We start from the raw sequence: 72089 nt of genomic DNA, 5'->3' as shown, positions 1-72089 counted from the left end.
ATACATAGGATGCACACTTACTCTAAATAACCATTCATTCCAAATTTACCTTATGCCGGTCTCGATTAAAAGTTTTGATATCATAATCGGTATGGATTGGTTCAGTCTTCACCGTGCTGATATCCCGTGTTATGAGAAAGCCATCCATCTTAATCTCCAAGTAACGAATCTCTCCTTATTTATGGCGATAATTCTAGTGCAAATCTTCAAATCAATTCTTGCGTCAAAGCTCAGAAGTATCTTCATAAAGATTACTGCGCCTTCTTAGCTCACGTTGTTGATAAGACACAAGAAGTGAAAATCATCAAGGATATCCCTGAAGTCTGTGATTTCCCTGATGTATTCCCTGAAGATATCTCACGAGTCCCTCCTGAACGCCAAGTCGAATTCCGAATCGACTTGATTCCCAGAGCTACCCCTGTAGCTAAATCCCCGTATGGTCTTGCACCTTCAGAAATGCAAGAACTGTCCAACCAACTAAACGAACTACTCAGAAAAGGCTTCATTAGACCAAGCTTCTCACCTTGGGGAGCGTCGGTCTTGTTCGTGAAAATGAAGGACATATCATTTCGTATGTGCATAGACTACCGAGAATTAAACAAACTTATCGTTAAAAATCGATACCCTTTGCCACAGATAGATGACCTCTTTGGTCAACTCCAAGGAGTTAGTTTCTTCTCCAAGATTGACCTGACATTAGGATACCACCAACTGCGAGTCCAGGAGTCAGATATTCCAAACACTGCTTTCAGAACTCGCTACGGTCACTACAAATTCATAGTGATGCCCTTTGGTCTAACGAATGCACCTGCAGTATTCATGGACCTTATGAATCCAGTTTGTCGACCTTGCTTGGACAAGTTCGTCATAGTATTCATTGACGATATACTAGTCTATTCTCAAAGTAAGGAAGAGCACAACCAACACTTGAGACTGGTTTTGGAAACTTTGAGGGCAGAGAAATTGTATGCGAAGTTCTCCAAATGCGAATTCTGGATTCGAAAGGTGGAGTTCCTAGGTCATGTAGTTATCAAGGATGGGATACATGTTGATCCCTCCAAGATCAAGGCTATCGAAAGTTGGGAGACCTCACTAACCCCAACAGAAATTCGACAATTTTTAGGTCTCGCTGCCTACTACAAGAGATTCATTCAGAACTTAGCGAAGATTGCGAAGCCACTCACCACCTAGAATAAAAAAGGTGTGTCATTCGAATGGGAGGAGAAACAAGAAACTGCTTTCCAGACTTTAAAACAAGCCCTTTGCAGTGCACCGATCTTGTCCCTCCCAGAAAGGATGGAAGATTTTGCAGTCTACTGTGACGCGTCAAATCAAGGGCTAGGTTTTGTTCTTATGCAACAAGGAAAGGTTATATCCTATGCCTCAAGACAGCTTAAGAACCATGAAGTCAACTATACCACTCACGGTCTCGAACTGGGAGGAGTGGTTTTTTCCATGAAGATCTGGAGGCATTACCTGTATGATACAAAATGTACAATCTTTAGTGATCATAAAATCCTTCAGCACATCTTTGATCAGAAAGAACTCAACATGAGACAACGACGATGGGTAGAGCTACTAAATTATTACGAATGTGAGATTCGTTATCGCCCCGACAAGGCCAATGTGGTAGCAGATCCCCTTAGTCGGAAAGAGTACTCGGACCGTCGAGTAAAGTCTCTGACTATGAATATCTATTCCCACATATCCGCACAAATCAAGGAGGCTCAGTTGGAAGCCTTGAAATCTGAGAACATGACAGGTGAAGCCTTGAGGGGAATGGAAAAGAATTTGGAAATCAAGGGTGATGGAGTTCGTTATTTCATGAATCGAATCTGGACACCAAAGTTCGGTGGTTACAAAGATGTTGTCATGAATGAAGCCGATAAAACTCGATACTCTGTTCACCCGGGTTCAGACAAGATGTATTTGGACCTAAAGAAACTCTATTGGTGGCCAAACATGAAAGCAGAGATAGGTACTTTTGTGGGCAAGTGTCTAACTTGTGCCAAAGTCAAAGTAGAAAATCAAAAGCCCTCAGGTTTACTTCAACAGCCAGAAATACCTAAGTGGAAGTAGGAGCGAATTGCAATGGATTTCATAACCAAGTTACCCAGAACAACGGGTGGTCATGATACTATTTGGGTTATTGTCGACAGATTAACCAAATCCGCCCACTTCCTGCCAATAAAAGAAACATATAGAATGGGGAAGTTAACAAGGACGTACATAAAAGAAATAGTACGGCTGCATGGTGTGCCAATATCTATTATCTCTGACCGAGATAGTAGATTTACCTCGTGGTTTTGGCAAGCATTGCAAAAATCCATGGGAACAAATATTGACACGAGTACAGCGTACCATCCTCAGACTGATGGGCAAAGTGAGAGAACAATTCAAACGCTGGAAGACACGTTAATGGCTTGTGTGATAGATTTCGGTAAAGCTTGGGATACCCATTTACCACTTGTTGAATTCTCCTACAACAACAGCTATCACACTAGCATTAAAGTTGCACCCTTTGAAGCTCTCTATGGCCATAAGTACAGATCCCCTCTGTGCTGGGTTGAAGTGGGTGATACGCAACTAGCAAAGAAACAAATACCTGATAGTACTCTAACCGGTCCCGCGATTATTCGTGAAACTACAGATAAGATAGTCCCAATTCGGGAACGATTGAAACCTTCTCGAGATAGACAGAAGAGTTATACGGATAAAAGACGAAAACCCTCGGAATTTCAGGTTGGTGATCGCGTTGTATTGAAGGTCTCACCCTGGAAAGGATTGATACGTTTTGGTAAACGTGGCAAGCTAAATCCAAGGTACATTGGACCATTCCAGATCATTGCTAGAATTGGTCCTGTTGATTACAAACTCAATCAACCGCATGAACTCAGTAACATTCATCCCGTATTTCATGTCTCAAATCTCAAGAAGTGTTTGTCCAACGAGAGTCTTGTTATCCCACTCGATGAAATCAAATTAAATGAGAGTGTCAACTTCGTAGAACAACCAGTAGAAATCCTAAATAGGGAAGTCAAGAGAACTAAACAAAGCCGTATCCCAATAGTGAAGGTTCGTTGGAATGCAAAATGAGGACCTGAATTCACTTGGGAGCGAGAATATCAAATGAAACAGAAATATCCACATCTCTTTCCCTAGTCTTGATATATCTGTATAATATTAAACTTCGGGACGAATTTCCTTCTAACGGGGGGGGGGGGGGGGATAATGTAACATCCCGTTATTTTCTACTTGTAAAAAGACAATTTGGTCAACTAAGGTCAACTAAAATCTTAATCTATCTTAAATGGGTTAGATTATTCTTTTATAAGTGTTTACACCTTCTATTTAAGGTGATTCTTTTTCCAGAAGGGAATTAGTTAAAAACCGAGAAACCTCGCATCTTTTCTTCTTTCTTTCCTTCGGACCGCAAACATAACCACAAACCTCGCATGGTCGTGAACTGTTTGCTGCCTTTGGGCTGTGAATAGTGAACCACCTTCGGACCGTGAATCGAGGCCGTGATCAGGCTTTGGGCCGGATACAAGGTTCACGACCGTGAACCACTTCGAACCGTGAACCCTTCCATATATATATATATATATATATATATATATATATATATATATATATATATATATATATATATATATATATATATATATATATATATATATATATATATATATATATTTCAGCTGATTTTAATTCATTTCTACACTTTCAAATGAAAATCCAACCCTTTTCACTCAAGTATCATTAGCCAAGAACATCCTCTTTCCTCAAGAACATGCTAAACTCATCCTTTCTCATCATATTCACGCGATAATTACTAGTTCTTCATAGGACCTAACATGTATCATTTCTTGATCTTGTTATCATTTCAAAAACATCCTTCAATCTTCTTATAGTAGACTGAAACCCGTTAATTTCACTAGTTTTCACGAAGAACCCGCAAAGGACATGAAGAACACGCGACTGAAAACCTTTGAATCTTCTTAGAAACTTGCTTAGGATATTTAGGTGTTTTTCATTCATCAAGAACACTGGGCCGTGGACACCCATCTGGGCCGTGAACCCATTTTAAACCGAGAACCATTCTTGGGCCATGAACACATATCAGCCTTCCATTTTCGATTCTAACACTACTTTGGTAAGTGTTTCTTACACCATAGGTTGTTTTCTATACACCTTTATGATTATGAACACTAAATTTATACACATTTATATCATAATATGCTAAATAGGACACGTTTGTGCTTCGGAATTTCACTCCAGAAACTTGCCATCCTAAATCAAATCTTCAATCAAATCACTCACAAAACGTGAGTTCATACCCCTGCATTTTTATGATTTTTAACTATTTTAGGGGTGAATACAAGTGAAACACAATAAAATTGTGTTAATATCTCATAAGATTTTTTAATGTTTTAGTATATTTTAAATTTTTATAACTGATAAAATTACATATTTATATCTGTGTATATTATATAATTTGCATTCTGAAGATTTAGAATATGTAATTTGGCCCCATTTCCTGTTCCTTGTTTGGTTGTGGGCTTGGGGTAAAGTTATTTAATTGAAAATCTAATTAATCACAATTATATAAATATTACATTTATATAAATATAAAATGGTTTTCAAAATGATTGATACATGGGTACAAACAGAGAATTTCATGGAATAACAATATTACAGATTCTTACAGTAAAACAAACAGCTAAACTATATGAGGTATAGTTTAGAGGACTCATTCATTAGTTTCAAGTTTCAAAGTACATGGGTACAAACAGAGAATTTCATGGAATAACAATATTACAGATTCTTACAGTAAAACAAATAGCTAAACTATATGAGGTATAGTTTAGAGGACTCATTCATTAGTTTCAAGTTTCAAAGTACATAAAAGGAAAACAAACATAGTACATAACGGAAATCAAAAAGAGGATAACTATTAGAGAACAAACAGATTACCTTACTGAAAACAAACTTATGAATCATATTCTATACAGTTTATGAAACTTACTTACAGTGTATCTATTACAAAGTAACCTTTCAATGTTCTACGCGTAATCATCAATATAGCATTTGTGAGAGTACCTTCATGTACTTTTCCAAGTACCAACAAAAGTCCTGAAATTATAACCAGAATATCCTTGAGTGAGAGCATGACACTTGTGTATAGATCTATACGGGACTGACAATCCCGCACCAAAGCTGCTTGCAACAGCTAGGTCGGCAGACCTGTGGTGACAAATGTTGTAGCTTTTGCGACGCCTAAAGAACGTCGTGTTTATGCCATCCAAGGTCATATAGTATGGTTATAATAAGTCACACTTTGATATTGAACAAAATGATTAGTGTATGAATAAGTAACACTTCACATAGTTTTATTTAATTATAAGACTATAATACAGTATGACTACAAGTATAAACACAGATTACTATTTTAATACAGAGAAAACATACTTTTCATTATTTTATGAGAACTAAACTACATTTTACAAATTCATAGTACAAAAAGTATCACACATTTTGCTTACAAGATAACATAGTAGAAAATATAGGATTTTCTGGGAAAAACATGTTTACTTTATCAATGAACAAGAAAACAGATTTCAGTTGCAAACATACTTATGAACTCACCAACTTAATTGTTGACACCTTTTCAAAATCTACTTGTATTCTCAGGGAAACAATAATACGGGTACAGCCACAGCTTTTGTGAAGATGGAGATCTATAAACTCGTGTCTTTTAAACTTGTACTTTTGAGTTCATATACATTATGTTTTGAACATAGTTCTAACACTTATAACTTTGTAAATCAATGGTTGTTATTGTACTTTGATTACTATTATGCCTTGTTGTGATACTATACATGAAGTCCTCCACCCCCGAATGTTTCCGCTGTTCTGGTTTGGGGGTGTGACACATTATAACAGCCATCCCGAGGTATAAAGCTACAACCTTGAAACTTCGTTGTTTAGATCTTCCCTTGTGAATCAAAATGGTCATTTCTAGTGCAAAATAGAGTCACCTTTCGGCTTGAACTTGTCACAAGGACATGGTTTCACATCTGGACTCCTCTAGGCCCCCATAGTCATAAAGTTTCTCGACTTTAGCAAGCTTTGGCCCTCCTTTTTGGCCTAAACGTCATCCTAGACTTGGTTTTGGTGTTTTAAGCCTTTAAGAACTTGCATGCACGTAAAGTTTTCAACATTATGTGGTAATTATGTATGAGGAAGTTAGATCTACAATTTGGAGCATTGGAATAGCTTCAAAATGTCTGAATGAGAAATCGACTGAAGGGACTCGACGAGTTGCATGGTCAACTCGACGAGTCACATGAAGATTGGCCGTTTTTGGTTCTGCATGGACTCGGCGACTCGGTGAGATGACTCGACGAGTCAGTTAGGGTTTTCCCGATGCTTGTACATCACATGGACTCAATGAGTGTCTGGTAACTCGGCGAGTCAACTAGGGTTTTCATGTTTTCTCGAGTTCTGGAAGGAATCAACAAGTGAGTGAGCTACACTCGACGAGTTGGGTCAACATGGACTGCTGACCTTGACCTTTGACTTTGACTTTAACCAAGGGTTGACCAGTTTGACTTTTGGGGGTATTTTAGTAATTTGGGAATTTATGGAAGTGGATCATTGGTGGATGTAGGTGTTTGAGTTGGAGTTGTATTTGGAGGAGTTTGACATTATCATCCCGAACTACTTGTGAGGTGAGTTATGCTCCCTATAGTCAAGGGTGTAAGGCACCAAAGCCGGACCTTTGGATTGTTATCCTAGTTATCTTGTGATTATGTGTTGTGATGCTATGTTAGATCCGTATCCTGGTTATAGAATGATGCTATGATTAGTGGCCTGTTAGATCTGTATGACTATCGGTACATGTTAGCTTACACAATTTAAAGGATCTTAGGCTGAAGGGTTGGGTTCTGCTATGCAACTCTCGTTTGAGTCTAACCGTTGTGTGATCGAATCTTTTAGCCTAAGATTGTTTGAAATGTGGGGCATGGATGCTTAGTGATATGTAGGCCGGTTTGACTGTCTATAGACTGTTATGTGATTATATGATATAGGTGCACATGTTTGATTGATAGTGGAGAGTATTCCATCCCAAGGATGATTGCAGTCAGAGTATGTGGGCATTCCAACACGATGGTTGTGGGTCGAGAGTATTCCATCCCAAGGATGATTGGACTCATAGTATGTGGGCATTCCAACCCAATGGTTATAGGCCGAGAGTATTCCATCCCGAGGATGATTGGACTCATAGTATGTGGGCATTCCAACCCGATGGTTGTTGGCCGAGAGTATTCTATCCCGATGATGATTGGACTCATAGTATGGGGGAATTCCAACCCGATGGTTGTGGGCAGAGAGGATTCCATCCTGAGGATGATTTGACTCATAGTATGTAGGCATTCCAACCCGATGGTTGTGCGCCGATGGTATTCCATCCTCAGGATGAGTGGACCTACAGTATGTTGGCATTCCAACCCGGTGGTTGAGGACCTCGGGTATTCTTTCCTGATGGTTGATTGGACCCATAGTATGTTGTTTTTTATTATATGTGTATTGTTATGTTTATGGGTATTTTGGGGGTAACTCACTAAGCCTTCGAGCTTACATTTATCGATTATTATTTTAGGTACGGTGGATGACCGTGGGAAGGCAAAGGCGTGACCGTACACATCCTCACATGTTATGATTTGATTTATGGGATACTCTGATATGAAACCACTTTGGAAACCTTTTTGTAATAACTAATGGTTTTAAATGTTTGAAAACGATTTAAATTAGCATGATTTTATGGATGTTACAAGTACTCCCCATGACGTGATGCCCGACCTCGCCGCAATAAACCGAGGTCCTACACCTCCTCCTATACAACATCGCGAAAGGTGGTCAATCAATAATGGCACGATAATTGTTGTTGTAGGAGAACTTGACCAGCGGAAGATAAGTATCCCAACTCCCGTCAAAATCTAGCACACACACACTGAGCTTATCTTCGAGCATCTGAATTCTCAGTTCACTCTTCCCATTGATCTGGGGGTGGTATGTTGTACTAAAATGTAGATGAGTACCTAATTCCTCATGAAACTTCCTCAAAAACCTGGAGGTAAAATGAATGTTTTGATCTGAAACCACAGAAACAGGCACCCTATGCCGAACCACCACCTCCGAATCTAAATGCCAGCTAGCTTCTCGGCTGATAAACTCTCGGCAATAGGAATGAAATGTGCGATCTTGGTCACCTATCAACAATGAACCAGATAGAGTCAACCCCACGTGTCGTCATCGACAACTTTGTGATGTAGCCCATATAAATCTTTTCCCATTTCTATATAGGAATGGGTAACAGCTACATCTTACTGTGGGGTCTCTGATGCTTGCCCTTGACATTCTGGAAAGTTAAGCACCGCTCCACAATCCATCCTATCTCCATCTTCATACAGGTCAACCAAAAACTCTACATAAGATCCCTATACATGTTTGTGGCCCATGGATGGATAAAAAACATTTACTTATGAGCCTCTTCCAACACTGTCTGTCTAATCCCACCAGTAGTCGGGACCCAAACCCTACCACACTGCGTCAACAAGATCTGAATACCTCTCACGAACAATGGAATCTACCCCATGATTCACTTCTCCTTCAAATTTTCCTTCATCAATCCCTCCACATGAGCCTCTTTGATTATATCTAAAAGTGGAGAAAAAATAACCATCCTCATACATAAGTCCCCAATAGGTGCACTCGTCGCCATGCGAATAAAGGCATCAGCCACAATATTGGCCTTCCCAGGGTCGTAAAAGATTTCACAATCATAATTGTTTACCATATCCAGCCATTTCCACTTCCTTATGTTCAAATTTGGCCAGTCCATCATATATCTAAGGCTCTTGTGATCAGTGAAGAAAATACACCTAACTACATACATATAGTGTATCCAAATCTTGAGAGAAAAAACTACAGCCCCCAACTCCAAATCGAAATATGTTGTAATTAGTCTTCGTATGATTTGTAATGTATTTTACTAAGTCTCTTTAGATTCGAAGCTTAAGTGTTTTATGCCTTAGTATATTTTTTGTACGCTTTCTGTATCCTATAAATAGGGACATTTACTAGAGTTAGATAAGAGTTTTTGCAGACCTGTCTTTGTACTTTGTAAACATTCGAAAGCGTAATAGAGCTGAAACAAGATCATATTTACATCCGGTGTTCAATCTTATTTTCTGAATTCAATTCAAACTCTGATTCGTTTTGTTACTCGATTCATTGATTCATCAATTGGTATCAGAGCAAGAATCACTCCTGTGGTCTAATTTTCATCTATTCAAAAAGTTTTTGAATCAACTTTTTGGTTCAAAAGTTTCCACACTTTTTGATAGTGAAAAATTGTCTAGATTTTAGTTTGTGATTCGATTCTGCGTTTGAATTGTTGAATCGAGTGTACGTCTTGTAATTCCGATCTGATTCAACTAGTTTGTTCTCAAATTTTCTTTGAAAATTCTCAAAATCATTTTCTGTACAACAATGGCAAGTTTCAATCTCAATTCAATGACCTCGTTTTCTCATTTGTTAGGATCATCGACCAAAATTCCAATGCTAATTCCTAAATACTATGATCAGTGGGCTGATCGTATGCAAGATTATCTGAATGGTCTTGATAAATAATTGTGGTCATGTATTTCTGGAAATGTCAACCCTCCGATGAATGTTCAAGCAATTGGATCATCTTCTGCAAGTTCTGAGATTGAAAATCAAACAGATCGTCTGAAGAAACTGGAAAAGAGATGTATGAGGGAATTGCAAGGAGCTTTACCTCCAGTTGTGTACAATTACGTAAGAAGTTGTACAACTGCTAAGGAAATCTGGAACAATTTAAAAGAAAAAATTCAAGGAAGTGAAAGGACGAAAATCAATTCAGTCAAACAATGCTTGGTTGAGCTGAAAGACTTCAGACAAAAAGAAGGTGAAACAATTGAAGTGTACTATGACCGTATGAACGAGTTAATCTACCGTTGCAATCGCTATGGAATCACCAGGACTTCAATGGAATTCAATCTTATCTTTGTGATGGGTCTTCGAAAAGAATGGAGAAGTGTGACTATGATGGTAAAGAATCAGCAAAGTTTCGATATATCATCTCTCAATGATCTGTACAATCAGTTGAAGACACACGAAAGTGAGGTTAACGAAATTGCTGAAGAATCGAAGTTGAGTTTGGGAGGTCCATTGGCACTTGTGTCCAAGATATCTGAGAAAGAAGATGAAAGAGGTGAATCTGAGGAAGAAGAGGGATTCATCATGAATTTTGATGATGAGGCAATATCATTTTACTCAAATAATCGTGTTAAGAAATTTTTCAAAAAGCCGTTCAATTCAAAGGCTAAGCTAGCTGAGGTGAAAGGAAATGTTGTAAGTAAAGCTATTGTTGAGGAAAAGAAGAAGGTTGAGAAGAAAGATTCGAAGGTGTCTAAAGGGAAAAGTGAGAAGAAATTGAAAGGTGATGCTGGAGTAGATTGTCATTATTGCAATGGTGCCAATCATCTTGCGAATGATTGTATGCTCAGAAAGAAGGATGAGAGGAAGAATAAAGTAAAAGATGAAGCTTATTACGCAGAAAAGCTTGAGGAGTTTCGAGCAAAACCTAAGAATTTGTCGCTGGTCGCTATGGATGAACAAGAGGAAGATGGAACATATCAAATCTGGTCATCTGGATCAGACGATGGTGAGATGAGGAATCCCACACATGGAGCAATGTATGCAAAGATGGAGGAGGATTCAGACGAAGAAGAATTCGAAGTGAAAGGAAGATGGTTCGTATCCAAGGCAGCAGACAAATCACCAATGACGACAAAGGTACGAAATATTCTCGAATCTTTTAATATTCCTAAGCATGCTTATGATTCTGAACTAATATCTTTTGATGAGACAGTTACTTATTTTGATTCAATTGTTGTGTCTGCTAGTAATGAGGCCAACAGGTTGTCCATGGAGTTATTAGAGACCAAAAAGAGATTAGACATGAAAATAAGTAAAGTTGATTGTTTAGAATTACAAATAAAGAACATTATGTGTGATAGGGATACTTTATCAAATGAAGTCAAACTTTTGCTTGCACAAAGAAATATTTACTGTAATTCAGCTAAAAGATTGTATGGCAAATTAACTGATTTACATCATTCATGTGAGATAAGTAAAGAACAACATAGAAAATTACTACCTTTTCTAGCATACGAAAGAGCTAAGGTAGATAATGTTTCGTATGATTGTGAGAAGATAATCGCTGAATTTGACAAAGTTCCTGATGATAGATAAAAATATGGAATTGTCAAAGTTGATGAATGTCTTGATACGAATGAATTAGTCAACATAGTGAATGATACTTTGACTAAATCTGGACAAATCCAAATTTTGAAAAAGACTGAGAATTCTACAGCTAATTCTCAATCAAATTTTGCTGATATTGAAGATGATTCTAACAATGTTAGTGAAATTAGTGATCTTGAAGATGTTGATTATTCTCAATTGTCTATTGTTAATGTTGCATTAACATCTAAAGGGAAAGAAAAAGTTAAGGACTTGTTCGTTAAAATAGAAACTGATATACCCTCATCTTCGAAAGTTTGTGATTTGGACTTCGTGGACATCAGAGATAGTCAAACTGATGATAGTGATGATCAAAAAGAAGTGAAAATTTGAAAGGAAAAGATATCATCAAATGAAGAAGAAATTCCTCGAATTGTGGTTGATCAAGTGTATGGTGATACACAAAAGTTCGAACATGTGATGAATGAACAAGGTGCTCACTATCTTGAACCGAATACTGTGGTTTATCCAAATTTCAAATGTACAGATGATGTCATATTTCCAAATCAAGTGTTCTTAACTACTGGAAATGTTGAGAATATCAAACCAGAATTAAAGAAGTTAGTTGAAGAAGATAATTTGAAAACAACAGACGAAGGGTTCTTTGCAAATCAAAGCACTGTTGAAAACAACCTAACAAAGAATTTGTACGTTTTTCAACGTCAAAAACCACAAAGAAAATGGGCTGAAAAATCAAAAATTGAAAAAGAAGTTTCAAAACCAGTTGTTGTGAAAGATGAAAATGTTGTCAAACTAAATTCTAAGGAATTCAAAGAACAAATTGACAAATTTTCGAAAGAAAATAACATTTCAAAAAGACAAGCTAGGAAGAAAATATTTTGGCAGAATATTGAGTCTCAAAAGACATCAAATGAAATAACGAAACCTGTTAAGCCTGTGAATTCAGCCAAATTTTTAGACAAAAAGAAAAATCCCGCTCAAACAAATAAATATTTTTCTGAATCAAAATCATCCAAAAATGTTTTCAAAGCCAAAAATTCGTCTTTTTCGACTTCATATCAATCAGATTATTCACGATCTATAGTGAATAAACAACAAAAAATTTCGAAAGTTTCAAACACATCTTCTGATCATTCCTCAAAAGCCAAATTTTCCTCAATAAATTCAAAAGTTGATTTCATTCCTCAAAAGCCAAATTTTCCTAATCACACAAAGAAACAAACTTTGAAAATTTCACGTGAAAAAGGAATAACTTCAAGGAAGCATATTGATCATTGGCTTGAGGTCAAAGGAAAAATATATCAGTCGCGTACATTTTCAAAGGATCAAATTCAGGAAGCCTATGAGAAGTATGTGAATACTTCATCAAATGGAAGTTCATCTTCTAAGGATTCGAACATATCAGTCAAACCATGGAGACCAGTTGTGAAAGCAAAGAATGTTCAATCACAAACTCAGAATACGAAGGGTAATATTAGTGAACATCCGAAATCATCAAAATCTTATGTTTCGATTCCTTTAAGTGATGATGTGAACTTAATTGATAGTCTCAAAACCATGGTTTGTGATTGGGTTAAATGTTCGTCATTACATTCCAAGTTAAAATCTAATTTCCAAGGACCCAAACAGCCTTGGGTACCTAAATTTTTCCATTGATTGCAGGTACTATGTGATGAGCAATACGATAACAAGTGGTATATTGATGGTGGTTGCTCTCGTCACGTGATTGGGAAGAAGGAGAATTTACGAGATTTTCGAAGCCAAAAGAATGCTGGAGTAGTGAAATTTGGTAACAATAAAAAATGCCAGGTCAAAGGTTATGGAAAGATCACGAATGGACAGTTCACAGTGAATCGTGTTGCTTATGTTGAAGGTCTTCAACATAACTTGATAAGTGTTTCACAACTTGTTGTGGGCACTGGCAATCAAGTTCTTTTCAACGAAGAGGGAAGCATTATTTCGAATGTCAACACAAAAGAAGTTTTGCTTAAATCAAAAAGGAAAGGTGACATGTTCACTTTGGACATCAATCCGATAATAGGCAAACCTGTTGTATGTCTTCTTTCGAAAGCTTCATCAGACATAAGTTGGCTTTAGCATCGACGACTTTCGCATCTCAACTTTCGAAACATCAACAAACTTGTTGTACAAGATCTGGTAAGAGGATTACCTGTACTTAAATTTGATAATGATTATTTATGTGCAGCTTGTGATGTTGGCAAGCAACATAAACAAGGGCATCCGATTACGATAGATTCAAAAATTGTTGAACCACTGGAGCTCTTACATATTGATTTGTGTGGTCCTTCGACAGTTTTAACACTCAACAAGAAATGATACATTTTAGTAATTGTTGATGACTTTTCAAGATTTACGTGGCTTTATTTTCTCAGGCTTAAATCCGAAGTTGCACAAATCATGATTGACTTTATCAAAAAGATGGAAACAACGTTGAAGAAGACTGTTTGAAGAATTAAGAGTGATCGTGGAATTGAATTTAAGAATAATGTTCTTGATTCATTTTTGGTGGACAAAGGAATTTCGCATAATTTTTCATCTCCATATACACCACAACAGAATGGTTTAGTTGAACGAAGAAATAAATCTTTATGCGAAGCGGTAAGGACTATGCTGGCATATGTGAATCTTCCACAATACCTTTGTGCTGAAGCAGTATCAACTGCATGTTTTACTCAAAACAGATCTTTTATCCATCGGCGTTTTAACATCACTCCATACGAAATTATCAACAATCGAAAACCTAATGTGAAATTTTTTCATGTTTTCGGATGCAGGTGCTTTATCATGAATCTTAAGGACAATCTTTCGAAATTTCAAGCTAAAGCAAATGAAGGGATTTTCTTGGGATATTCGCATAATACAGTTGCATATCGTGTATTGAACAAAAGAACACGAAAAGTGGTAGAAACTTTTAATCTTACATTTGATGATTACTATATTAAACAAACTTAAACGTATTTTGAAAATCATCCTATTCTAAAAGAAATACCAGATGACTCTGAGCCTTCACTAACGTTAGATATTGATTCTGATTTAATTTTTGGTATTTCTGATCATGCTATTGATGCTGAAATTAATTCCAATGATAATCATCTTCCTGAGTTAACAAAGCTAACTGATGCTTCAACATCAACTTCTCAAAAGTTAGGCGAAAGTATGCAAGATAATGCAGTTGAGGGGGAGCTTTTGGATTCGAACACTCTTGTTGAGGGGGAGCATTCTTTTGAGGGGGAGAATGAGAGATTGGATGTTGATGTTGAGGGGGAGCATTTAGAACATAATGAAAATAATAATGATTTTAGTGATGTTTGTTCCATTGCAGGCTCAGAGAATGATAATCTATATGAAGACACACATTTGGACTTTGATCCAGCATATCCTCCAATGGAAAAGTGGACAAGAGATCATCCGAAGGATCAAGTAATTAGGAATCCGCAAGAAGGTGTTTTAACTAGAGCTCGAATTCGTGCAAAGAATGAGGTATTGAATGCTCATCAAGAATTTTGTATGTTCAATGTTTTTATCTCTAAAATTGAACCAAAGACAGTTAAGATTGCAATGGAACACTCAGATTGGGTTGTTGCGATGTAATCTGAATTATTTGAATTTGAACGAAACAAGGTTTGGAGATTAATTCCTAAGCCTGAAAATGTTTCGATTGTCGGCTTAAAATGGATTTTCAAAAACAAAACCGACAAAGATGGAAATATCATTCGAATTAAAGCCAGACTTGTTGTTAAGGGATATTCACAACAAGAAGGAATTGACTATGAAAAAACTTTTGCCCCTGTCGCAAGACTCGAGGCTGTTCGTATATTTCTGGCTTATGCAGCTCATAAAGACTTTGATGTTTATCAAATGGACGTGAAGTGTGCATTTTTAAATGGAGATCTTGAAGAGACAGTATACGTGGAACAACCCCCAGGTTTTATTAACGAAGAACATCCTGATCATGTTTATATTTTAGATAAGGCAGTTTATGGGTTAAAACAAGCACCAAGAGCATGGTACGCAACTCTCACTTCATTTTTGAAGCAATCTAAATTTAAACAAGGATCAGTTGACCCCATATTATTTCGAAAGAAATTTGGGAATCATCTAATGCTTGTTCAAATTTATGTTGATGATATTATTTTTTGCTCAACTGACCCTGCCTTGTCTAAAGAATTCGAAGATCTGATGAAAAGTAAGTTCGAAATGAGCATGATGGGAAAAATAAATAATTTTCTTGGACGGGATATTCGTCAAAGCAGAGAAGGAATTTTTATCAATCAAGAAAAATATACGAAGAACCTGCTTGAGAAGTTTAGATTGACAAACTGCACAAAGTTACGAATTCCAATGGCAACTGGCATAAAGTTAACACCTTCGTTAGAAAAACCTGCTGTTGATGTAACACTTTATAGGATCATGATTGGTTCGTTACTTTATCTTACAGTTAATAGACCTGATATCATGTTTTCTGTGTGTAATTGTGCTAGGTATCAGTCAAATCCACGAGAACCACATCTCATTGCTGTGAAGAATATTTTTCGTTATCTCAAGGGAACAACATCGTTAGGATTGTTGTATCCGTCGAAAACTGGGTTCTTTGTTCAAGCCTATTCAGATGCAGATTTGGGTGGTTCTAATCTTGATAGAAAGAGTACAAGCGGTGGATGTCAATTGCTTGATGGCAAATTGGTGAGCTGGCAGTCGAAAAAGCAAACGTGTGTATCAATTTCAACGGCTGAAGCAGAATATGTGGCTGCTGCTGCTTGCACATCACAAATAATATGGATCCAAATTCAATTGCGTAATTATGCAATTAATATGAAAAAGATTCCATTATATTGTGATTCACAAAGTGCAATAAGAATTTGTCATAATCCTGTGCAGCATTCGAAGACTAAACATATAGCTCTTCGTTATCATTTCATCAAGAATCACGTGGAGGATGGAAATATAGAAGTACATTTCGTGAAAACAACTGATAAATTAGCTGATATTTTCACGAAACCTTTAGATGAAAAATCCTTTGTGAAAATTTTAGAAGGAATTGGAATGATTGATGGAAATTTTGTTCCATGCGAAAAAGGAGAATGATGGTCGACCAGGAATGGTTCAGAGGAGTTGAATGAAAGACAAAGCAATAACAGTCAACGTTCAGAGGTTACTGTTCATAGTCAACGCTTCGACCCCTTCGAATTCGTAAATTTATCATTATTTTAAGGGTTAATTCAGAGGTTACTGTTCATAATCAACGCTATTACCCTTCGAATTCGTACATTTGTCACTTATGAGGGGATGATAAAATTTGGTGTATTTGCAACAAGTACATTTTGTTTTGTTATTTTATTTTTTTTGAAAAATTAAAAATCCAAAAAAATTTTCGTTTGTTTTGTCATTTAATTTTCGAAAATTTAAAAATCCAAAAAGATTATTGTTTGTTTTTGTTTTGTCATTTAATTTTCGAAAAATTAAAAGTCCAAAAAGATTTCGTTTATTCTGTCTTTATTTTCGAAAAATCAAAACAACAAAAATAGTTTGTTTCTTATTTCTTTTTAGTACTTTGTTGCAGATATTCGTGATGATACACAGTGGATCATGCTTGCAATTCTAGGGCCAGGTACATTTTTCGTACGAATCGATAAAATTTTCAATATCTTGAACTAGTTAAGTTGTCCCTAGAAGCATGTTGTTGCATGTTGTCCAAAGCCTCCAATGACTCAATGTGTGTGTACGAAAGCCTTAATGAAATTTTTCATACGAAAATTTCTTCCCAATAAGGCTTATATTCACATTAGTCTCTGAGCTACCTGACTCTTCTCACAATGAGTTAAGAGTTTACTGTTTGGTCCAAATATACCAGAGGTACATTTTGTGTCTTACACCAATCTTTTTCACCCAAAAAGTTCTTACACGATCACACACGAAGACATATGTCCGAGAGGTCTCTGATCAAACTCATCGAGACTTAGACATATCAAAAATCTGTGTTTATGATCTGACATCATGAGACCGTGATGAAAGTGAAACCCAATTTTCAAAACTTTTAAGGAATTGACGGGGAACTTTGTTCTAGATTGTCACGAACCATTTGGTTCAGTACCAATATTCGAAACTCCAAATCATATTCATTTCATATGAGTGGTCTTGATCAAGCATTCGAAACCCATGATGTTTGTTACCCAACAAGATCCAGCACAAATTTTTTTCTTGAATATGATTTCCGTGTGAGTTTCATTCGAAATCCAATGTCACTTAAAAATTTTCAAAGCAAACTTGTCAATGACTACACTGGTCAAACAAGTAATTTCTGTTACAATTTATCACCTTATGTTTAGGATGACATGTAACGAAAATTTTTAACAACCCACGAAGCCTTATGAAAGAAGCCCTTCGATAGTTATCTACAAGTATTCGATTGTATTTCACGGGAACCTACACAAGCTGTTGATCATTTCTCTTAATGATTAATGAAGCAATCTTTGCCCGGGATTTTATCTGCCTTCGTGTCAAATTAATATTTTGACATCACAGTATCCCAAAATTTTCTTATCTTTGTTTCTTGTCTAAATTCTTTGGAACATTGCACTCATGAAATCCTTGAGGTTCTGAGTAATACCAACTTAGGTTGATGATTTCAAACATCTGGCATATGACTTCGCTTTTCATCCCAAAAGTGAAAGAGCCTTACTTCCACCTGAAGGGTTCTGACGGTTACAATTCTCTTGGGGATCACAATACAGGCTGTTTTTAATGACGTATGGTATTCTGTCTGGTTTTCAAGGAGACGTGACAGCTACTTTTTGACGCATAGCTACTTTTACGCAGTAATGGTCCGATCTTCAAGGTTCCACGTCAGATCTCATTAAATGCACATCCCGCTTCAAATTTAAACTTCAGGGTTGCATATAAAAGGGGATTCAAGGGTCAATTATCAGTCTACGCGATCAAAAAGAAAAATTCCCAAATTCTCCGATTTTCAAAGCTTTCAAACCCTAACATTGGCGACTTCTGTTCATCTTGATGCTGATCTTTCTCATACCACTGATGATGTCTCTTCATTACCAATTATGAAGATTCAAGGAACTAACTATCACTTGGAGGGTGATGTCTTACAATATCTAGAAGAATTGAAGATGTTAATCGTTGCCTTGAAGAGTTCTGTTTTGTCTAAGGCGATGTTCAGTTCGTTCTCAGTTCCAATGTCATGGCTTTCTAAAGCAGGATCAACCGCTACTTACAACAAGGCTTTTGATACCATTACTTTTAATCTGGTGAATGACAAAAAGGTCAGATTATCAAAGAAACTCTTTTGCCAAATTCTTGAAATTCCGAATTCACCTCCGTATGTTGATTTCACATTCCCTCAAATCGTACATATGTTTAATGAGATGTGATATCAGCCTCAATTATCCAAGATCAGTGATTTTAAGAAATCTGGTCTTCCAAGTATCTGGAATTTCTTATTTGGTATTTTTCTGAGATGTTTAACTGGGAGAACAATTGGCCTTGATAAAGGAAGAATGGAGGTATATTCCATGGTTGCTGGACTATACTATGATCTTCAAGTGGATTATTCTACACAATTGTGGAAGGAATTCCAAAAGAGTGTAGAACACACAAATGCTCTTCATGGTATTTTGTGTGCAAGGTACTGGAGCTTGATTTTACAATATTTCTACAACAAGGAAGGGATTTTGGTACCCAATGATGAGGAAAAAGCTATTTTTAAATCGTATCACTATCCGAAGGATGTCAAAGATAGTGCTGAGGATTTTCCATCTGTTGCTCGTATTCCTGATGCTATGCTCAAACGAGTTGATCCTTCGAATTCAGTCTTAGTAGCTTATTTGAAAACTATTGATACTAGGGTAAATTACAGCATCCGTCCCTCGTACATGTGCCCAAAAGCACGTTTAGTCCCTATTTTCAAAAATTAACTCGGACCATCCCCTATATCATAGAAAGGTGCACGCTTCATCCCTCGTTAGTTTAAATTTGCATGTTTCATCCCCTGTGAGACTTGCAATGACCAAAATGCCCTTTGCAATTTCTTTTTCATTTTTTTTAAATAGCTTTGATTATTTTTAGTTATTAAAAAATATTTAAATTAAAGTTATGGGTCCACCTAACACTTTTACATGTTATTTCTCTTTTTTTGAAGAACACTAAACCACCACCCTCATCGGAAATCTGCAGCACCATCGAAAACTTGCACAACCACCACCAGAAACATAGATAACCACCACCAGAAATCTTCTCTCAGCTCACCCCACCCCCTTCGAACACCACCTATCACCGCTCAATCATCACTACCAGAAAACCCAAAAAATATAAAAAAAAACCAATTATTATGCAAACAATCCATAATTAGGGCAAAATCAAAATGGGGAAGACAGCGTTCTTCTCCAACCAGACGTCGTCGTCCCCTCCACCTCCGACCAGACTTCGCTAAACCACTCTGTCTCTTTCTTCATCTCTAAACCAGACGTCTCCTGCACCACCACCTAGAAGAGTTCGAAGATACGATCTCTAGCGTTCATATCGGCGGAGTGCAGATCCACGAAGTGAAAATCCATGGATTACAACGTCAGTGGCTTGCGGGGGAAGACAGTGGTGGATTGGAGGCAACACATGGAAGATTTTATTTCAGTTTCGGAAAACCGATCTCCTTGATCTCCTCTTCCTCTTCTTCTTCCTCTCATCGATTTTGTTTCCATCACTTTCTTTCTCCCTCTAATCGGTGTGTTTAGAGGAGAAAGAGGGAGAATTTTTCTACTGGAAACCACCTTAAACACCACCATCTCTGTTGGATATGAAACTCCCATCTGAAACACAGATTTGAACCGCCACCAACTTCTTTCTCTCTCTACTGTTGCTTTTGTTCTACATCATCCATTGAGGGTGGATGGTTTCTTGATCTCGTTGGAGTATTTCAGGGGCGCCGATCATTAGAGAGGATGATGAGTTTGAAAGGAAGATGAATAGGTGAGAGAGAAGGATAGAATCTGGGAAAGGGAAAGGAGGGGTGGGTGGGTTTGGACAAAATATTTTTTTATTTTTTATTTTTTGTATTAATTTAAACTGATAAATAAATTAAAATAAATTAAAAAACAAATTATTAAGCGCAAAATAGTCATTTTATGTCGATAGGGACTAAGCGTGCAAGAAAAAACAAAACCAGGGATGGTCCGAGTTAATTTTTAAAAATAGGGACTAAACGTGCTTTTGGGCACATGAATGAGGGACGAATGGTGTAATTTACCCTTGATACTACTTTTGAGACTGGGAAATTATTGCCGAGGGAAGAAAAGAAATCTAAACGATCGAAGAAGCCTGAACCTAATTCTTCTGAAAAGAAAAACACGGATTCAAAATCTTCGAAATTTCCAAAGAAGAAGCCAGTTACAGTTGAAGAGTCTGTGGTCCATGAAGTGTCGATTGCTGAGACTCAATTAATTGAGCCTGTTGTTGATGAGACTCAAGAGAAAGTGGTTATTCCTTCAAAGACTGGTATGTTTCGAAGAATCAAAAAGATGTCTTCGCATCTACGCAAGTCTCCAACATCTAATGTGGTACGAAAGCCTCAGGTTACACATCAAGGTGTTTTAATTCGTGAAATGTAAGCGCCTGTTTCTCCATCATCAAAGAAACGAAGGGCTGCAGATATGGCTAAACACATTTCTAAGAAGAAGAAGAAGCAGTCACGAAAGCTTTTGCTCAGCACTGAGTCTACAGAAGATGAAGATGAAAGAATTCCAGAAACACCAGAAGCAACTATTCATCAAGATAGTTCAACTTCCGAGTAGACAATTATCATACCACTCGAAGTATCGGTTTCCAAATCAGTTCCTAAGGAGGTCCAAACTTCAGGCATCACTGTAAACGTATCTGATACGGATGTAAATGTCATCATGAGTGAAGGAGATTCGAAGAAAGAAGATCTAGGTCATCCTACTTCTGCTACCTTTGAAAGTATGGTTTCATTACCACCACCAATCACTCCAATTACTTCAACCATTGATTCCCCTACATTTTAAAATATTATTAATCAACCCTTTACTTCTATTTTTTCTTCTCAATCCACTGATACACCCAAACCTAATTCACCTGTTCAAGAAACCATTCTGATGGAGACAGAAACTGATAATGAGGGATTTGGAGGCACGTTTTAGGAATTAGCGTTTGATGAAGAATAGGAAGATTTTCCAGATCATATGATGATGACAATGAAGCAATTTAAGATTTTGAATAACAAGTTGAATTCTATAATTCAATCTCAAGCTGATCTGGGGGGTGGTTCGTCTATTTCAAGTTTAGAGGTTGATACTCTATTAAAAATTTTTGAAGCCAGAGTCGTGAGTAAAGTATATGGGATGATTACAGACTCCAAATCAAGAATTTTGGAGAAGGTTGATCATAATGATCAAAACAATGAACTACGAATCAATTCTCAGAATTCGAAGTTTGCCGGAGATATGAAAGAATTGAAGAATGTGACAAGGGAAAGGCATGTTCTTTTTGTTCAAGAAGTAAAGAAAGTGAGGGAAGATGTCAATTTGCAGATTCGTGAACTTCGCGAAGATATGAAAAAAGAGATTGCAAGTGTTCAACAAGATTATGCATCTCTTAATCAAAAGGTTGATATTATTTGTGACGCTGTCACGAAATTTCTTAAATTGTATGAAAGTTTGAGTCCTCAAATTACTCAACTTTCAACAAACAAAAGTGCCAACTTTTTGGAAGTGGTTACTTTGCTAAAGGAGTTAAAAGAATTATCTGTCAAGCCGGTTTCTTCTTCCCTAATTACTCCTGAATTTTTATCTCAAAAGTTCACACAATTCGAAGCAATTCTCCACAAGCAACTGGCTCCTCTTTCTCGCATATCAAGCCTTTTTCCAACAACAAATGCCCCACCTGTTTTCACAGGGGTGCAAGGGGGAGAAAGAAAAACTGGTGATTCGAAGGCTAGTGGTGAAGATGCGAAGGTTGTGGGAAAGTTCTTTTCTTCGAAGATCCCAACAACAAAGCCAGTCATAGCATCTGCTGGGCCAGTTACTTCAACAGTTGTAACAACTGTGCCAATTACAAAACCAATTTCGAAAGGAATTGTGATTGGTAGATCTGATGATATTGGTGGGAGTAGTTTGAAAGCAAAGGAGGTGAAAGATGATTCAGCTTTGAAAGATAAAGGGAAAACAATAGTGGTGGAAAAGTCGAAAGAAGAAAGGAAAGCTTAAGCAGAAGCTTAACTTGAAAGGCTAAGACTGATTCAAAGCATAATGACTCAACGTGCTAGTGATCCGAACGGTATGGATAAAGGTGATCCTTCCAAACACTACAATTATGAAACGATTGAAGCCAAGGTTGCATATAATCATATGTATTCGTTTGAGAAGAAACCAAAGCAGAGTTACATGGTTACGAATACGGATACAAATCAGCTTGACTTTCCAGTGAATGAGATGGTGTTTATCATGCCTCAATTTAAAGCTGAAGGAAATTTTAAAGTAAAGGAGGATGGTACTCACATGAAGATTCGATTTCATGTTGTTCTAGCAAAAGCCCCTGAAGAAGTTTGGTCATTGGTGAAAATCAAAAAGGTCATAAGTAGGAAAAAGGATGTGGTGTTCGAAAACACAGTCCAAAATATCAAATATGTGGTTGTCAGGGCGAATGGAAAAACTTGTGAATTTACAATTGCAGACTTTTCATTAATGAACTTGTATGATCTGATACAAATTGCATAAATTCTGAAAGATAAGTCTTTTTCGTATCTGCAAAATACTGAACCGGAAGAATGTAAGCATGGAGTTGCTCACATCAAGATCTTCATTGAAAATTATTATGAGTGCTTGGCATTAACTGATGTGGAGTTAGCTACAGCTAAAGGCATGGAAATAAAAGCTCCAATGGATCCTATGAAGAATCAAGCTGAACTGAAGAAGTATGCTGATGGGGAAATCTGCTTGAAGCCTTTTGGGTTAGTCTTCGCAGGAAAAGACAAAGCTGAAAAAGCAAAACGTTTCTTGTTCCAAGCATGCGAAGTGGAGAGATACGCAACGTCTCAATATACGAAATTAATTGTTCGTATGAATCATTGTAAGAAAAACAATGAAGGGGATAAGAAAGAGCTTAAGAAGATAATTTCTTGGTACACGGAAATTCGAAGAGTGATGTTGTATTGCATCCAGCTTCTTACAAATTGAGAAGTTCGACTATGATTACAAAGGGGGAGATTGTAAGGGCGAAATATGTTGTAATTAGTCGAAGCATATTTTGCACTCTTCACATGATTTGTAATGTATTTTACTAAGGCTCTTTAGATTCGAAGCTTAAGTGTTTTATGCCTTAGTACATTTTTTGTACGCTTTCTATTTCCTATAAATAGGGACATTTACTAGAGTTAGATAAGAGTTTTTGCAGACCTGTCTTTGTACTCTATAAACATTCGAAAGTGTAATAGAGCTGAAACAAGATCATATTTACATCCGGTGTTCAATCTTATTTTCTGAATTCAATTCAAACTCTGATTCGTTTTGTTACTCGATTCATTGATTCATCGGTATGGTAGTTCAACTCGTGAGGCTTCAGCTGCCTTGAAGCATAAGCATTCACATTTCCCCTCTACATGAGGACAACACCCAAAGCCGTGATAGAAACATCACAACAAACCACAAATTCATCCATGCCGTTGAGAAGAGTGAGAATCGGGGCGTCACACAGTCTCTGTCGCAATGTCTCAAAAGCTGATTGCTGATCCGCCCCCCCACTAAAAAGTATCATTCTTCTTCGTCAAGTGGGTCAAAGGCACAACAATCTTGGAGAAATCCTGGATAAATCTCTGATAGTAACCCGTAATACATAGAAAACTCCGAATCTGCGATGGTAAACCATGAGACATAGAAAACTCCGAATCTCTAATGGAGTCCTAGGGACCTCCCATATTATCATGACCTCAATTTTGGCCATGTCGACTAATATACCCTTCTGGTTAATGAAGTGCCCCAAGAACTTCACCTCGCACAACGAAAACTCTCATTTCGAGAATTTGGCATAAAACCCCTCTCTCTTCAGAGTCTCCAAAACTCTCGCAAATGATCCTCATGCTGTTACTTGGTCTTGGATTAGACCAGGATATCATCAATAAACGCGATCACCGAGTGATCAAGCATCGGTCTACATACCCAGTTCATGAGCTCCATGAATACTGTTGGTGCGTTGGTGAGACCAAAAGGCAACACCACAAACTCATAATGACCGTAATGAGTCTTGAAGGTCGTCTTTTGTACATACTCGTCTTTGATCCTTATATGAGGGTAACTTGACCGTAAATCAATATTGTAGAACCAAGATACACCCTGAAGCTGGTCAAATAGATCATCAATCCTTGGGAGTGGCTAACGGTTCTTCACCGTTAGCTTATTCAATTCCCTGTAATCTATGCACATCCTATGAGAACCATCCTTCTTTATCATGAAGAGCATAGGTGCTCCGCATAGAGAGATACTCGGTCTAATAATCCTCTCGTTTATCAGCTACTGAAGTTACGTAGACAACTCTTGGATCTCCGGTGGTGCTAAACAATATGGTGCTTTGATTATTTGAGCCGCACCGAGGACTAAGTCAATTCAAAACTCAACATGCCTCTCGAGAGGCACTCCAGGAAAATCCTCAGGAGCTACGTCAGGAAAATGCTGGCCGATAGGCACATCACTCAAAGTCTTCATGCCCCTAACTCGAGTATCAGGCACATAGGCCAAGAATGTAGAGCAACCCTGTACAATATGTTGGATTACCGTCTAAGCCCGTAACTATATTGAGTATGTACTTGACCCGGTTGTGCATGGTCCTTTTGGGTTGCCTTCACCAAAGCAACTTGATAGGATGATTTATGGAGAAAGAGAAGTTATTATGGTTTTTTAATATATTATATGAATAATATATTAAAAGATAAATCATATAGTTTAATTAATATTAGACAAGAATTAATTAAGAATTAATTATGTGGCTAAAAGACATTAATTAATTAAAAGGGACTAGTGTTGGATTAATGTCTAAGTCCATAACTATATTTGGTATGTACTTGACCCGACCCGGCATGATCCATTTGGGTTGCACTTCAACGGCACAATTTATATGGATAGTCTTTTGAGAATAGTATATTTATGATTTATATTAATATATTATAAGTTCTAATATATTAATATGGAATCATATTATTTAATTACTATTGATCAACAATTAATTTAGAATTAATTAAGTGATCAAAAAGAACTAATTAAATATGGACTCTTATATATATGGAATGGGCCAAGTTCATTTAGGTTGGGCTAAGCTTTCATGGATGGTCCATGGAGCTTTTAACCCATGGATCCTATGTAAATGAAAGGTCATGGGTATTAGGGTTTACATGGATGTAACCCTAATCCTCCATATTATATAAAGGGGTCCTTGGCTCACAAAATTGGCACAAGTGTGTGAAAATAAGAGTGGGCCGATTTTAGTGTGCATACATATTCTCTCAAGTTCTTCCAAGGTGTTTTGGTGATTTGTGATTCCATTTGAGGCTTCCACACTATTGGGGCTAAGCTCTTAAAGCTTTAAGACATCAAGCTACATCAAAAGGTATGTCATCTAACTAGAACTTTGTAGTATAGGTGCTTCATAATATGCTAGTTAGGATGAAACCTTGGAATATTTAATATTTGCATGTATAATAGAGAAAACATAGATCCAAGGTTTATAGGGTTGCATGTACACCATAGGAGTGTTAGAATGCTCAAAACCCAACAGTGGTATCAGAGCCATGGGTAATGTTTTCTGTTATATTGATGCAAATGTTTTATTTTCAAAAGTTGGAAAAAAAAGGAAAAAAACATGACGTTTGTCAAATTTTAAGATAATTACTTGTTTTTGTGAAAAACTAATTATTTGTAAAATTTGAATCATTTACTATATGAGTTGAATTAGGTCAAATTTAGTAAAAGATAAAATGGTATGATTATTTTATTAGTTTTAAAAGTTTGATCTAAAGAGTTTTTTGAAACCTCCATAAGTTATGAATATGAAAAGGTTTTTAAAAAAATTGATTCAAAGTTTTTTATGGAGTTACAAAACTTGGTCTTAATGTTTTAAAGAATTCCATAACTTGTTCTTAAGTTATGGAACATGAAAAGTTTCATCATAAAACAAGTATTTAACTCCATAAGTTATGGAATCCAAAAGTTTTCAAGAGTTAGAAAACTTGCCCTCAAGTTTTGGAATTTGGAAAAAGTTTTTTTTATGATAAAAAAAAAGGAAAGAGAATTGAATTCTAAAACTCTTGGGTTCATAACTTCAACAATTAATTAAATGGTTTTAATTTTGAATTTAATAAATGGAATTATGATGTTTTTATTGAATAATTCAATTAACTCTTATGGACTTTATTAATAGATAATTAAAGTGCTTAATTAAAAGAGAATTAATAATTCCATAATGACATAGTTTAAATTTAATTAAATTAAGAGTATAGTTTAATTAATAGATTAAACCACCAAGTATTTTAAATGTCTAAAATACACCCTTATACTATTATAATATTAAAAGTTTAATATATTATATGTATAAGAGCAAGTCGTCTTACCATTAGTAGGCCTCATTCACGAAGCCGGTCTATAAGGGGGGTATAAGGTTACTGCCTGTAAAGTGGCAGTTTAATGGGTGTCCACTCTCACCCACCGCTTCCTTGACTGGTGGAGGGTCGTTAGCCGAACAGGTAGGACAAGGACTATAATTCTCCCTTCATTAAAAGTATTAATGATAAATACTAAGTAACTAAACTTTTTATAAATTCCCAATCTTAGTTACTTAGGAAAATGTGAATAAGGTGCTAATCCATGAAATTACACTTTGTACTTTGTTTAAGCTGTTAGTGGAGCGCGTGTGGTTAACCGGCACACTAACTAGACTTAACAAGGTAGGGAAAGGGTAACTTAATGTTTATCATAGTATCGTTGGAGCATGTGTGGTTAAACAGCACATCGATTGAGGGGTAAATATTAAGGGTACCAAGTACATTTGCATGGTTACTTCACACCTTGTTTTGTGATCCTCGGAATCCCAGTCACAAAACCTGAAGGGCACACTCGAGATTGAAACATGCCATTGAAAAGTTCAATGAATCTCAAAAGAATCTAGGAGTTTCAAAACCAATTAAAACCTAATAATACATTTCGTTTATCTTGGTGGAAATTGGTGAATCGTCATTCACCTACCTTCAAATATTTTATAGCTTGGATTACGGCATCCCTCTTCCAAGTTATAAAATAGTTTGTTGGGTCCTAGCCTTAATATATCATATTGGGTGTTATATTAAGGACTTAAATCAACTTTACGTGAATTTCTCCCATTGTTGATGTCTGGTTTAAACAACAATGATCTTCCCAAACCAAGCTTTCCTAATGAATATGACTTCCCGAGTTTGGCTCATGGAAGTCATACTTCTCTTCCTCCACCTCCTCCAATTATTCTCCCTAACCCACAAGTTCAAGGTCACTCAAGCCCTAATGGCAAGCAAGGTCTATGTGTGATCACATCTTAGAGATGAAGTAACATATTGACAAGCCGGGAGAGTTGGGTTTAAAAGTCTTGAGAAAGTTGGATGTTCAATCACTTTCTAAGTCACATAGTGAGTTCCTTTGGGACTACTATGATACAGACTATGACATGAACCTTAATGATCATATCTATTTGCTTGGTGCTGCTGAATCAGCAATGATTTGGAACGATAGTGAAGCAAATTTGATTAGAAGATCAACTTCCCAAAAACTTTATGGACAGTGACAATGGTGGCACTGGAAATCCAGAAAAAGCATTCTCTTCCCAATGGAAAGGGATTGGCCATAGTCAACCCGGTTGACCAAATGGTAAAGAGAAAGGCTAAGTCTGAGATAGTCCCATTACAAACGGGTCCATATGTTTATTTTGCCAAAGGAAGGGGCGTTGATTGCAAAGCTGCCAAATTTACCTAAGGATGTTAAAGTCAATAAGTTTGACTCTACATCAGGTAGAGCCCATTATCTAACTCTGTTAAGTTCTATTCTGAGATCCTCATTACATGATGTGACTGGGTCACATGTTGATGTTTTAAGAATCAAAGAATAGAGAGAAATCTTAAAGGAAGTATATGCTGATTCTGATCGCGAAGGTGGATTTCGATCGCATCAGAATTTTGAGCAGTTGCTTAAGAAGTTATGATATATTGCTAAGGAATAGATAACAACAATTTTCCATGTGGATTGTAAGGATTGTAAGGATAAGTTTTTCCGCAAAGTTTTAAAATAAAAGTGGGCTCGACGAGTAGGATGAACTCGACGAGTCCGTAAGGGGACTCGGCGAGTCGGGCCTTTAGACAGAGGGATTTTTCGGGGTTTTATGCCTATTTTGCTGTGGCATAATTACCAAATCGTTTTTAACTAATAAAATACAAATTTTATTACTATTGCATGATTATCCTTGCCAAAATAAAAGATGTTTTCAAATTAATTGAATAGTTAATTTCTTATGTGATAAATGTTAATTAATTGAATTTATTTGATCATTATCTTGCATAAAATTGGATTAGGTCAAAATTAGATAATCACCATAATTAATTGCTTAATTATTTATTTGAATTTTGATCTAGTTAGTTTTGAAATGTTTCAAAACTTGCCCTCAAGTTTTGGAATTTAATTTTTGAATTAAAAGTTTAATTTTGAAACAATTAAATTCAAAACTGTAGAATTTTGCAAGTTTAAAATTCACCCTATACTATTATAATATTATAAGAATAATTATTATATATGTATAACCTAAATACTAGTCTTACCGTTAGTAGGCCTCATTCACGAAGCCGATCTATAAGGGGGGGGGGGTATAAGGCTATGGCTTGTATAATGGCCGTTTAATGGGTGTCCACTCTCACACACCGCTTCCTTGATTGGTGGAGGGTCGTTAGCCGAACGGGTAGGATAGGGCAAACCTTTCCTCATTAAAAGTATAATGAATTTATAAAGTAACTAAATGCTTTTACAAAAATTCCCAATCTTAGTTACTTTAGGCAAAAGTGAATTTGATGCAATTCCATGAAACTACAATTTGTACCCTAGCTAAGATGTTAGTGGAGCGTGTGCGTTTACCTGCACACTAATTGGCTCTAAGCAAAGGTAGCGAAGGATGACTCCATGTTTGTAATAGATCGATGAAGTGTGTGTGCTTAACCGACACGTCGATTAGGTGACTGTAACATTGGGGGCACCACATACATTTGCATGGTTATTGACACCCGGTTTGTGACCCTCGGCATCCCAGTCACAAACTTGTGGGGCATATCGAGATTTAATCATGCCATTGAAAAGTTCAATGAATCTCAAAAGATCTAGGAGTTTTCAATACATTTAAAACTTTATTCTCTTTTGTTTTTCATGGTGGAAATTAGTGAATCGTCATTCACTTACCTTCAAACTATTTGCAGTTTAAATTACGGCATCCCTCTTTTAAGTTGTAAATAATGTTGTTGGATCCTAGCCCTAAATTCTCATTTGGGTGTTTAATTTGGGATTCTTATCTAATCAAACTTTGTCTCTTTTCCTTTTCAGATGTCAAACTTGAACAACAACGCTTCCGACTCAAACGCCTCTGGCTCATTCTCACTCATGAATTTGTGTCGGAGGGTGATCTTTGACAAAAACAATTTCAACGATTGGATCCGTAACATAGGGATGGTCACCCGCTACGAGGACAAGGAATATGTCCTCGACAAGGAGCTGAAAGAGGTGAATATGAATACTGCTACTCCCAATGAGATCGCTGCCTTCGAGGCCCATGAACGTGATGCTACGAAAGTCCATTGCATCATGCTGGCGACCATGACTGCTGAACTCCGAAAGTCCTACGAGGAATTCTATCCCTACGAAATGCAGCAGGACTTGGTTGAAATGTATCAACAAAGTGCGAGGCAGGAGAGGTACGAGATCATCACTTCGATGATCACGACCAAGATGAGAGATGGAGAGTCTGTCACTGCTCATCTGCAGAAAATGTAAATGTATGTTGATCGCCTGCTGAAGTTAAATGTTAACTTCGATGAAGAGCTAGCAATTGACATCATCCTTTATTCACTGCCACCCTGCTTCAACCAGTTTCTCATGACCTACCACATGAACAAATAGGAGGCTACGTTGAGCAAGCTGCAAGGTCTATTGAGGACTGCTGAGAGTAACCTCAAAGACAAGTCCGTTGCACAAACTCCTACTCCATCTGTTGCCCTTGTTTTGGCTATTGGGCAAGGAAAAGGGTAAGAAGACGAAGGCTCCCTCAAAGAGCCACCATAAGGGAAAGTCCCATGATGGCACCTCTTCTAGTGGAACCAAGGCTGATGTTGCTAAACCCAACTCCAACCCCAAAGATGCATAATGTCATCACTGCCACGAAATAGGGCATTGGAAACAAAGCTGGCCGAAATATTTGCAAGACATCAAGGATGGGAAGATCAAGCCGACCTACGCAGGTATTTACACTATTTAATTTAATGATTCTAAACATGCTATTTCTTGGGTTCTTGATACAGGATGTGGTTTGCACATTTCTTCTGATTTGTAGGGCCTAAGAAGAAATAGGGATGTGGAGCATGGGAATATAAACTTGATCATGGGAAACAGAAGACCATCGTCTATCACCAAGATTGGAGCATGGGAATATAAATTTGAATAATTGTTTCTATTCGCCAAATATAGGAAGAAACATCATTTCTTTTCAGGGTTTGTATAGACAAGGATTTAGATATTAATTTGATAATGAAAAGGGTTCTATTAATGCTTATCTGAATGGTGTTTTCTATTTTGAAGCATTGCCTTGTAATGGAATATATGAATCTATGATGGTTGTAGATAATTTTGTAAATGATGTGTTGTGTATTGATTCTTCCAATAGTTTGGATAAAGCATGCTTGTGGCATTGTCGTCTTGGACATGTCAACAAGAAGCGCATAGCCCAACTCCAAAAGGATGGAGTTTTGGAGTCATTCGACCTTAGGGACTATGATGTGTGTGAGTCTTGTTTACTTGGAAAGATGACCAATTCACCCTTGACTGGTTCTTGTGAAAGGGGTGAGGGTTTATTGGATCTCATACGTACAGATGTATGTGGACCCTTTAGATCCACCACAAGGGATGCAAGCCGCTTCTACGTGACTTTAAGCGACGATTATAGCAGGTATGGCTATGTCTACTTAATCAGGCATAAGTCAGAAACCTTTGAAAAGTTCAAAGAGTTCAAGCAAGAAGTGGAGAATCAGTTGGGCAGGAAAATCAAGATGCTTCGATCCGATCGAGGTGGAGAGTACCTAAGTCTTGAATTTCACGACTACCTCAAGGAATGCAAAATCGTTTCGCAATTGACCCCAGCCATGACACCGCAGTTGAATGGTGTAGCGGAGAGGAGTAATCGAACCTTGCTAGAGATGGTTCATTCCATGATGAGCCGTGCTTCGCTACCAATATCATTCTGCGGGTATGCCTTAGAGACTGTCGCCCATATCCTTAACTTAATCCTTACACAGAAGGTTGCCAAAATACCTCACAAGATGTGGACAAGGAAAGCTCCCTCGTTGGCACATATCAAGGTTTGGGGTTGTGAGGCTTTCATAAGACGAGAGACTCATGGCAAGCTCGAACCTCGTAGTGAGCGGTGTATTTTCATCGGCTACCCACAGAAGTCCTTTGGTTATCTCTTTTATAGATCGAGTGAAAATGTTTCCTTCGTTATGAGGAGCGGGGTTTTCCGAGAGCGAAAACTCATAAGCCAAGGAGACAGTGGGAGGAAAATCGATCTTGAAGAGCTTCAAGAATCGAACGATGAAGGAACCTCTAACACTGGCACTCAACCCGAGGAGGAAACTCCGGTTGAACCAATTGACAAGTCCCTACCTCTTAGACGTTCCAGTAGACTTAGTGTTCCGCATGTGTTGTATGGTTTTCATATAACAAGTGAAGGTGGTAAGTTTATTAGTGACAGTACACTGATAAATTTGGATGAACCTAACAGCTACAAGGAAGCCGTGGCAGGCCTGGAGTCTGCAAAATGGAAAGAGACTATGGACAGCGAGATTCAGTCCATGTATGATAACTAAGTTTGGAATTTGGTTGACAATGTGCCAGGTCGTAAGACGGTCAGGTGCAAATGGATCTTCAGGAAGAAGACGGTCATGGATGGGAAGGTACACAATTATAAGGCGCGATGGGTTGCAAAGGGCTTTACTCAAACTCCCAAAGTTGACTATGATTAGACCTTCTCACCAGTTGCAAAGATAAAGTCTATTAGGGTGATGCTAGCCATTGCTGCATTTCATGACTATGAAATATGGCAGATGGACGTTAAAACCGCTTTCCTTAATGGGAAGTTAGTTGAGGATGTTTACGTAAGTCAGCCAGGGGTTTTTTTCGATGCGAAGCATCCTAATAGAGTGTGTAAGCTTGAAAATCCATTTATGGATTGAAACAAGCGTCTCGCAGATGGAATCTTTGTTTTGACGAGAGAGTCAAAGAGTTTGGCTTCCTGCAAAGCGAAGATGAATCATGTGTATATATCAAAGCTTGGGAAGTGTTTCGCTATGAAGGACCTCATAGGAAACGACATCTCGACCCTATAGGAGGTTAAGTCCTGGCTTGGGAAGTGTTTCGCTATGAAGGACCTCGTAGAGGCTGCCTATATTTTGGGAATAAGTATAGTGAGAAATAGAAGTAAGAGACTAATAGGACTTACTTAGAACACTTTCTTGGACAAGGTACTAAAGCGTTTTAGTGTGGAGAATTCTAAGAAAGGGGAGTTACCAATCCAAAGTAATGACAAGTTGAGTAAGACTCAAAGTCTGAGTACCCAAGTCGAGATAGCAGAGATGAGCCGAGTACCTTACGCTTCCGTAGTTGGCTCGATCATGTATGCTATGACTTGTACTCTCCCTGATGTGGCCTTTGCTTTGAGCATGGTCAGCAGATATCAAGGGAACTCTGGCAAAGCACATTGGACCGCAGTCAAGAATATTCTTAAGTACCTTCGAAGGACCAAGGTATGGTTTCTAGTCTTCGGTGGGAGTGATAACTTAAGAGTGCGAGGGTATAGTGACGCCCGTTTTCAGACCGACCAAGACAACTACCATTCGCAGTCAAGCTGGGTCTTTACCTTAACTGGAGGAGCAGTAACTTGGAAAAGTTCCAAGCAGGAGACCGTAGTTGATTCAACGTGTGAATCGGAATACCTAGCAGCTAGCGAAGCGTCAAAGGAGGCAATACGGTTAAGGAACTTCATCGGAGACCTTGGAGTTATGCCAAGCATAAAGGAGCCCATGGAAATTTTCTGTGATAATGAAGGAGCGGTTGTCTTGATCAAGGAACCGAGGGATCATGGTAGATCTCGACATATCGACAGAAAATATCATTTTATTCGACATCGGGTGGAAGAGGGACTGCTCGAAGTGAAGAGGGTATCGTCAGAGGATAACCCAGCAGATCCCCTTACGAAGGGACTGAGTAGGGTTAAGCACTTACAGCATGCTAGGAGCATTAGGCTGAAGGACGATATTAGTTTAAATTAGATAGTTTTCGAAACGTGTAATAGATAAATGTAATTGACATTTGATAATTAAATAAAGGAGTATTATTTATAAGTAGTTAATATCTTATGTTAATTATTTACCTATTGTTTCACTTTGCATGTTTTGACTTCCTGAATAATAAGATTATACAAAAGTTCCACAGTCGCTCATACTTTGGGAGTAGGTATGAAATAAGATTGTCATGAATTGGTTTGTAGATTGTCTAAAGTGTATTAGACATAACAAAAGTGTGCTGCAACATTCATGAGTGCTTATGAACAAGATTAGAACATTGGATTAGACCCGCGCTTGCTGGAATCAGTTCATGGAATTTATCTCGAGTGATCGCAAGATGATAATATCATATGGTCTTAAAACCTAGATATATGGTTTATTGTTTGCAAATTGGTTGTGCATTGATAATGCGTAAACACATCAGTAACTTGATGTTATAAAACACATTGTTGTGCAAGATTTGATGAGTGAATGGTAAATGCATATAAGTTGAAGTTTATCTGTTCATTTTATCCTAAGAGGGTAAAAGTGATATCAGGGCCCCTCGATGATTTGGTTTGACTTACGTGCCGGGCCCGGTCAGGACTGAGTTGATGTGTTTAATTAAGTTCTATGTCAGACGAATCAGAGATCGAGAAACAAACTGTTGGACAATAAGTATGACTATGTTCCATGTGAATGTCCGCATGATATCTCGAATGGAGGACTATGCAATCCCTTATCTAAATGACAGGTTACTGATAAGATCAGATTTCGACAGTGTCTTTGAGAGCTACGATTGCTAATCGGATTGTACTTGCACTATAGTTACCAGACTTATCCAAGTGGGAGACTGTTGGATTAGTGTCAAGCCCTTCACTATATGTGGTATGTATTTCACCCGGTTGTGCATGGTCTTTTTGGGTTTCCTTCACCAAAGCAACTTGATAGGATGATTTATGGAGAAAGAGAGGTTATTATGGTTTATTAATATATTATATGAATAATATATTAAAAGATAAATCATATAGTTTAATTAATATTAGACAATAATTAATTAAGAATTAATTATGTGGCTAAAAGACATTAATTAATTAAAGGGGACTAGAACTGTTAATTGTGTGATAGTTGATATTGGGCTGAGAATCCTTATGGATTAGGGATTGGATGAAATTAACAAGGAATCTTTATTAAAATCGTCCATGGAGGCCCCGTTCCAGAAGGTTCTCAAGTTACTTAGGGCCTAAGTAATCTAATTAGGGTTTTTACTGAAACCCTAGAAAGCTCAAGTATATAAAGACCCTTAGGGCTTGCAAGATCGGCCACTTGATCCTTTGGAAGCTTGGAGCCGACTTTTTCCTCTCATCCTCTCCCCTTTACATCATTCTCTTTCTTGTGCTGTTTGTGAGCCATTATAGGTGTTACACTTGTGACACTAAGCTTCTTGAAGATCAAATGATTCTTGCAAACACTGAAAGGTATCATCTAAACCTGTTTTGTTATAGATTTTGATTTCTATGTATGCTAGATTAGGGTTTCAAGTCTTGGATGAATTGCATGTTGAATAGAGAAGCCTAGATCCAAGCATTAAGGTTTTGTATGACCACAGAGGATTGTTGTTTTGTGTAAAACCCATCAGAATATATCTCCTAGCCCTCAGGGCTGAATAGAGATTTGGTCCGTGCTAAGCACCCTCAGCCAGAATAATCAGTTTTCCCATACTAGGGGTTCGAACTCTCACTAACTGGTGCTCACAATCAATCATGGTCCCATTAGGACCCAACCAGTCCATCCATATAACACCTTCGACCCTCGCATTGGAATCAGAACCAAATCAATCGGATATCTCACGCTGAGAAGATTTAGTAAAACAACCTCGATGCACCCTCGAAGCACTCAATGAGCGGTCATCAACAATCTCTACCTCCCACAGAAACTCTAAAATCACAGGCGCATCAGTAAACTTCTTTCTAAATGCAAGAGATACAAAGGATCAACTGGAACCCGAATCAAAGAGCATGAGCAATAATACCATTGACTAAGAATGTCCGTATACATGATCAGATAAACATAAACATAAAAAAGAAAATAATAATGAATAAGATAAAGAGACATACCATAACCACATCAGGCGTTTCTCTCGCCTCCTCAATCTTCAATTGAAATGCCCCGATCTTCACCACAGGTGCCTTCTCCTTGACCTGAGATCCATCAGTGATCCTGATGGTGGTCAGCACAGGTACCGCCACTACCCCTCCTGACAACCTCAGACAATCGGCCATTAAATGGTTGTCTGGTTGTATTGAAAGAAAATCAGTGTACTCGGGGGGAATCCCTACTCAAATGACCGGTCTGTCCACATCTGTAACAACCCGAACCTGCGGGTCGATATGCCCTACAATGTGTCTTGTCGCACTTGTCGCAACGACTCGAACCTTCTGCTCCCTAGTACTCTAATAAGAAATATTGGGCTTCTTAGTCTGGCCCATAGTTATCTGTACCTGCTCCGGCTTGCGCTTCGTCTGAAGCTCTAGTTCAATCTCCTGCTCACGGTCCCTCTCAATCATATCATTCAGGTTTTTGCACCCTGAAAAGCTCACAAACTGTCTGATGTAATCCCTCAACCTGTCGTGATATCTCATCTTCTTCATCTCCTCACTTACAACATACTGTGGAACCAACAGAGCCCTCTTACGGAACTTGGCGGTGATCTCCGCCACAGTATTAGTAGTCTGGAGAAGGTCCTGAAACTCCTTCTCTAGCTTCTGCATCTCGATCCCTGTTGCAAAATCCTACTGGAATCTCGTAACAAACTCCTCTTAATTCATGGCCACCACTTCCGCATTATCGAAAATCTCGGATGACCTCATCCCACCAGTCACGTGCTCAATCTCTTAGAAGGCAGGATGCAAACCCTACCTTTAGCCCCTCAGGGAAAAAACTCGTCCGTCGAGCATTCTCCATGTCAGCGATCAAGAGGTGGCTAGCGATGGGGTCCTTATTCGCAAAGAACTCTAGAGCTTCACATGCCTTGAACTCCCGAAATGAGGTAGTCCAAGCCCCTAACCTCCCCTAAACGATCTCTACCTGAAGGACCCCGATTCAATCATCCATAAGCTCCACAATCTCCTCCATGATGGCACCGAAAATCATAGGGTGGCCTCCAAGATACCACATATAATTTATGATGTGATAAACTCGTGTAATCGCTCATCCAACAGTTTTGAACCAGATCTAGAACCCGATCCAGAAGCTCCTCCTCGAGTGGTCACCATACCAATTGAAATACAAACGTATAAAAGGTCAACATATAATCGAATGGTCACCATCTACAAGACCGTCCTTGCCTCGAGTCCAGATCTTGTGCTTTCAGTTGTATGGGCCAAATACTACCTTCCATACCTATCCGTAGTTTCCTCAAGAACAATCTTGAATCCTCTAAGTTCACACTAATCCATATACCAATTATATGGTAAACCACATACAAAATTACTATTGCATCTCCTAGGCTCTCCTTGGAATTTTCAATTTGAATGCTTCTATAATACTAAGAATCTCAACCAACATTGTGTAAGGTCACAGCTTATGATCTGATGAGTCAAATACATGATATGCTGATCTATCAACGCCAGCTTGTACAAGTCATGAGCTCCAGCATTACAAGTTCAACAACATCAACTTTATTATAGTTGTCCGATTGTAATCATTTGTATATTAGGCAGTTATTGCAGATAAATATAGAATAGATATTAGATCCGTAATCTTGGTGATAAGGGTCTGATCATTAGTATAGATTAGACACAATCTCTTCAATCAAGGGATATACATGTATAGATTAGAATATATACAACATTAGGGAAAACAGTAGTGATCGTGTCTTGGTGTCAATCGTCTTTGTGACAAACTCATCTTCTTGGTGAAGATAAAACCTCTTTCCTTGGTGAAAGGAACAATTTGAGAACTTCTGTGTTATTTACATTCTGTTAATTATTTTTCTTAGATTAATTTTTCTTTTTTTGTTCATACTTGAAGTGTATCCGATCAACTAAAAACCTTTAATTGGTATCAGAACGGGTTTGTGATACACTAAAGTTATCATGCCGACCTCTTTCATTCCTAAGTCATATGTTAGTAACAAGATTCCGCCGTTTGGACAATACAACTTCTATGATCGGAAATCAAAGGCCATGAAAGTTCTAGAGTTCATAAATTTCGATATGCTCAACGTCGTCAATAAAGGTTATATAGTTGATGTGCATCAATCATCGAATTATGGTACAAATAGCAGTAATTTGAAAGGGAAATATGTTCCCCGTTATAATAGGAAGAGAAAAGAATGTTGAATCTCGATGTAAAAGCAAGAATTGCTATTGGAAACTCACTTCCTTTTTCTGTCTATCGTTTGGTCCAAAACTGATCAACCGCTCAAGAGATGATTACCATTCTATCATCTGCTTTTGAAAAGGAGAACTCTTCAGATGATAAGTTAAGCGTCTCATGGCTCAGACTGTTGAAATTAACGCTGACACTTCTGATGACAATGTTGTGATCCTTAACACTGATTCTCCTCACACTGCTGAGAACCTCAAGTCGGAACTGGATGATGTATCAGCGTATTATGTAAAAAATCATGTTAATATTTCATCTATTAATAATATAAAAAAAATGACAGGATCGATCTCTTGTGTTTCAATTTATTGATCTCAAATAAAGAAAAATCTTCTCTCAGTCTTGAGCTAAATATTTTCAAAGAAAAACGTTTTTCTCTAGAAAAATCTCTTTCTATTTTAAAAAGGAAAACACTTTTATCTCTTTTAAAAATAATTTTCTTCACACTGAAAAAGAAAAATCTGTTGATAATAGTAATCGCACTCAACTTATTTTGAATTTCTGGGCATCCTCTCACTTTAATGTCACAAGAATCATTAATGCTCAGATTCCATATCAGTGCAAAAAAAAATCTTGGGGGTGATATAGAAGGTGATTTTTCTTTAACCAAAGTCGAAACAAAACAAACATTTTATAAAGTTGACTGCTTAAAAGAAGACTTTAAAAGTAGATTTATGAGTTCTTACTTTATAAATCAAACCCTAATCAATACTCACTGCTCTACTGATTCTAATGGCATTACTAAATGTGTTACTAAATTGTTTGCTCGTGATACCTTTCTTCAACCTTCAAATTATGAGTATGTTCTTCCTTCCATTAAGACTTTGCTAAAGTTTCCTATATGTAATGGTGAAGTTCATTCTATAAATGAAATTCTTATCATGTTTCCTCAATGCTCAGTTAGCAATTCTGAACCTGAAGATCATTCAAAGCCTTCTACGCCTGATAACTTTTCCAAGGATCATGAGTCTCGTGACAAGGTTGTATATGGGCATACCACTAATAATACTCATTGTTCTAGAGTTAAATCAGGAACTCTTAAATCTTCAGATTCGACAGTTTAAAAGAATTCCAAATCTAATGTTAAAGGAAAGAATCCTCGAATTAAAGTTTATTATCGATGTAGTGATGCCTCTCACAAAGTCAGTGACTGCTTTTTTGAAAAGAACATTGTTCACGCTGATAATATCAAGACTCAAAATGATAAGTGGACCAAAAAGGGAAATTAAATGAACTGTCTCCCTGATGATTGTTATAACATCTTTTCTTAGTGATCCTATGGAAATGGGTCGGTGTATATTTAGTTTATCTTTTTTTTTTCTTACTGTACATTTTAGTTTCAGGGTAAAAGGCATATTTGGTATTTAGACAGCAGTTGCTCAAGACATTTGACAAGATACAAATATCTCCTAGAATATTTTATAAAGAAGGATGGTACGTCAGTTACATATGGCAATATTGGCAAGGGAACTACAAAGGGCTATGGACCCATCAAGTGCAATTATGTGGTTTCCAAGAATGTCTCTTATGTGAAAGGTCTTTAGTATAGTCTCATCTCTATTAGTCAACTGTGTGATGCTGGCTATGAAGTTCTCTTTAACAAAAAAAAGGAAAACTTATTGATAAAAAAAAGCAAATCGAAAAAACGACATCTATGTTCTGGATATGCTTTCTACTGAAAAATCTCTTCGTCATTGCTTCTTCTCTCGTGCTCAGCCTCATCTAAATTGGCTATGCCACAAAAGGCTATCACATCTGAATTTCGAGAAAATATCAAGGCTTGCAAGGAATGAACTTGTGAGAGGAATTCCTAAGATGCAATTTGTCAAGGATAAAGTGTGCTCAACATGTGAAAAGGGGAAGAAAACCAAGTCTTTGTTTAAACCAAATTCCTGTTCTTTAGTCATCAAACCTCTTCATCTCCTCAATATGGACATTTTTGGACCAGTTTTCATTAAGTCAAGAGCTAGAAAGAAATATACTCTTGTCATTACGGATGAATTCTCAAGGTTTATGTGGGCTGTGTTTTTAAGAAAGAAAAGTCATGCCGCTGATGAATCATTGCTCTCATTAAGCACTGGGAAGTCCTCTATGATCACAAAGTCAAGCCATTGCATAGTGATCATGGAACTAAATTTAGAAACTCTTATCTAAAAAGATTTTTTCTCTGTCTGAGGAATCTCTCAAAACTTCTTGGCTGTTAGAAGTCCCCAACAAAATGGTATCGCAGAAATAAGAAACCGAACTCTCATTGAAGCTGGAAGAACTATGGTTGTTGAAGTAGGTATTTCATTGTCATTTTGGGCTGAAGAGGTCAATAAAACGTGTTATACCAAAAACCAGTCTATTATTATTAAACGTCATGGGAAAACCGCTTATGAGCTACTGAAAGGATGAAAAGCAGATATCTCTTATTTTCATGTGTTTGTATGTGTTTCTTACATCTTGAATCAAAGAGATCCGTGTTTAAAGTTTGTGGCTAAAGTTAATGAAGGAGTGTTCCTTGGATACTCCAGTGTATCCAAGGCTTTCAGAGTATTTAATTTTTCAAGGAAAATTGTTGAAGAAACAATTCATGTTACCTTTGATGAGGAATCATTCATTCATGCTCGAGTTGATCACCCCTCGTCACTTCTAAATGAACTTACTTACAGTCCTTTACACACCATTCATGAGCGCTTGTCAAATGAAGCTGATCCCATTGTTCCCAATGTTGATCAATTAATCAGTTCTCAAACTGTAACACTCGTGTTTCTAGCCTAGGCATTAATATTAAGGTGATAGTCTAGGTTAACCTTTGTAACTCATTTTGAAGAAATGAAAAAGGAATTATGTGAATTCTATGTGTTTTATGTGTTTTTTGCTTAATTACTAGGAGTTAATTAATTAAGAATAAAAATGAGCGTCAAAATTAAATTTTAGATAAAGCCGATATCTATTAAGAAAGTTGTAGTGGTCGTGACAAGGATTACAGATATATAACGAATGCCGAAATCCGAGTTATAACGAAGAAGTTATGACCTGTCAAAGTTTCACGACAAAACCGGCTCGGTGCTGAATGTCGTAAAAAGTGAGTTTTCGATAAACTACTTTTTAGCCTTAGTGATCTAAACGAAACTCGTAGTATTCGTTAAACCGAGAAGTTCGATAAAAAGAACGCCCAAATCTGACTTCGTATGAGGAAGTTATGATTTTTCGAAGTTTCAGCTTAGCAGTAGACAGCTAAAAACTCGAATTTTAGATCGAGTGATTTTTAGCCGACACAACCTAAACGAGAATCGAAGGTCTCGTAAATAGTAGCACAATGGTAAAAAGTCTGACGAAACTGGACGTCGGATGAAGAAGTTATGAATTTTTAACGGATTTCCTGTCCCGGTCTGTTAAAAATATAAATTTAAAAATTAAAATCAAAATTAGCCGATGAAGTCTAAACAGAAGTTGTAGATCATAATTTTACCTACGCGTGCATATAAAGAACGTCAAAAACGGAGCTCTTATGCGAAACTTATGGATTTTATAAGCTTTTGCACAAAAACCGAGAAAATTCGCATAGTCACGATTTGCCACGTCACCCTCGCTTAGAAGGTGCCACGTGTCCGAAATTGGTGAGTCAGGCGAGCCACGTGTCCGAGCTGCTGAGTCATCCGAGCACCTGGCCTGATCTGAAGTGGTCCAATAGCGGTGCGACACGTACTCTCTTCCCTCGTGTCCGAAACCTCGCAAGAATGCCACGGATCCCCCTACTTCGGACTAGACCTCGGTCCAATCAGGAGAGGACAGTGAGGCCTTCGCACGTGCAGCCACCTACGCACCCTCGCCTGCGGACCCCACCACCAGAACCGACTTCGGACCCCTATAAATAGAAGGGTCCTGCGAGCCTTCTCAGGTAATTTTGGGATTTCACCATTTTTCACCCCTTTCTTCATATTTTCTTCATCTTAACATTCCCCGAAGCCCCGGTATCGATTATAAGCCCCGGAATACGCCACGAAGTGCCCGTGAAGCCCGGAAAATTTATCTTTTCGGTTTCGAAGCCCGACTTTTGCAGAGCCCGGTTTCTCAATAAAACTCCCGGTTTTATTAGAAACGATCGTTTTAGGAAACGAATTGCTGCCCGATTTTCATCAAAACATGTGAGTGTGTAGTTACTTTCAATTTACACATAGATATGAAGTATTTAGCTTAAAATACGTGCTATGTGTAAATATGTTAATTGTTTATTTGAGGTGACTGTTGAATAGATGTTTTATACAAGTTTTAAACTGTATATGTATTTTATCTACAAATATGTTGGGTAGAACATGGGTAGACAAAATAGTCGGTGGGTGTTAAAATGATGAGAGGCCTCGGTGTCGGTGTTGTTGTTGGTGTTGTTGTAGTCATCTAGCGGAGTATAGATGACGATCACGAACCTTTCTAGACAGTCCAGTGGTACACTAGCAAGTTCGCAACTTGTAGGTGTTGATGAACTAAATGTTCATTGGTGTACTCCAATCCCCCTCATGGTTGCCTTTAGGACATGTATGGCTGAGGAGTCCCCTTAGCAGTAGTGTCCAACCCGATGATATTCCTTAGGCTAAGTCCCTTGTGTTAGGTGTTTAGGGACGTAAAGTGAGGACAATGGGAATGGGTAATCAGGGTTATTGTTGATTGGTGAACTTAATAAATTATTATTATTGTGGGTTGAAAACCCTATATGCTCACCAGGCTCCCAAGCCTGACCCACTCAGCTTTTTATGATTATAGGTAGTGGACCCCGAGCATAGTCGGAGGACGATGAGAGATTTTCGATTATAGGCCAGTAGTTGTAAATAACTGTTGAAAGGCTTATAATATCTTGTTTATGCTTTTGATCTGTATCGGAACATGACATCCCAAGTTTTGATATATATATGGGAAATATATACCTTCTTAAAGAAGGGTTTTGATAAACATTATCATGTTTTATATTGGGGACCTATTCCGCAATATCTTTTAAAAAGATTTCTCTGATTTTATTTTAAAAAGCATAAATTAAATCGGTCTTTCTGGCCGAGAAATTAGGGGATGTCACAGTTGGTATCAGAGTATTAGTTTAAGCGAACTAAGAAATATCCTACGATTTCTAGACTTAAACTTAGACTGCTAAGTGATAATTGTGAGGTGAGTGTCTACCATATTTTAGACATGAGCACTAGTTTATTTTAGGAAAGGTGCCTAAAATGCCTTTATGTGCTAAATGCTATATGTTGCCATATATGCCATTATTTGTTCGGATCTATGGTCTGTTGCCGACCGGATCTGGAAACCTTATGTGTGTAGGATTCTAAGCGTATGATTTTGATTTTAGAACTAACATGTAAACGTTTCGGAGTGATAAGGGAATTGACATGTCTAACAAGGACAAAGACCTAAATTCGCCTTATTCGGTATATAGATTGTAATGGCAAGAACTCGAAGTGGAGCGGGAAACGCAAACAGAAACCAACAACCTCAACCCCAAGTGGTGGAACAGGTGCCTATAGTAGGAGCTGCACTAGAACCCATCACTCTGGCTGGAGTACGAACTATGATTCAGACCATGTTGGCTGATCAGAGGGAGGAGTTGAGGCAAATGTTGCTGAACAACAGGGATGAACCTTCAGTTCCTGTTGAACAACGTGAACTAAATGAGTATCGATCTGAAGAAGGGAACAACAGCAGATCGGTTGGTCATAGTGAACCGCTTGTGGTTGGGAGGAATAACCACGAGGATAGAGTGGAGAGAAATGGGTGCACGTATAAGGACTTTATGACTTGCAAGCCATCGACCTTCACTGGAAAAGAAGATCATGTCGGAGTAATCGACTGGATCTCGGAAATGGAGTTGGCTTTCATGACTTGTGATTGCCAAGGCAAGTTACAAACTACCTTTGCAGTGCGTCAGTTCAGGGGTAGTGCTGCTCGTTGGTGGAACACATTGGGGAAATCCCTAAGCCCTAATGAGCCACTGCAAATGACTTGGGCAGAGTTGTTGGTTCACTTTAAGCGCAAGTTCTGGTCTGCCCAAAACATACTCGAGTTAGAAAACCAATTTCTAACGTTGTAGAAGGGGAGTATGACTGTTGACGAGTATACGAATAACTTCACACACAAAATGAGTTTGCTTTGCGTATTGTCCCAGATGAGCTGGTGAAAATTAACAGGTACGCAAAGGGACTTCCATGGGAGTATGCGGTGCCAGTATGTCAGCCACTTACTTTAGAGGCAGCTATCTGGGCTGCCAAGTCTGTTGAAGATATGATCAAGGGGAGAGCCGCCAGCAAGGTTGAAGTTGGCGAAAAGAGAAAGTTTGAAGGAACGTCAGGTTCCAACAAAAAGAACAAATTCTCGAAGTCTGGTTCGCGAAAATTCGGAGGAGGAGCCAAAGCCAAGTGGTGTGACACGTGCAAGAAGAAACATGCTGGGAAGTGCAGCGTGGAACTCACTTGTTACAAAGTGTGGAAAGCCAGGGCATTATGCCAATAATTGCACCTTCACTAATAACGTCTGTCATGGGTGCCATGAAGAAGGGCATATTTTGAGGGATTGCCCGAAGAAGAAGGACGCAACGAAACTCAATCTTCCACCAAAGCCGAAGGCGAGAGCCTTTCAGATGACACTCGAAGCTGCGAAAGAAGAAGTCGATGTCGCTTCAGGTACCTTTCTCGTAAACGAATTGCCTGCCCAAATTTTGTTTGATTCTGGAGCCAATTACTCCTTTATATCGCATGAATTTGGTAGAGAACTAGCTTTGCCTGTTGATAGACTAGTTAATGCCTTATTAGTCGAAATTGCTAGTGGTAAGTTTGTACCTGTTAGCCATCGTATGAAAAACATCGTCATTGACTTGGATGGGAATAAGTTCCACGAGGAATTATTTCCTATCGAGTTAAATGGTTTCGACATAGTTTTAGGAATGGATTGGCTTAGCACCAATGATGCCGAAATAATGTGTAGGAAGAAGATAGTTAAAGTAAACCCGCCAGGGAAAGAGTCGTTTATGGTGTACGGAGACAAACACGGAGTAAACTCTGGAATCATTTCCCTAATGAAAGCCAGAAAGTGTTTGGCCAAGGGGTGTACATCATATCTAGCGTTCGTGATTGATGCTCAGAAGGAAAAGAAGGAGGTGCAGGATATTCCGGTGGTGTGTGATTATCCAGAATTCTTTCCCGAAGATCTTCCCGGATTGCCTCCTGATCGAGAAGTGGAGTTCCGTATCGACTTGTTACCAGGAACGACGCCGATAGCCAAAGCACCATCTCGATTAGCACCAACCGAAATGAAAGAACTTATGACACAACTTCAGGAGTTATTGGACAAAGGTTTCATTCGACCTAGTTCATGACCCTAGGGAGCCCCTGTGTTATTTGTAAAGAAGAAAGACGGGAGCATGAGAATGTGCATCGATTATAGAGAGTTGAATAAAGCGACGATAAAGAACAAGTACCTGTTGCCGAGGATCGATGACCTGTTCGATCAGTTGCAAGGATCGATCTATTTCTCAAAGATCGATCTTAGGTCCGGATACCATCAATTAAAGGTGAGGAAGCAGGATATCGAGAAGACTGCGTTCAGAACAAGATATGGACACTATGAATTTTTGGTTATGTCGTTCGGATTAACCAATGCCCCAGCAGCTTTCATGGATTTGATGAACAGGGTTTGTAAACCATACCTTGATAAATCCGTGATAGTATTCATAGACGATATCTTGATCTATTCGAAAAGCAAGCAGGAGCATGAAAAGCATCTGCGTGAAGTGCTAGAAGTTCTGAAAGAGGAGAAGCTATATGCAAAGTTCTCCAAATGTGTATTTTGGATTCAAGAAGTCCAATTTTTAGGTCATGTGGTTAACCAAGATTGAATAATGGTTGACCCAGCAAAGATTGAAGTTGTGATGAAGTGGGAACAACCAAAAAGTCCCACGGAGATTCGAAGCTTTTTAGGATTAGCCGGATATTATCGCCGATTTATCCAAGGCTTTTCTTCGATCGCTACTCCATTAACAGCTTTGACCCTCAAAGGAGCTACTTATGCTTGGAATGAGAAGCATAAGGAAGCCTTTGAGAAGTTAAAGAAGAGATTGTGTGAAGCACCAATTCTTTCGTTACCTGAAGGAGTTAATGACTTCGCAGTCTATAGTGATGCCTCTGGAGTTGGGTTAGGATGTGTTCTGACCCAAAAGGATAAAGTGATAGCGTATGCATCGAGGCAGTTGAAAGAACATGAAAAGAACTACCCCACTCATGATCTGGAGTTGGCAGCGGTAGTATTCGCCTTACAGATATGGAGGCATTATCTTTATGGTACTAAGTGTAAACTTTTCACTGATCATAAGAGTCTTCAATATCTCTTTAATCAGAAGGAATTGAACATGAGGCAGCGGCGCTGGCTGGAACTACTCAAGGACTACGACTGTGAGATACTTTACCACCCTGATAAAGCAAATGTTATTGCTGATGCTCTGAATCGGAAGGTAAATCTTGAAAAGAGAAGGCCAAGAGCACCGAAAATTGAAGTCGTCTCGATAATTGTGGAAAGTATAAGGAAAGCTCAGGAGGAAGCTTTGGAGAAAAATGACCGGAAGGAGGAACGTTTGGGTAAAACGTTGGTGTTTGACACAAACGGTCAAGGATTGAAGGTATTCAAAGATAGGATTTGGGTACCTAAGAAGGGAGGAGTAAGAGGTCTTCTGATGGAAGAAGCTCACAAAACCATGTACTCGATTCATCCCGGCAGTACGAAAGTGTATAGGGATCTAAAACCCTATTACTGGTGGCCGACGATGAAGCTCGACGTTGCTAAGTATGTGGCTGAGTGTGTAACTTGTGCTAGGGTTAAGGCACAACATCAGAAACCGTATGGGAGTTTAGAACCTTTACATGTACCCATCGGTAAATGGGAGGACATTACCATGGATTTTGTGACTAAACTGCCCAAGACAAGGAACGGTCATGACATGATTTGGGTGGTCATTGATCGCTTCACTAAGAGTGCGCATTTCATAGCCGCTAACGAGAAATGGACTATGGATAAACTTGCGAATTCTTACGTGAAGGAAATTGTGAGGCTACACGGTGTTCCGTTAACGATTGTATCCGATCGTGACAGCCGTTTTACCTCAAGGTTTTGGAGGAGTCTACAAGAGGAATTGGGTACCAAGTTGTGTTTGAGTACGGCTTACCATCCTCAAACCGATGGCCAGAGCGAACGAACGATTCAAACATTGGAGGATATGCTGAGAGCATGTACCCTAGAATTCCAAGGTAACTGGGATGAACACTTACCTCTAGTAGAATTTTCCTATAATAATAGTTTCCACTCAAACATTAAAATGGCACCTTATCATGCCTTGTATGGAGAAAAGTGTCGAACACCATCATGTTGGCTGGAAGCTGGGGAAAAGCAGTTTATGGGACCTGAGATAGTCCATCAAACTGCTGAAAAGTTGAAAGTGATAAGGGAGAGGATGTTAGCTGCTCAAGATCGACAAAAGAGCTATGATGACAAGAAAAGACAACCGATATCCTTCGAAGTTGGAGATTCGGTTTTACATAAAGTCTCGCCGTGGAAGGGACTTATAAGATTTGGTAAAGGGGAAAGTTGAGTCCAATGTTTATTGGACCATTTAAAGTTCTTCAGAGGATCGGGAATCAAGCTTACAAGCTAGAATTACCGGAAGAACTGGAGGGTATTCATAACACATTTCATGTGCGTTATTTGAGGAAGTTCACGGGAGAGGTGCCCGACATAATTCCGATTTCTGAGTTAAGGTTGGATGAAAACAAAAGGTTGATTGAAGAACCTGAGGCAATCGTTGACCGTAAGACTATGAAGTTGCGACGCAAGATGGTTGATTTAGTGCTTGTGCGCTGGAAACATACGAATCGACCAAATCTCACCTGGGAAACGGAGAGTGACATGATGAGTCGCTACACGCAGTTGTTTGGTGATGTGTGATTCCGGGACGGAATCATCCTAAGGGGGAGAGAATTGTAACACTCGTGTTTCTAGCCTAGGCATTAATATTAGGTGATAGTCTAGGTTAACCTTTGTAACTCATTTTGAAGAAATGAAAAAGGAATTACGTGAATTCTATGTGTTTTATATGTTTTATGCTTAATTACTAGGAGTTAATTAATTAAGAATAAAAATGAGCGTCAAAATTAAATTTTAGATAAAGCTGATATCTATTAAGAAAGTTGTACTGATCGTGACAAGTATTGCGGATATATAAAGAATGCCGAAATCCGAGTTATAACGAAGAAGTTATGACCTGTCGAAGTTTCACGACAAAACCGGCTCGGTGCTGAATGTCGTAAAAAGTGAGTTTTCGATAAACTACTTTTTAGCCTTAGTGATCTAAACGAAACTCGTAGTATTCGTTAAACCGAGAAGTTCGATAAAAAGAACGCCCAAATCTGACTTCGTATGAGGAAGTTATGATTTTTCGAAGTTTCAGCTTAGCAGTAGACAGCTAAAAACTCGAATTTTAGATCGAGTGATTTTTAGCCGACACAACCTAAACGAGAATCGAAGGTCTCGTAAATAGTAGCACAACGGTAAAAAGTCTGACGAAAACGGATGTCGGATGAAGAAGTTATGAATTTTTAACGGATTTCCTGTCCCGGTCTGTTAAAAATAATAATATAAAAATTAAATTCAAAATAAGCCGACGAAGTCTAAACGGAAGTTGTAGATCGTAATTTTACCTACGCGTGCATATAAAGAACGTCAAAAACGGAGCTCGTATGCGAAAGTTATGGATTTTAGAAGTTTTTGCACAAAAACCGAGAAAATTCGCATAGTCACGATTTGCCACGTCACACTCGCTTAGAAGGTGCCACGTGTCCGAAATTGGTGAGTCAGGCGAGCCACGTGTCCGAGCTGTTGAGTCATCCGAGCACTTGGCCTAATCCGAAGTGGTCGAATAGCGGTGCGACACGTACTCTCTTCCCTCGTGTCCGAAACCTCGCAAGAATGCTACGGATCCCCCCTACTTCGGACTAGACCTCGGTCCAATCAGGAGAGGACAGCGAGGCCTTCGCACGTGCAGCCACCTATGCACCCTCGCCTGCGGACCCCACCACCAGAACCGACTTCGGACCCCTATAAATAGAAGGGTCCTGCGAGCCTTCTCGGGTACTTTTGGGATTTCACCATTTTTCACCCCTTTCTTCATATTTTCTTCATCTTAACATTCCCCGAAGCCCCGGTATCGATTATAAGCCCCGGAATACGCCATGAAGTGCCCGTGAAGCCCGGAAAATTTATCTTTTCCGTTTCGAAGCCCGACTTTTGCAGAGCCCAGTTTCTCAATAAAACTCCCGGTTTTATTAGAAACGATCGTTTTAGGAAACGAATTGCTGCCCGATTTTCATCAAAACATGTGAGTGTGTAGTTACTTTCAATTTACACATAGATATGAAGTATTTAGCTTAAAATACGTGCTATGTGTAAATATGTTAATTGTTTATTTGAGGTGACTGTTGAATAGATGTTTTATACAAGTTTTAAACTGTATATGTATTTTATCTACAAATATGTTGGGTTGAACATGGGTAGACAAAATAGTCGATGGGTGTTAAAATGATGAGAGGCCTCGGTGTCGGTGTTGTTGTTGGTGTTGTTGTAGTCGTCTAGCGGAGTATAGATGACGATCACGAACCTTTCTAGACAGTCCAGTGGTACACTAGCAAGTTCGCAACTTGTAGGTGTTGATGAACTAAATGTTCATTGGTGTACTCCAATCCCCCTCATGGTTGCCTTTAGGACATGTATGGCTGAGGAGTCCCCTTAGCAGTAGTGTCCAACCCGATGATATTCCTTAGGCTAAGTCCCTTGTGTTAGGTGTTTAGGGACGTAAAGTGAGGACAATGGGAATGGGTAATCAGGGTTATTGTTGATTGGTGAACTTAATAAATTATTATTATTGTGGGTTGAAAACCCTATATGCTCACCAGGCTCCCAAGCCTGACCCACTCAGCTTTTTATGATTACATGTAGTGGACCCCGAGCATAGTCGGAGGACGATGAGAGATTTTTGATTATAGGCCAGTAGTTGTAAATAACTGTTGAAAGGCTTATAATGTCTTGTTTATGCTTTTGATCTGTATCGGAACATGACATCCCGAGTTTTGATATATATATGGGAAATATATACCTTCTTAAAGAAGGGTTTTGATAAACATTATCATGTTTTATATTGGGGACCTATTCCGCAATATCTTTTGAAAAGATTTCTCTGATTTTATTTTAAAAAGCATAAATTAAATCAGTCTTTTCAGGCCGAGAAATTAGGGGATGTCACACAGACTATCCCTAAAGATCAGCCTATTGTTTATGAAGAAGTTGATTCATCAAATGAGGAAGCATCTACCCATGGCAATGCAAATTAATCTTAGAATCCTTCGAGATTATCTTGAATCTCAAATAACTGGATATGTAAATTTTGGAATTCTCACTCGCAACAGAGTCAAAAACAACTTTTGCATGTTTTTAAACTTCATCTCAATGATCGAATCAAAGAATATTGTTGATGCCTTGAAAGAAGCTGGCTGGATTAAGGCCAAGTAGGATGAGATAAATGATTTCGAACAACATCGTGTGTGGACTCTTATTCCCAAACCTCAAGGAAATACTATCATTGGCACTCGTTGGGTCTTTAGGAACAAAATGGATGAAGAATGAGTTGTCATAAGAAACAAAGCTAGACTTGTATCTCAAGGATTCTACTAGCTTGAAGGGTTCGACGATGATGAAACTTTTGCTCCAGTTACAAGACATGAAGCAATTCCTCTGTTTCTAGATTTTTCATCTTTAAAAAACTTTAAAGTATACCAAAGGGATGTTAAGACTGCCTGTCTACATGGAGATCTTCAAGAAGAAGTTTTCTTAAACAACCTCCAAGGTTTGAAAATGAAGAATTTCCAGATCATTTGTATCGTCTTGATAAAGTTGTCTATGGCTTAAAGCAGGCATCTAGAGAATGATATGATACATTGGAAAGCTATCTTATATCAAGTGGATACAAACGAGGAAAGATCAATAACACTTTGTTCATAAAGCAATCAGGATGTCATATCATTCTTGATCAAGTGTATGTGGACGATATCATCTTCGGATCCACTTATGAAAAGCTAAGTTCCGAATTTACGGAGGTCATGGCCAAGATATTCGAGATGAGCATGATAGGTGAACTAAATTTCTTTTTGTGCTTGCAGTTCAAAAACTAACTGGTGGTATTTTTGTTTTTCAAGCTAAATACAATGCATATATGCTGGAAAAGTATGGTTTCTCTGATTGCAAACCGGAAAAAACTCCAATATCCTCATCAATCGCCCTGACATTATGTTCGCCACCATATTGTGTGCTTGCTATCAAGCCAGTCCAAAGGAATCTCATCTTCATGCAGTCAAAAGGATTTTCTGGTACTTAAAACATACTCCCAATCTTGGGTTATGGTTTCCTCGTGACTCTAAGTTCAAGCTGGTGGGATATACTAACTCCGATCATGGTATGTGTTGCATTGATCGTAAAAGGACATCAGGAGGAGCTCAAATTATTGGAAATAGATTACTAAGCTGGTCTAGCAAAAAGCAGATATCAGTGGCTTGTTCCACCGCCGAGGCTAAATATGTTGCTGCTGGAAGATGTTGTGCTTAGATTCTATAGATTCCAAATCAGCTCTTGGATTATGGTATGAACTTCTCAAAGACACCCATCTGTGGTGACAACACCAGTTCCATTCAGATGATAAAAAATCCAGTGCAACATTCCAAGACCAAGCACATTGACATTCGTCATCATTTCATCAGAGACATAGTTCAAAAGAGAAAAGTGGAATTGTTCTATATTCCATCGAAAAATCAGCTGGCTAACATCTTCACCAAGGCAATGGATGAAAAGAACTTGAACAAATTAATTGCAAATCTTGGCATGCTTTCTATGGTTAAATTTTGAATTAACTTCTTTTTGGTCTTTTGAAAAAACTCAGAAAACGAACAAATGCTTCCTTTATTTTGAATGCAAAATCTTACATTTAGTATTTACATGTATTTTTCTTTCAAACCTATCTAATATTTATCTGCATCTTATGTGTACCGACTGAAGCTGTCTTGAAGGATCTCATTGCTCATGCTATTGAGAATAAGAGTGGCATCGTGATCTTTTTCATCTTGAGGATAACCTCTTCCTCCTTCACTTATTGTTATGGATGCAAAGAGTAACCATCAAAGCAGTAGGTCTTAGCTTCATCTACTGACTCATAATCTTATAAAACCTCGAATTCCCTAGTGTTGATCTAGAAGCTACGATGTTTTTATGGATTTGAGTAAGTCAACTCATTAGTTACAAAGACGAATCTTTACTTGTGTCTTGCTCCTGATGAACATGAAGCTTGGAATCCATCTATAACGCTTCAATATGAAAAGGCTTCATCACTTTTGGTATACTATATTTGTGTGATATGTTTGATCGTATTTGTTTTCTTTTATAGTTGAAATTTCAAATGGTGGATATCTCGGAAAATGTAAGATCATTAATGATCATTCAATTCCAAAAATTTGATGGATCAAGTCTTTATAACCTTTTGTAGCTGCACATTTTTCTATTTAAATTATTTTTTTGTTTTTGTTCTTATAGTAGTTATTATTTTTTAAATAAATCTAATGGTGGATATTTTGAGCCTAGTATGCAACTTTTGACACATCATTGTCCCTAGAAGCATGCTGCGACATGTGAGAAAATCTCTCTAAGTTTCACATCAGCGAGTCCATCTGTTGAGAACATTGAGTCACTCTCTCACGTTGATTGTCTAGCATTGTCTAAACTCTCAAAGTGAGATTGCCTGGTCCAAATAAAAAATATTTATAAAAAGGCTAGGGTGCTTATTTTTTTATGTTAATCATCATTACCTGACCCTGTCCCTGGAAGCATGCTTGCTGTATGCATCAAGTCTCATGTTCTGCTGAAGTATTAAGCAATACTGAATGGCTTACCTTTTTTGCATAGTCATCAACATAAGAGATACTTGTTAGGTCCTTAAATAACAAGGGGTTTTTCATGTCCCTGACCTCCTAGTTTGAGGTAGACATGGTCCCATTGTGAATTAACGGTGAATCTTTGATTCTAGATTTCAACTTACTCTATGATACAAAATTTTAAATCACTTCCTGTTGATGAGTTAAACAGTTAATGATTCACGCTGATTTCACCTTAGCCTGACTGAAACAATCCATTCTTGCCCTTATATTCTTCTTTAAAGCTTTATAATTCAACATAATGTACCATAGACTAATGATAGCTTGAGAAATCTGTGCCAACGAGTATATCATTGTCCATGATATATTACTCGCACCTATCCACCCTTTCCATTTCTCATCTAATAAAAGGGATTTATGATTTAGTGTATGAAACCACACTTTGATGAGATCTAGCAACAATATGTCAGTGAATGGTAGTTTAATCCCATGCTATTAGGATCCATCACAAACTTAGTAGGCTACATGGTGAAATTCTATTATGTTCAACGTTAGTTGTTGATGTCAAAAGGGGGGAGAAAATATTGGTATAGCATACAAACTCAGAAAATCACATTCTAAGGGGGAGTCGAGTCAAGATAATGTCAACATTCTTAACTCAAGCTTATTTCGAATCTATTTGTCTGTCGTCTGTTGCAATTCATCTTCTCAGGGGAAGCCTTTGTTAGAATTGCAAGAATCAAGATTTCGTTATTATTGTAAGGGGGAGCACAAGCCATTATTATTGTAAGGAGGAGCACAATCCAAAAGCTTTCGCATTCCGCTTATATATGAATAGAACTTTAGTTTTGACATCATCAGATAGGGGGAGAATATAAGGTCACACCTTATGATCTGATGAGTCAAACACATGATATGCTGATCTATCAGCGTTAGCTTCTACAATTCATCAGCGCCATCACCACAAGTTCAACAGCGTCAGCTTTAGTATGGTTGTCTGATTAGGAAAATATTATAGGTAAATATAGAATAGATATCTGATCCATAATCTTGGTAATAAGGATTCGATCATAGTACAGATTAGACACAATCCCTTTAATCAAGGGATATACATGTATAGATTAGTATATATACAACATTACGACAAACCCTAATGTATAAGTCATAGATTAGTGATCGTGTCTTTGTGTCAATCATCTTTGTGACAAACCCGTATTCTTGGTGAATAAAAAATCTATTTTCTTGGTGAATGGAACAATTTCCGAAATTCTATGTTATTTACTTTATGTTGATTATTTTGCTTAGATTAGTTTTGCTTTTCTTGTTCATACTTGAAGTGTATCCGATCAAATACAAACCTTCACACTTCTGGTTGCCTTATGCATGCAAATTGTACATAAAAGGGAGTCAAATAGACTGTCGAATAATGGTTTTGTCCTAATTCCACAAACAAATAAGGATTAGGAAGTAAGGAAACACCAGTCATTCTAGGGCTATATAAACCTAATCATATACAATTTTTAACACATACACTTAGCAATTAACTGAGCCGGTATTAAACCCAATTAATACATAACATCCGATTCTCCTAGGCTATAAGTTATAACACAAATCAGGAAATTCTATCATATGATTTCTGAAAGCATCCTTAACCCTATTCTAGCATGGAATTCTTATATCAGGCATACTAATCATAACACTTGGGTGTGGGTATTTTAGGAACCACTTACTTGAGCTCGGATGATTGCACGCATCAAACCCCTTTCCATTTTGTAAAAATATTTTAGAAATTCATTTTTCTTTTGAAATGATTATCATTCCCTTAGTTTGAATGCTGACGCCTGAAAGTGTGCCCGAATCCCTCATACCAAGGCATTGATACAAACTTGCAACGTCCCTAAACACTAATAAAATTTTTCCTTTTTAAAATCATTAATTCCATAAATAATATATCTCTGAAACAACCACGATACAAATGTTCCAAAACATAAAAGAAACAAAAATCATAATTACAGAAACATAAGGGGAGGGGGATATTGTACCATCATGCCTGACCCTTCCCTTTCATAACGGAAGTACCTGAAAGAATAAACCTAACTGTAATAACAAAGCTTAGTGATCTTCCCCAAATACCACATACATCAAATACATAAACAAATACAACAACATGTGGTTGTGTCAGGTCTGTGTCAACCCCCGGGTCTGCATCAACCCCATGTAACAACACGTAGTTGTGTCGTGTCCGAATCAACCCCCGGGTCCGTATCAACCATGATTCCATAATAACTCCAATACCATATTAGCTCCATGCATATAATATAAAATCATATCAGTAATTGTCACATAATCACATACATCATACACACACAAATCAGTGGCCGACATTGGTGCCTTCGACCCACCAGTATGGTTAGAAGACACCTCACATAAAATGCTCAATTGATACCACTCTCACTGACAGAATAGCACTGCTACGCACCACCTATCCATTCAAAGTAAATAAACTTGAGGTCTTTGTAACACCTGGTTTAATTTGGAAAGGTTTTATGCATGGACTCGGTGAGTTGGGAGATCAACTCGTCGAGTAGGGTCGTGGTATCAAGGAACGTGGGATGGGACTCCCTTAGCATCATAAGAAAGCGTTTACGGCCGCAAACACTTGGGGGTGTGAAGTAAGCGCTTTGGGAGCTTAAACCTTAGGATTTTGGAAGGAGTTCCAAGTTTGAAGAAGAAGTATCAAGGGGAAAACACTGGATCTAGCATCTAGTTAGTCTTGGGCATTAATTTAAGGTATGAATCTGTTACATTAAGCCTAGATTCTATTTGAGGGTTATGACCAACTTTGAGGAAATGGAAGCAAGCTTAGATTTGGACCTATCACAAGGATATGGTTCCACATCTGGTCCTTCTTAGGTCCCAAATATCATAAAGTTTCACCTTTTATTAAGCTCATTCCCTCTCCATGCATGAAAACCTTGTTGAAGGTTAGTTTTGGGTGTTATTGCCATGTGAGGCCTTGCGTGCACGTAAAGTTTGCAACTTTACATGTTATCCACACTAGTAAAGGATAGATATGAAGTTTGGGGCCTTGACTCCCACTGGAAAAGGCCGTAAACATAATGGACTAAGGGGGACTCGACGAGTCATGCAAAAGACTCGGCGAGTCGAGGGGGTTTTCTCATTTATGGCCATGGGTTCACGACCAGGGGTTCACGGCCAAGGGTTCACGACCATGGGTTCACGGTCAGGGGTGTACGGATGGTAGTTTATGGCTGTGAACATCAACAAACTCGACGAGTCCCTTGGGTGACTCGGCGAGTCGATGAGTAAGCAGGGGACCCGACGAGTGACTGATTGTACTCGACGAGTCAAGGTCAATATGGACTGTTGACCTTGACTATAGACCTTGACATTGACCAGGGTTGACTCTGGGGGTATTTATGGGATTATGCTAAGTTTTTACTCATTGGTTATAGACAGTTTCGGAGGAGCAGCATGGGATATATCCGACTATAGTTTGCCAGTTCAGCCTTTGCGAGGTGAGTCTTCTCACCATACCAATGGGTCTAAGGCACCAAGGCCGGCCCATTATATGATTATGTTATATGTGATGGTCATTAGGTGATTTGATATTGAATGTGATTCGTTATGATATGTGATTGTGTGTTTTTTCATGGAAGACCCCGAAGGGAGCCCGTGTCATTGGATATAAGACCATATGGGGTAGCCCATGGCATTCCTAGGTAAAGACCATGTGGGGGAGCCCATGACATTGGATATAAAACCATTTGGGGTAGCCCATGGCAGTCCTAGGTAAAGACCATGTGGGGTAGCCCATGACATTCTTACAGGTTCTATGTATGCATGGCTTATATGTTATGCGCGTAGCTTTGATTAGCTAACAGGATATGTGTATATATATGGTATGCTCTGGGGGACTCACTAAGCATTCACTTACAGTTTGTGGATTTGTTTCAGGTTCATCTGAGTCCAAGGGCAAGGGCAAAGCTTGATGGCGCGACGTGCACTCTCTCTCAGACAACTTTATGGGACACTCTGATAATTCAAAAATAAAGTTGTAATGAATATGGTTTTGAAACAATTTTTTGGAATTTCTGGATTTATGGGAATGTGTTTGGTTAATTAAAAATGAAAATTTTATTTGAAAAAAAATCGGGTCGTTACAAGTTGGTATCAGAGCCTTGGTTTGAGGGATTCGGGCAGACTCTCGGCTGTGTCAGCAAACTAAGGAAATGATAAAATGTTTTCAAAATAAAAGTTAAACAATTTTAGGAAACGAAAACAAGAGAGTGCAACGCGCGCGATCGGCCGAGCCAAGTAAGTAGTCCTCGATGTGTTAGCCATGTTATACTGATATTTGAGCTTGATGATCATATGGAATTTGCTATGTGTATGCTTCTAAAATTATATATGGTTAGGAGCTTATAGCCTTAGAATGATCGATTTGGCCTTATTTCCTGTTCCTTGTCTGGTTGTGGTCCTAGGGTAGAATGTTTTATTAGAAAGTCTATTTGATCCTCTTCTGTGTATAATTTGCATGCATAAATGCAACCTGTTATGATTGGTATGTTTGATGTGGGTAGAGAAAATGTTATAACAGTCTAGGATTTGGGGTATGCAGTGGTTTGTAGTATACAATTTGTTTTAGGACGAATTAGAGCTATCAGGTAGAACTTTGGGGAAAGGCACATGTAGGTGTGGAAGCTAGTATTGGGCCCCTACTACTGAAAGCATACGACCTATGCCCTAACCAATGGTAGATTTGATCACTCTAAGGAGGACCGATGTGGGAAGATCCCCTTTATAGATGTCATGACTTATGATATTTCAGTTCAACATGGTGATGACACGATTTGGGACAGGTGGATCAGGATCAGGATCAGGATCAGGGTGTGGGTCTGGATCGGGCAGCGGTACCGAGCTTATTGATGAGAGACTGTGCAATATCATTGCAGCCGAGGTTACAAAGGGCATCCTCGATACTACCCTAGTCATCTTTGGGACGGTCAAAGAGGGCATTAAAGAGATCATGTAGGAGAAAATCAGATCATTCAGGGCTGAGATTGCTTCAGGCCAGATTGGAGCCCGTACTCCTTCGTTCTGGGAGCTCAAGGCTTATCGGGCGCCAGAGTTTTTCGGGGTTAGGGACCCCATTGTCAGCCGACGCTGGGTGGCGGATATCGAAAACGCCCAGCGCACAAGTTCTGGCCTGGATGTGGTAAAGGTTGGGTTTGCTTCTTGCATGCTGAGAGACAGAGCCCGGGATTGGTGGGGTGAGGTTACTAAACAGGTGGGACCAGCCGGGGTGGCTGAGATGACATGGGCCGAGTTTGTTCGGCGATTTGATTTGGAGTTTGCACCACCCATTGAGGTGCAACGACTAGTGCGAGAATTTCATGATTTGCAGCAGACCACTGAGACTGTGGCGGAAATCACCGCCAAGTTTCAGGAACGAGCTTTGTTGATCCCTCAGAATGCTACCGACAAGGAGATGAGACGGACCCGATATCATTCCATGCTGAGGGATGATATACGGGAGTTTGTGAGCTTTACGGGGTGCAAAACTCTGAATGAGATGGTGGAGAAGGCCCGTGAGAGGGAGATGGAGTTGGATTCCCGCATGAAGCAGAAAACTGAGCAGGTGCAGGCAGCAGGGGGTCAGGCTAAGAAGCCTAAGACCTCAGATTCATCGGGTAGAGGCCAGCAGGTGCGGGGCCACTGTGCCAAGTGCGGGAGGTTTCATAGTGGGGAGTGTAGGACAGCTGGGAAATTAGGATGTTACTCTTGTTGGCAGCAGGGCCATGTGAGCAAGGATTGCCCCAAGAAGGGCTTGATATGCTTCCACTGCAACCAGACTGGCCATAAAAAGGCCGATTGTCTAAAGTTACAGGGAGGGGGAGGAGCAGTGGTGGTGCCCGCGCCCGCCACAATGAGGATCACACATGGCCCCCCTGCTAAGGCGGATGCTCCAGCGGTAAGGAACTACGCCTTCCAGTTGACTACCGACGAGGGACGGGCAGCGCCAGACGTTTTGGCTGGTACGTATTTATTCTTCTCTACTCTATGGATCTGTTTCGCTTATGTGTACTATATGCTTGTATAGGGACCTTTTTGGTCAATGGTATGTCTGCTCACGTCTTATTTGATTCGGGTGCTACCCGATATTTTGTATCTCTTACTCATAGCAAGAAGTTTCGGGATGCGGCGGGAACTTTAGATTCCCCGCTCGGGGTGGAGATTGCAGATGACCGCACCATTAGTGCTGCGAGGGTGTATTCGGATTGTGTCCTGAATGTGCTTGGTGAGAGATTTCATGTCGACCTAGTCCCGATACCGTTTTGAGGGCTGAAAGTGATTATTGGAATGGATTGGTTGGGGGCCAACGGGGCCATGATCGACTGTGAGCATCAGTTGGTGAGGGTTCGAACCCCAAGTGGGGGAGAACTGGTGATACTTGGTGATAGGGCATCGCAGGGGCCGATCCTCTGTTCGGCTGCGAGGGCTAGGAGGTTCCTGCAGCAGGGTTGTTCAGGATTCCTGGCTTATATCTCGGATAGAAGGGTAGAGATCATGAAGGATGTAGGCAGTGTGCCGGTTATTCAGGATTTTCGGGATGTTATCCCCGAAGAGTTACCAGGAGTACCTCCGGAGAGGCAGGTGGAGTTTCGCATTGAATTGGTGCCGGGTGTCCCTCCGATAGCAAAGGCACCATACCGGTTGGCACCACCAGAGATGCAGGAACTCTCTACACAGCTTCAGGAGCTACTAGACCGAGGGTTCAATCGTCCGAGCAGTTCCCCATGGGGAGAACTGATTCTTTTCATGAAAAAGAAGGATGGATCGCATAGGATGTGTATCGATTATAGGGAGCTAAACAATCTAACAGTGAAGAACTGTTATCCGTTGTCAAGGATAAATGATTTGTTCGATCAGCTACAGGGTGCGTCTTGGTTTTCCAAGATTGATCTTCGATCGGGATACCATCAGATGAGAATTCGGGATGAGGATATACCGAAGACGGCTTTTGGGACTCAGTATGGGCATTATGAGTTTGTAGTGATGCTGTTTGGGCTCACCAATGCCCCAACATCGTTCATGGATCTTATAAACAGGGTGTTTAGACCGATGCTGGATCGGTCGATGATCGTTTTCATTGATGATATCCTGGTCTATTCTAAGACCAGAGAGCAACACGAACAACACTTAAGAGAAGTGTTGGAGACCCTATGGGCGGAGAAGTTGTATGCCAAGTTCTCCAAGTGTGATTTCTGGCTACGAGAGGTACAACTTTTGGGGCATATCATCAACCAGGAGGGTATTTCGGTTGATCCAGCCATGGGTGAGGCTGTGATGCGGTGGGAAGTACCAAAAAATGCATCAGAGATTCATAGCTTCTTGGTTTTAGTGGGTTATTATCGGAGATTTATCCAGGACTTTTCCAAGATTGTTATGATATTGACCCGTCTGACCAAGAAGAATGTGACGTTTCGGTGGGGTACGGATCAGCAGTTGGCCTTCAAGACCTTGAGGTGGAGATTGTCCGAGGCTCCGATCCTTGTACTGCCAGAGGGATTAGATGAGCTGGTGGTGTACTGTGACGCATCGATTTCAGGGTTACGTGCAGTACTGATGCAGAGAGGGCACATGATAGCATATGCCTCGTGACAGTTGAAACCACATGAGGCAAATTACCCTACTCACGATCTAGAACTGGGGGCAGTGGTGTTTGCCCTCAAGATTTGGAGGCATTACTTGTCTGGGGTGCGGTGTACTATTTACACCGACCACAAGAGTCTGAAGTATTTGATGGACCAACAGAACCTCAACATGTGACAAAGAAGGTGGCTGGACGTGCTAAAGGACTATGATTGCGAGATTCTGTACCACCCAGGGAAGGCCAATGTAGTGGCTGATGCTTTGATCTGTAAGACGGCAGGTTCCCCGATAGGGAGTGTGTGTTTGAGGATGACGGTGATCTCTCCATTGTTGGAGATGATCAAAGGGGCGCAGGTCGAGGGAGTGAAGAAAGAGAATTGGAAGGCAGAGAGGTTTCGAGGACAATATCCTTTGGTTGTTAAGGATAGTTGTGGCCTCTTGACGCAGTGTGGCCGAGTGTGGGTATCGGTGACCGGGGGAGTAAGACAGAAGATATTAGTGGAAGCGCATAAGTCCAAGTTCTCTACACATCCAGCAGCTACGAAAATGTATAGGGACTTAAGGCTGAGTTATTGGTGGCCATTCATGAAGTGGGAAATTGCTTGGTTTGTAGAGCAGTGCTTGACTTGTAGGAAGGTCAAGGCCGAGCATCAGCGGACTCATGGTAAGGTCCAGCCGCTACCCATTCCCATGTGGAAATGGGAGGAGATCACGATGGACTTCATTACAAAGTTTCCAAGGACGGCGAGGGGTGTCGATGCCATATGGGTGATTGTGGGTAGACTGATAAAGAGTGCCCATTTCATTCTGATATTAGAAAGTAAATCCGCAAAAGAAGTTGGCGGATATTTACGTGCGTGAGGTGGTGGCTAGACATGGGGTTCCTGTGTCGGTAGTCTCTGATCGTGATGTTCGGTTCACATCCAGGTTCTGGAAGAAATTCCACGAGGCTCTGGGCACTCAGCTACATTCTAGCACGGCGTACCACCCCCAGACAGACGGCCAGAGTCAGAGAACGATCCAGACACTGGAGGATATGTTGCGGGCATGCGTGTTGGATTTTGGAGGGAGTTGGGATACGTATCTCCCACTGGCAGAGTTTTCATACAATAACAGTTACCCTTCAAGTATCGATTGAGCCCCGTTTGACATGTTATCTGGTCGGAGGTGTAGGACCCCAGTTTGTTGGGATGAGGTTGGGCACCGGGTCATGGGGAGCACTGAGGTAGTGCTCAAGACTACTGGATTGATTAAGCAGGTGCGCGACCGGTTGCAGGTCACGCAGAGCCGTCAGAGAAGCTATGCTGACCGACATCGGTCAGATCTTGAGTTTCAGGTGGGGGATTTCGTGTTGCTAAAGGTGTCGCCCTGGAAAGGGATCATGAGGTTTCGGAAGAGGGCAAGCTGGGGCCTCGGTATATAGGCCCGTTCAGGATCACGACCCGAGTGGGAAAGGTGGCATATCGCTTGGATCTGCCAGAGGAGCTTAGCCAAATTCACAACACATTCCATGTGTCGCAACTTTGGAAGTGTGTCGCAGACGAGGCTGTGGTTGTCTCGTTGGGTTTTATCCATGTGGATGCGAACTTGAACTACATCGATAACCCCGTTGCTATCTTGGATAGGAAGACGAAGGTTCTTCGAAATAAGGAAGTAAGACTGGTGAAAGTGCAATGGCAACATCGGAAGGGTTCCGAATGGACTTCGGAACCGGAAGAGGAGATGTGAGCACATCACCTCGATTTGTTTGAGTCATCAGACTTCTAAGACAAAGTCTAGTTCAAGTGGGGGGACTTGTAAAACTGATTTTAATTTGGAAAGGTTTTATGCATGAACTCGGCGAGTTGGGAGATAAACTCGTCGAGTAGGGTCGTGGTATCATGGAACATGGGACGGGACTGACTCGGCGAGTCCGAGCTGTTTAATGAAAACCATGAATTTTGGGGTTTGCTCCCTATATAAACAACATTATACACCTTTGTAGTCTCCCTTAGCATCATAAGAAAGCGTTTACGGCCGCAAACACTTGGGTGTGTGAAGTAAGAGCTTTGGGAGCTTAAACCTTGGGATTGTGAACGGAATTCCAAGTTTGAAGAAGAAGTATCAAAGGGAAAACACTAGATCTAGCATCTAGTTTGTCTTGGGCATTAAATTAAGGTATGAATCTGTTACCTTAAGCCTAGATTCTATTTGAGGGTTATGACCAACTTTGAGGAAATGGAAGCAAGCTTAGATCTGGACCTATCACAAGGATATGGTTCCAGATCTGGACCTTCTTAGGTCCCAAATATCATAAAGTTGCAACTTTTATTAAGCTTATTCCCTCTCCATGCATGAAAACCTTGTTGAAGGTTAGTTTTGGGTGTTATGGCTATGTGAGGCCTTGCATGCACGTAAAGTTTGCAACTTTACGTGTCATCCACACCAGTAAAGGATAGATCTGAAGTTTGGGACCTTAAGTCCAACTGGAAAAGGTCGTAAACATAATGGACTAAGGGGGACTCGGCGAGTCGTGCAAAAGACTCGGTGAGTCGAGGGGGTTTTCTCATTCAGGACCATGGGTTCAAGGCCAAGGGTTCACGGCCAAGGGTTCATGGCCATGGGTTCACGGTTAGTGGTGTACGTTTGGTAGTTTACAGTCGTGAACATCAAGGAAATCGATGAGTCCCTCGGGTGACTCGGCGAGTCGATGAGTAAGCAGGGGACCCGATGGGTGATTGATTGTACTCGACGAGTCAAGGTCAATATGGACTGTTGACCTTGACTATAGACCTTGACTTTGACCAGGGTTGACCCTGGGGGTATTTATGGGATTAGTCTAAATTTTTAATCATTGATTATAGACAGTTTGGGAGGAGCAGCGTGGGATATATCCGACTATAGGTTTCCAGTTCAGCCTTTGAGAGGTAAGTCTTCTCACCATACCAATGGGTCTAAGGCACCAAGGCCGGCCCATTATATGATTATGGTATATGTGATGGTCACTAGGTGATTTGATATGGAATGTGATTCGTTATGATATGGAATTGTGTGTTTTTGCATGGAAGCCCCCGGGGGGAGCCCATAGCATTGAATATAAGACCATGTGGGGTAGCCCATGGCATTCATAGGTAAAGACCATGTGGGGGAGCCCATGGCATTGGATATAAGACCATGTGGGGTAGCCCATGGCATTCTTACAGGTTTTATGTATGCATGGATTATATGTTATGTGCATAGCTTTGATTAGCTAACTCGAGATGTGTATGTGTCTGGTATGCTTTGGGGGACTCACTAAGCATTCGCTTATGATTTGTGGATTTGTTTCATGTTCATCTGAGTCCAAGGGAAAGGGCAAAGCTTGATTGCACGGCGTGCACTCTCTCTTAGAAAACTTTATGGGACACTCTGATAATTGAAAAATAAAGTTGTAATGAATATGGATTTGAAACAATTGTTTGGAATTTCTAGATTTATGGGAATGTGTTTGGTTAATTAAAAATGAAAAATTTCTTTGAAAAAAAAACGGGTGATTACACTCTTCCTCAAAACTAGGTGCTTGACCAAAAGTCAACTTAAGTCAAAAGTCAGTAGTCAAAGTCAATGGCCAATGTTGAATTTAGCCAACTGCCATTTTGTAGCCACCCATGGCTACAACGTAGTCCTCCAACAAACAATCTATTGTGACTTTCTCCATCCCCAAGCTATGGTGACATAGTGCCACATCATGGGCACTGGGTTTTCAGCAGCTTAATGGATTAAGTTGTTTCCTTCGATCTTAAGAACTCCAATGCTCAAATTTGGTCTGAAACCAGGTCTAGAAGGATAAAGTTTCCAACTTTATCTGCTAAGACCACCATAAATGTAAAAATCTCAATCCCTAGGTTTGAAATGGGCTAAGTAGGACATGATTTTCTCCGTTAAGCACTTATTCCAAAAAGCCCATAACTCATCTACTCCTGATCAGTTTCTAATATCAAAACCAACATAAATGTTGGTGCTTTACAAACATGCATGTCCAATGCATGTATTGAAGCCATATAGAGTCAAAATAAGGTTTTTTCTACATAAATCTCATGCATGGATCAAAACCCAACAATACTCCAGATGCAAACCAATAATCATGCCAAATGTACCATAAATTCATAAAGTTGCAAGCTTTATGAGACCTTATCACTCCCACTCACAAAAATATGAAGATTAAGGGACAAAACATAAGATCTAGCAACCTATCGTGATAAAATTGAGTCTTGGACACTTACAAAGGTCCAGAAGAATGTCATAACCAAGGATGAGAAGTAGCTTACTGAATCGTAGCTCACTTCTTCCTCTTTCTTCTTTCAAATGATTCAATGAACACCAAATGGTCTCAAAATAAGAGAGGGAGGGATTTTATGGTTTCTCAGATCTCAAGGAGGCTGAGGGTGAGGAAAACCTAGCCTTCTCATTCCTTTAAATAAGGAGAAAACCCTAGGAAATAGGGTTTTCCTCTAGCAAGCTACCATGCCGTGGCCAATACTTCCACGCTGTGGCGGCTTAAATGAAATACGTGGGTTGACCTTGACTTGCCACATCCTTCTGACTTCCCACCATTTCATGCCAAACCCTAAAATTCCAAAATTTTGAAAATTTAAAGTACCACAGGATCCAAATGTTACAAATCTCCCCTACTAGAATCAGACTTTATCCTCGAAGTCCGACTCAACAAATAACTTGGGGTGATGTTCTCTAATCTCATCATCTGACTCCCACATCCGCTCAAAACCCCTTCGGTGCTACTATTACACCTTCACTAGGTTCACCATATTGTTGCGCAAAGACTTTGTCTTTCTGTCGAGAATCACAATCAGTCTCTCTACATAATTCAGGCGCTCATCCTCCTTAATTTCGTCCAAAGGAATCACCGTAGAATCATTGGCTAAACACTCTCGTAACTGAGAGACATGGAAAGTTTTTTGTATTTGACTAAGCTCATTAGGTAAATCCAGTCGCTATGCAACCTTACCCACCCGGGCGATAATCATGAAAGGATCAATAAACTGGGACCTAGATTTCCCCAGTTCCGAAATGGGATGACAATCTTCCAAGGTGACACTTTTAAAAGTACCAAATCTCCCACTTGGAACTCGAGATCCAAACAACGTTGATTGGCATAACTCTTCTATCGAATTTGTGCGACTCGCAACCTGGCAGGCATCTATTATATCAACTCGGTGGCCATGAGCACTAGTTCAGTAGTCCCCATTACCCGATGCCGAACCTCGGCCTAACAAATTGGGGTTCTACATCTCCTCACGTACAACATATTAAAAGGTGGTCAATCAATACTAGCATGGTAATTGTTGTAGTAGGATAACTCGACTATTGGAAGATAAGTATCCTAACTCCTGCCAAAATCTAGAACACCTGCCTGAGCATATCTTTTAGCGTCTAAATTCTCCGCTCACTCTATCCATCAGTCTTGGCGTGGTATGTTGTACTAAAATTTAGCGGAGTACCCAAATCCACATGAAACTTCCTCCAAAACCTGGAGGTAAAATGAATGAATTCATCCGAAACGACCGAAATAGGCACCCTATGCCGAACAGAGATGCCGGTCCATGCTGAGCATCCTCACCCTAAATAACAAGTTCTCCCTCATAGGGGTTCGAACTATCTCTTACTGGTGCTCACAATCAATCAAGGCCCCATCAGGACCTAACTAATCCTTCCGTATAATACTATTCAACTCTCGGAATGGAATCAGAACCAATTCAATCAGATATCTCTCGCTGAGAAAATTCAGAACACGCCCTTAATGAACCCTCGAATCACTCACTGAGTGTTGATGAATAATCTCTACCTCCAATGGGTAATCCAAAATCCCAGGCACATCACTAAACTTCTTGCTTAGTGTAAGAGATACAAAGGATAGTGTGGCACCCGAATCAAACATAATATGAGCAGTCATACCATCGACTAAGAAAGTCCTATACGTGATCAGATAAACATAAGCGTAAACAAAGAAAATAATAATGAATAAGATAAAGAGACAAAGCAGTTAGCACATCAGGCGATGCTCTCGTCTCCGCAGTCGTTTACTGACATACCCATCTCTGCACCACAGGTGCCTACCACTTGATATGTTAGCCATCAGTGACCTTCTTGGTGGTCGGCGCAGGCGCCACCACTGCCCCTCCTGAAACCCTCGGACAATCAGCCTTTTCATGGTTTTCTGGTTGCAGTGAATGAAAATCAGTACACTCTAGGGGAAATCCTTTCTCAAATGACCGACCTGTCCACATTTGTAACAACCCGAACTCGCGGGTCCATATGCCCTACCATGCGGCTTTCCGCAACGACTCCGACCCTGCTGCTCCCTAGTATGTGAATCAGAAATCCTAGGCTTCTTATCCTGGCCCATAGCTGTCAGTACCTGCTCCGACTTGCGCTTCATCTGAAGCTCTAATTTAATCTCCAACTCACGGGTCCTCTCAATCCTATCATTCACGTTCTTGCACCCCGAAAAGCTATCAAACTCTCTGAATTCATCCTTCAACATGTCGTGATATCTCCTCTTCTTCATCTGCAACATACTACAGAACCAATAGATCCCTCTCACGGAACTTGGCGGTGATCTCCGTCATAGTCTCAGTAGTCTGGCAAAGGTCCTGAAACTCGCTCGCTTTCTGCTACAACTCGATCATTTGCACCACTGCCATAGATCCTAAAGCTCAGCCGAACACATCCCAGCAGGCACGTGCTCGATCTCTTAGAAGGTAGGATACAAACCCTACCTTTGCCCCCTCAGGGTAAAAACTCGTACGTTGAGCATTATCCTTGTCAGCGATCCAGCGACGGCTAGCGATGTGGTCCTTTGCCCCAAAGAACTCTAGATCTCCACATACCTTGACTCGCGAGATGAGGGAGTGCAAGCCCCTAACTGCCCCTTAGTGATCTCTGCCCGAAGGTCCCCTCATCCCTCATCCATAAGCTCCACAATCCCCTCCTTGATGGTACCTTAAATCACAGGGGTGGCCTCCAAGATATCGCGGATAATTTCTGATTTGATAAACTCATATAATCGCTCATCTAATAGTTTCGCACCATAGCCGAAACCGGATCCAGAAGCTCCTCCCCGAGTGGTCAGCATACTCAAGTGAAATACAAACATATAAAAGATCAACATAAACTCGAGTGGTAACCATCTCCAAGTTCGTCCTTGCCTCGAGTACAGATCTTTAGCTTTCAGTAATACGATCCTAATACTACCTTCCACATCTATGTGATCTTTTCTCAAGAACCATCTTGAAACATTTAAGTCAGCACCCTAATCTATACACCAATCATATGGTAAACCGCATACAAATCCTAGTATCCCATCTCCTCGGATCTCCTAGGAATTCTTAATTTGACCGCCACTACAATACTAAGAATCTCAACCAACATTGTTGGTTGCCTTATGCATGCAAATTGAAAACAAAAGGGAATCACCTAGACTATCGAATGATGGTTATGCCCTAAGTCCACAACCACACAAGGATCAGGAAGTAAGGAAACACCAGTCATTCTAGGGCTGTATGAACCTAATCATATATAATTCTTAAAACATAAACTTCACAATTAACTGAGTCGGTATCAAACCCAATTAATACATAGTATAACATCCCGTGTTGGAGGCACCAAGGCGGCATGTCTTGGGGTTTAGACATGGCGTGTTGGAGGCAATCTTGGGGTTTAGACATGGCGTGTTGGAGGCACCAAGGCGGCATGTCTAGACATTAAAAGGCGTGCGTTTTGGCTGGACAACATGACGTGTTTCCCTCTATACGCGGCATGTTGACCGCTGTGTGTGAAACCCTAATATTCCGGGTTCATTCCCTATTTAAAGGAATATGGGTGCTAGGGTTTCTCCACCCTCAGCCTCCATCTTCCCTCTCAATCTCAGAAAGAAACCCTAATCTTTTCCTCTCCCACTTGTAAAGATAGTTGGTGTTTTGAAGGAAGAAGGTGAAAGAAGGAAACAAGGATTTAGCTAGCTAACATCATACTTCAGTGTAGTACTCTCCTAGACAATTGTAAGTGTGCAGATCCCAATTTTTGTCATTCATAGTCACTAGATCTTAAGTTATGTCCCCTTTTCTCTTTGTTATGGGTTTATGCATGGAGGGATCTCATAAAGTTTGCAAATATATGAATGTACAGGTCAAGGAGACCTTGTAGTGGCTTGGATCTGGTTTCAACCAAAGTTTTGATGCCATGCATAGAAAATAGGTCATGAATCGCCTTTTTGACCTAATATGAATTCAAGACATGCATTGGACATGCATGTCTAAAAAAGCACCAATCTTTGGAATGGTTTAGGTGGTTGAACCACTTCTGGAAGGAAGGGACTTTGGATTTTAAGGATTGAGGACTTATTGATTAAGCTCTTGAATCTTCAAGCCATGTGGATAGGTTTTTGAACCCTTGGAGTGGTCCCAATGGATAAAGTTGGAAACTTTCTCCTTTTTGATAGCATTTGAGTCTAGATCTGAGCCTTGGAGTCCCTGGAATCGAAGGAACAACTGAGTATATTAAGCTCGGAAAAACACAGCGTGTTTGCAAGCGAACATGACATGTTGGATGGGGTTTTCCCAACAGTCTGATTGCTAACGAAACACGATGTGTTTTCTAGTACACACAACTTGTTGGGTCAACATGGGTTGTTCTTCTTGACCTTTGACTTTTACCAGTTGACTTAGAGTTTGACCAAGTTTGACTTTTAAGGCATTTTTGGTATTTCGGGATATTCATGGAATTGGTCACTTGGTAGATGTAGGTTTTCAGTAGAGAGCTGAGATTCAGATTCGGACCTTATCAGTTCTGTTCAAGTTGTGTGGTGAGATTTCCTCACTATTCTTTCGGTTCGAAGGCACCAAGGCTGGCCCTTTTTGTTTGATACTTGATATTGTTGATATGTTGCATATGGAATAAATATGTATGCTAGACTTGTTATGATAGTCTGGTAGATCTGTAGGACTACCTGTGATGCTGTCTGTTTATCTGTATATGATATTATCTGTTATATGTCGACATGCTGTGTGGGTTGGGTTGAGGTTGTACTACTCTTGTTGTAGCCAAAAAACCCTGGAGCAAGCCAAATATAGGCTGAGGGCCAGGAAGGGCATGCCATACTCATACTGAGGGCTCATGAGCATTCCAGATACGAGCTGAGGGTCGAAAAGGGCATGCCAGACTCATACTAAGGGCTAAGTGGTATTCAATCCGAGGAATGATCAGGTCGGGGAGCAAGCCAGACATAAGAAGTGGGCCCAGGAGGAAAGCCATACTTATGATGTGGCTCAGGGGTAATCCAGTCTTTTAGTTATGGACCCATTGCATGTTGTTATTATATTTGTGCTGGTTGCTTTTTATTGGTATTTTGGGGGAAAATCACTAAACTTTGGGCTTACAGTTTTGGATTATGTTTCAGGTACGTCAGAGGATCGCGGGAAGGTGAAGGCGTGATTGGGCACCTCCTCATGTTTTGTTTCATGATTTTGGGATTACTCTGATATTGAACTCGTTTTGAAAACTATTTGTAAACAATGATGGTTTTTGGGTTGTTATAAAAAGTTTAATTTTTTCATGAATTTTATGAGTGTTACAAGTTGGTATCAAAGCTTTGGTTTAAGTGTATTAGCGGAACACTCGTGTGAATCAAGTCTCAAACCAAGGAAAACGATTTTTAAATGATTTTTCAAATGGTTTTCAAAAATAATCAAGAAGGTTACGATGTGTATGATCATCTGGAGCCAGTAAGTAGACCCCAAAATACCATACTGTTATTTAATATTGTGATATGTTAAAATAGCATGCTAGTGATAAGCTAGGGATCTTTAGGATTTTGCATGATAGAATTTCCTGATTATATGATGCCTAAGAGCCTAGGTTTCTTCTCTAATGGAATTGACATCATTACAGTAGTTACTTACTGTTTGCATCATTGCTATGCATAACTAGGATTTTATAGCCTGACAATGGTTTGTCTGGCATTATTTCCTATTCTTGTTTGATGAAGGGCATAGGGTAGGATAATATATTCAACTATCTATAGGGTCCAGTGTTATTTATGGATAGCATAGACGAGTGTTGCAGGGTTGGTCGAAGTTTCATGGATGAGTGGTGTGGGGTCAGTCGACTAGTTTTAAGATGTATTGCTCTCCTCTAGGGTGTGAGGAATAAGTGTATTAGTATGCTAGATAGTATTGTTAGGGTTTTGTGATGATCCTCTGTGAAAAATACAGGTAGGTGTGGAAGGTAGTATGGGCTCGTACTACTGAAATCACAGGAACTGTACGAGTAGCAAGGAAGTTACAACCCCTAGGGCTATATTGGGAGTTTGTTCCCCATTATGTTATGTGAGTTATCTGATATCCTTTTGGTTTACTTTTAGTATAGTGACTACGCGTCGAGTTGAGGTAGGACGCGGTTCGACATCAGGGAGATCCTGTAGGAGGAGGTTGTTGCTCGCTTATGAGCTTAGTTTCCAGAGATATCTGGGTCTATCAAGACCACCATGGTTGAGTACTTCGATGAGACCTATGCTAATATGTTTGAGACAGTTGCTGCTGAAGCCACCGTAGCCATTCCTTCTGCGCGGGTTGGATCGGGTCGGTTTTATAGTATTGGGACTTCAACAATACGAAGCCCTGGACTTTCGATGGGGTGCAAGACCCGATCATTTCCATGAGTTGGCTATCTGATGTGGAGGAGTGTTTCTTCACTTGTTCCTGCCCAACTGACCAGAAGGTCAGGTACGCTCTAAACCTTTTGAGGTCCGGAGCGAAGTATTAGTGGAAGCTTGCACTAGATCTTATTCAGTTGAGTAGAGAGTTGTTGTATCTTGGGAGCAGTTATATGAAATGTTTCTCTCCCAATATGTGCCGCTGGTGGAGCAGGAGAGGTTGGCCCAGGAGTACCTGGATTTGAGGCAGGGTTCTGAGACGGTGACGGAGATCACCAAGATGTTCACATAAAGAGCTATATTCTGTCCTAAGTTTCTTGCATCTGACTAGGCTCATATGACCCGTTACTTGAGCATGCCTAAGTCGGAGAACAAACAA

Source organism: Lactuca virosa, chromosome 4, assembly GCF_052849685.1.
Source record: "Lactuca virosa cultivar CGN04683 chromosome 4, Lactuca_virosa_CGN04683_v6, whole genome shotgun sequence".
Classification (NCBI taxonomy): Eukaryota; Viridiplantae; Streptophyta; class Magnoliopsida; order Asterales; family Asteraceae; genus Lactuca; species Lactuca virosa.
Note: the sequence above shows the minus strand (reverse complement) of the source record.